Genomic DNA, 72,089 nt, shown 5'->3' on the forward strand with positions numbered 1-72,089 from the left:
CTACAACTCTCTCTTGATTTCTACTTCCTTTAGTCTAAATTTTTCCTTAGAGTTAGTATCTTGGCGAAGCCCTGCAATTCCTAAGAGTCTGAAAAGTAGTAGCTATCAAGTAGGGACTCTGCCAGTATAATTTCCAGACCTTGGTCTAGGGAATCTCTGTAAGCTGAATTACACTCTATATTAATTTAGTGTATTTTACATTTAAAATTCATAGTTGTTATTAATTTAAAAATAAGATTTTTCAGTGGTTCTAATGTCGTATTACTGATTGATCTACTTATGAGGATGATGTCTAGGTTGAATTTAGTGAGGTGTTTAAAGTGGGATTTCCAAACAGTATACTATGTATACCAAATCGACCCTACCTCTGATATGATCCTACCTGATTGTCTCTTATCAGCTATAGATCAGTAGACATTGGGATTGTTGAGGAATCTAGACTACTAATTAGTCATAAGAGATACTAAAATAAGACTTAGAGATAATTGAACCTAGGTCATAACAAAGGAAATGCCAAGTGCTAAAGCGATTCGTTGTCCAACATTCCAGTCATCCACTTTAACAAGCGAGTACATAGTTATTACTTTCATCTCTCTCTCTCTCTCTCTCTCTCTCTCTCACACACACACACACACATATATATATATATATATATATATATATATATATATATAAAGTATTTAAAATAATTACATGTTATATGCGCCTATTATCTATGTTCCTGATATCTATGCTAGATGAACGATTTATACATGTGTTACTTGATTTAAACTGTATATGTATTTTTATACCTATATATACATTGGGTAGACACGGGTAAATAAAAGACGATATGGATGATGAGATATGAAAACGAATGATGAAATAGATGATGAGAGGCCTTGAATTAAAGATGATATAGTCATCTAGTGCAGTATAGATGACGACCACAATTTATTCTTGACAGTTCAGTAGAACGCTAACAAGCTTGCAACATGTCGGTGTTTTTGAACGAAGTGTTCACCAGGTGTGTTCCATCCCCCCATGGTTGCCTTATTGACATATACTGCTAAGGAATCCCCTAAGCATTATTGTCTATCCCAAAGATGATCCTTAGGATCGGTCCCCAGAATTAGATGCTTTACGGACAAAAAATGAGGATAACGGGAATGGGTAATCAGGTTGAATGTTTTGATGAAAATATATAATTAAAAGAATTTAATTATTGTGGATTGAAAACGCTATGTGCTCACCAGGCCCCCAAGCTTGACCCACTGAGTTTTTTATATTACATGTAGTGGCATGAGAGCACGTGTGTGATGTTATGATGAGCGATGGCATCCCAATGTTTTTAATATAAATAAAATCCATTTCTTCAAAAATCCTTTGGTAATATCTTTATCTTATTTTTGCAAACAAATTCCTCAACATCTTTCTTCAAAAAGGATACTCTAATTTTAAATAAGCATAAATAAATCGGTCTTTTTTGGCTGTGAAATTAGGGATGTCACAAGTTAATTGACCATTGATTGCACGAATTTGTATTCCAAGTTGTTTATTACCATTAAAATGTTCGAGCTATAGATTGACCACGTCCTAATATAGGTAATAAAATTAGTTGCTTAATCGTGTTAGAGGACATTATTTGACAATAATAATTTCCAGTTTGTTCGAATTGAACATATGAAGACAAACCTAGATTCAGTCATTTATAGTCCAAACATTCAATAAAATCAATTAAGTTTCCTTAGTATACATGAACATTGTGAATAAGTGTCATAAATGGAGGCAAGCTAATTAGTATGACCATAACAGTTAGTGATTGGTAATTAACTCATTTCCCATGTTGTGACTAAAGTACAATGCATTATTTTGAAGATTTCCGCACTACATCTTTTTGAAGAAGCGGTCTTTGGTTCATTTTATCCAGCACATTCACATGAAGCAACAGGAGTTCAGTTTCCAGTATAATTAATCGAGATGTTAAAGTTTTCCCACCACAATCAGATTCGATCTCACCACTACTACCCTAGGGGATTCTGTTACCTTTTCTCCATTTTATTTGCTTTTTATGTGCTTTTAATTGTTTTTCGCATACATTGAGGGCACTGTATGAACTAAGTGTGCAGTAGGCGGTTGAAAAAGGATTTTCAAGCATAAAAGTTATAAATTAGGTAAAATGCTAGAAATTTAAAATTTAATTATATAGACTTGCAAAAATAGTCTAATAATTCTAGTCATTTTTTAAATTTTTTGATATCATCGCATTTAAGCTAGTTTGCTAGTGTTAGTGCGATGGTTCGATGCGAACTATAAGATTTAGTTGAACCAATATGTTAGAGTATATTTGTGGTTTCTCAGTTCTAGTGAAATAATAGACAAAAACACAAACTTGTGTAGTTTGAGGGACAAAGTATATTTTGCATTGTGTATTGAAATATATCCTAGAAAATTTATGTAGTCATTGCAGCTTAGACTAATGCCTTTAACCAATAAGGGTTGATGTTAAGTTCCCTTACTTAAGCATATATGTTTTTCTCTTAGGTATTTAATTGAGAGAAAAAATAAGTGAATTTTGAAAAAAAAAAAAGAATAATAAATATGAAAAAAGTTGTGAACTTTCACAAAACAGGGACAAAATAGGTAATTTCATATAATTTACCAGCTTTAACTTGTAAGAGTTAATTAGCATCTTAACCCATTAAGTCATTATAAAAACGACCCCAAGTTGGAAATTAAGCACTTAAGAGTAACAACACTTTCTTGAGTAAAAAAGACAATTCCAACTTCAAACCACGACGCAAAGTACATTGCTTTAAAGGGGAAAACGAAAGTACAATCCTACATTAGAGAAAACACAATGTGGGTTTGGGTTTTCTCCACCATTAAGCCACATATCAAGAAAATTATGGTTGTTTTGAGAGCCTTAAGGAGTGTTCAACACTTGTCTTTTAATGCAGAAAATTGCCCACAAGAACTCATGGAATGAAATGAAAGAAGACATGATCATCAACACCAAAGAAAAAGCAATTCATCATCAAAATATCAACCAATTCAACCTAACTGAAGTATGAACATATAGTGATGAAGAATCAAAGACTTACCAATGGAAATTATCGATTCACAACCTCATTTGGAACACACCACCAAACATGTCGACCTCCCTTATCAAAACCTCGAACTCAACTTATCCCCTCTCCCCTCACATTTGATTCTTTTTTCTTTCTTACGCCTGATCGACCTAAACACAAGAGTAACAACAACATCGACAAAAGGACCAATTGAAGGCATAATCTTACGTATAGGCTTGGAAAGAAAAAAATGAACGAAACCCTTAAGCTCCTAAAACACGTTGACTTGCATTCTAGGGGAGTTTCAATTCGATTTTGCAAAATAACTCCCTATAGTTTCTTGATTTAAATCCTAACAACCATAACCCTAATAACTTGACATTTAATGTTTATTTTAATGACATTCTAGTCCCTCCTTTATATTTATACCCTAATCTTGCACAAACCATTTAATTAAATTATATTCTACACTCTTAGAATCAAAATATCTTTACAATACTTAATAATCTTGCCACGGAACACTGTTAAATGAAGGATTTCATACGTGGTAGGAAGTGGTTCACATGCGGGTGGTTACAACAAGTAGCAGCTAATGGTTTGGAGGTGTTTCTTACGTGGCACGAGGTGGTTCACATGTGGCAGTCGGTGGCCAAAGGTGGTTTACGCTGTTGAAATCAGAGATGGCAGGAGCCGATTGATGTTGGTGGTGGTGGTGGTTTTCGTTGTCAAACAATGCATGTGGCAGTTCACAACATGTCAGTGATGGTGGAACAGAAATCGCCGATGGGAAGTGAGGGTGGAGGGTGGTAGCCCTGGTGGTTGATATGGGTAACAATTGAACACCAATCGCTTTCAAATGCTTGAGTATCATGAAAAATCGAATGGGAAGAAAAAATGAAGGAGTATACGACGGAGACTAGGTGAATGTAGTTTAGCTTTAGAGGCGCTAGTATTAGCGGCTATGAATAGATGACATTGGAGGGAAATATTTGCGGTTCTTTATATTCGGAGTATTAGCAGCGTCGACGTCGCTACTATTCCATCGCCGCTATTGATTATGTACGAAAACAAACCCCACCCATTGGATCTACACATTGAATTATCAGCCACGATTGATATCACATAGATCATTGACATGCACATTAGCGATGACGCAGTTAGTGATGGATCGAGCTTTGACAACTATGCTAGACATGTCTGTTTTAATGTCGCTACTAAAGCTACCGTCACTAGTGAAGGTGGCATTGCTAGTGGTCAGATTTCTTGTTTTGTGAACCGTTCAAGTGTAAAATTAGCCGAAATGGTCTAACCGAAAGCAATGATTAAGAACAAAACATGCATATGGACCATATCTATGGTAGGGACGATTCATGTAATGTACTCTATTTGTTTTGCTATACATATCGCTAACAAGTATCTTTTATTTCTTTTAATTAAAAAAAAAAGCGTTAGGTTCATGACATAAGGTCCCGTGTACATATCATTCTTTCATATTAATTAATATCACGTATTTAATTCAATCCGCATCTTCACTTAGGAAAACGATCACTAGCAGCTACAAAAGTCGCCGGTAATAAGTCAAGTTGTCGCCCATAATAGTAATAGCGGCGACGCATCACCGGTAATAAGTCGCCGCTACTACTTCGTCGCTATTGATCAACTTGTAGCCGCTAGTAATAAATGTCGCCGCTAATGAGATCTGTTGCTGCTAAATTAAGTCGCCGGTAATAACTCTGTCGCTGGTAATAACAATTTTCATTTTTTAAATTTCTTTTAATTAACGATTTTGGTTGCCGGTAATAATGTCCTCGGCAATTACATAACAACATTCAATTAAATATCAAAAATAATAGTGTCGACGCTAATTACAAAACAAACATCTGATTATAATTAATTAAATATCAAAAGTCATAATATTCGATTAAATATAAAAAATAATAATGTCGCCTGGTATTAGTGTCGCCGATAATTACAAAAAACAATCAAAGTTTTACAATCTACTAAGTAGCAAAGCGTGACAACGTATGCAAATAAAACTCATCCCTACATACCATCATCTTCGTTCTCATCGTTTCCTCGATTATTTTGGGATTGAAAAAAACGAATAAAGTTCATCCCTACATGTCGGGTTGTTGAGAATTGCACGAAGATTTTCCAACTACATAATTAATAACAACATTTATAAACTTATAAGTTAAATTATCAAACATAAACAAAAACTATCAAAATACATTGTTATTTTTAAACTAAGACAAAAAAACCAAAGTACGTTGTTATTTTTTGCACTTGGGACAAAAACCTAATCACTAAACTTTTTAGCAAATAATCACCACAAAACGAAAATTTGCAAATCAACATGCCTTTTACGATGCTAAAGTAGATTGCTATTTTTAAACTAAGACAAAAAACCAAAGTACGTTGTTATTTTTTGCACTTGGGATAAAAACATAATTACCAAACTTTTTAGCAAATAATCACCACAAAACCAAAGTAGATTGTTTTACCTGTGATGGTTGTGATGGTTGTGGTGATGGTTGTGAAGGCTATGGAATCGGCGGGAGAGCAGAAGGTTTACGGCCAATGTCTCTAATATGGTCACGTCGCTTTCCTAATACTTTCTCAAAAGCATCTCTTTCTTGAGTGGGTGTTAACTCGTTTTCACCTTGACTTTGTTCTAACAGCTCTTCAACTAACCGATTCTGTAACTCCCAAAAGTGAGTAACAATTAAATATAAATAAACATTTAATTATATGATAAAATTATAACTAAATACTTACATATTGTTGTTCCGCCTCAGCAGTAACAAATACATCATTCTTATCGGTATGAGCTTTGCGAAACGTTTCCACTCTCTTCAGATTCTGTTTAACTTTAAAAATTAGATTATATTTTAAATAAATAATTAAATCTATCGTACGTTACCTTCTTATAGCAAGTACTGCTATATGGGCTCGACCCCCCACGATTCACATTTGTTTGCATTTCACAGATTTTTTTTCTTCCTTTCTAAAGCAATTCTGTGTTCGTCTGCTTGGAAATACTCAACTGCTTTCTTCCAGTTATCAACTTCCATACCCTTTGGAGGGTTGGCTAATGCTCCCGGGATATCTTCATACCCTCCGACTGACATAAAATATTCTTTTACGTCAGCTTTACATTCTCGATAACCTTTTAACAAGGTTGTTTGAAAACTCCCTGTCAACATATTAGCTTGTACATCCCGTTACATCTGATCCAAATCAAACTTTATCTACAAAAAAAAAAAGTTAACCAAGTAAAAAACAATTATAGTTAACCATATAAAATATATTTAAATAAATAATTACTACTAAATGTTGTAATACGATGCATTGTATTGCAGGGGAAACTTTTTTCTAAGTCCATTTATCAAAAGGGACCATGTGCCACATTGTTTTCCCAACTTCTCGGGTAAACATGTCTTTCGGCTTTCCTACGGGATCAAATGTGATATCCCTATCATATTTCATGCTAATCGGTTTGCCCTGGTTCCATAAGATCGCTTTTTCAAGCTTTATATTTTTCGCTTTGCCTCGAACTTTCTTTCGTGCACGTCACTCAACTACAAATGTAATTAAAAATTATTAGAAATGGTGTTTAATTTATAATAGTTGAACAAAAATAGTAAATAAAAATTCATAATAAGACTTAACGTTCTGCTCGTGATGACCAGCACCTCTACCACTTGGGAGAGGTGGGTCCTCAACTCCATCACCCCTGTGTTCACGACCCATAACAGCAGTCATGGTATACATAAACAAAAGTCATATTATCATCATTTCCTGGAAAAAAAAAAACATTTCTTACTATTGTATCTTTTTCTATTTTTTTATTTATAACACTTTTTTTTAATTATAGCATGTACTTTAAACAATTATATTATATTGTTGTATTGTTCTTTTTTACCACGAGATTCAAAAATATATATATATTTTTATTTATAACATTGTATAAATATGTTGCAAGATTATAAGTTAAGTTGAAGATTATAAGTTAATGATAGAACTTATTGGTTAACTTGGGGTTAGTTTTGGGAACAAACTAAAAACTATCTAGTATTCGTATATAAGTTTTTAAACAATTTTATACATTTTTTGCGTTTTTTTTCCAACTATAACAATGATTTATTTTTATATGTTTAGCAATTAGTTTTTAATGAATAAAATATTAAATAAAGAAAAATGAATAATTTGGTATATCAATAAAAAAAAAACATTTCTTACTATTGTATCTTTTTATATTATTTTTATTTATAACATTTTTTTTCAATTATAGCAATATACTGTAAACAATTATATTATGTTGTTGTGCTGTTCTCTTTTACCGTCGAGATTAATTTTTTTTTTATTTATAACATTGTATAAATATGTTGCAAGATTATAAGTAACTATAGACCTTATTGGTTAACTTGGGGTTAAGTTGGGAACAAACTAAAAACTTTATAGTATTCGTATATAAGTTTTTAAACAATTTTATAACATTTTTTGTGTTTTTTTTTTCTAATTATAACAATAATTTATTTTTATTTTTTTTTTCAATTATAGCATCGTACTTATACCAAAACCACATACTTTTTCACCTAATACATAAGAGCATGAAATTCACATACTTTCACATACATATACCACATATACACCAAATACAAATAAATTCACATACACACATAATAACATCCTACTTAAAACAAATACACATACTTTCACATAAATAAAACTATAACATCCTACTTGTACTAAATACATAAATTTTACATTGATGTACCACATATACAACAAACATACATACATTCAAATACACACATAATAACATCCTACTTATAACAAATACATATAATTTCACATATATAGATACATATAACAATTTTCACATAATTTTCACACCAAATTTACATAGATACACACACCAAATACATATAATATCACATATATAGATACATATGACAATTTTCACATAATTGATACAACTACACATAGCTTGCAATTAAACTCAAATTTTACAAGGTATTGAAGTAAATAGAACCTGTAGTGGTGGAAATCAACAAATATGTCGCCGGAAAAATTGTTCTTCACGCAAAATACCCTCACCAACCCAAATACAAAACTACCAAAAATAATGAAACTGAAAAATAATTTACAATCAATCATCAAATGGAGCTAGAAATCGAAGTTAAAAGTGAAAGACAATGAGATATAACAACTTAGAGTTATCTTTTTTCACGAGATGGAGGTAGAAATCATGAGTTAACCCGTTTACTTCACTACTACAAAAAAAGCTTATAGGACCTGGTTATTTCAATTAAATAACCCGGTTTTGAACCGGTTCCTAAAGCCTGCGAGAACTATGTGAAAAAACGAATAGAACCCGGTTGTAAAACCGGCTCCTATCCAACACAAAAGAAACCGGTTGTTCATAAAACTGGGACATATAGGAGGAACATAACGCCCAATCTTTGGTCAAATATGAAGATTAGGACACGGTCTAAGCATAGAAAACCGGGTTATATATGGCTAAAAGAGCCCGGTTCCAATCCTCAAACCAGGTCATATAAAGATTAAATATGGACCGGTTCCATTAATATAACCGGGTCTTTTTTCAGACTTGCAAAAACCGCCTACCCACAGTACCACTAGAAAGCATGGTTATAAGGATTAAATTGTTGACAAATTTATTCAAATAACCATATAAAAAACACAAATTGATACTTGCATCCAAAGCACACATTCAAAACAATACAAAAATTATGAATTGATGAACAAATTATATTAATATAAACATGCTAAATAACCAATCATTATAGTCATCGATAAAAACATGCTTAAGTGTTTCTAAAAACTCCATGATTTGGTCATTTCGAAGTACATCAAACTTACATAAATAAATTCAAAAATAAAATTGTTTTCCCATGCAAAGGTATTGTCCAATAATCAAATGTTGCAGCTATCCTCCAACCTCACTTAAAAGCAAAACACAACAGCTACCCTTCATCCTCACTAAAAAAACAAAACACAACAAATAATTAGTTTTTTTGTATATCATTTTAAAAGAGTTGAATTTAGCAAACAATCATTAAACTAAAAGTAGGATGTTATAAAGTTTAACAACTAACCTTATATGCACTTTTAGACAACCACATCATTCATAAAAAATTTTAGAAATTCTCTGGCCCATGTAGCAACAGTTGTAACCAATGCCTTTTCCTCAAATGCAATTTTGTCATTCCAAAAGGGTACCAAACTATATGAAAATAAAATTAAAACTACTAAATAATGAAACAATTTGTTTCTTGCTTTAAAAGAAAAGATTTTTTTAGAATTACTTACTCTACTCGGAAATCCATGTTGTTTGTTCAACACGAAATCAAAGATTCAATTCATTACATAATGTCCACTCAGCTCACGTTCCAATACACCAACTTGGTTGCACTAAAATTGTGATAAAAGGTAAACATAAATCACAAACGGAACTACATCTAATTAGTGGATACGTAATAAGATAAATTACCTCAGTGAGCTTCCATACAATTGGAATTGATGTGTTCTTTTCATACCTCTCAAAAGCCCTAAAAATAAACAAGCAGCAGAGTTGTATTCAAACTTATAGAAAGAATGTTATTTTCATGTCATATTAAAAAATTTCTTACTTTTCCAAAAGTTTGAGAAGGTAGTAGTTGTCAACCGGATTTTTCATAGGCTTCATCAGAGAATCCAAAATGTATACAATATGATTTGAAGGGCAAATCACCAAGAGGACCCAATGCATACTAGTAATGTTTTGAAATTTTAGTATAAAAACACACACAAAAATAACTATTAATATAGATAGCAACATATGATACTTTTGCAGGTATGGTGCGATAAGAAACAATTTTCCATGATGAAGTTGCATCGCATCAACAAGATAATTGACGACATCAATCCGAGTTTCCCGACAGGCTTTCCCAAGAATCTTATACGGGTTTAGGAAAGCACACTTTCCCATACGTTTCTGAAGCATTAATTGTAAAAGGCTACAAACAATATTACAAAAAATTTCCAATCAAGTCATATCTTATAAGCAGCCTAAAAAGAAAATATCATGGAAACAAATAATAGTAAAATTTGAATGCACTTACATCTGCCAAGTTGTTATGATGGACAAATCAGTTGTTTGTTTTTTCAACAAACGATAATAATCTCCATATGTAACTGAAAAATCAAACGCCCCAGCTTCTAGATGTCCAGCATTGGCTACCACATCAACCACTAGGTTGGTCTTCAAAAGGTCACGAAGTGATTCTATTGGCCTTGGTTTGTTGATCTTTTGGTTAGGCATGTTTTTTTCCATAACAGTCTTTGCGGTTGATGGTCGCGCACTTGTGGTCTGAATTTGTTTTTGTGATGACGCCTTGCTTTGTTGTTCCTATTAATAACTCATTTTAATTAGCGAGAATGTCGTATATGCCATTCATAAAGATCAAAATATTTTATTTGTCGGCCTAAATATAATATTTTGATGTTTAATAGGGAATTCTCTCATTTTCAGAAAATGTATATATGGTAGATAAAAAATTAAAGGATGATGAAGATGTACCTTACTAAGAACAATTGTGATCCGCGGCCATTGAATTACAGTGCCAACTGCATCTTCTAGGGTACCAACTTCATTTGTTATAACAGGAACATGAATACCTTTATATCTTTCATCTATGTTGTCTATCATAACCTTCAAGTGATTTTCGCGTAAAGGAAGTGAGTGAATTAACCCATCATTATAAGGAAACACCATCCCTCTGGCACATTTTTGGTTCATATCACCATAAGGTAACACCAAATCACAACAAGTAATAGTCTGCAATCATATAACATGTAGTGTATTTCATGTGTCAACATGTTAGAAAATTTGATATAAAATATAATTTGACATCAAAGATCAAAGTAAAATGATATCAAGAAATTCAAAAAACATAAGCCGAACACATTAAAACAGTAAAATATTCTAAATACAAAAGTTTGGAACTATTTTAGTATATTTTCTATCACACATGGACCATTAATGTACATTTGTATAACATAGTGACCAATTTTGCATTTCTATACACTTTTGGCTCATATCACCATAAGATAACACCAAATCACAATGAGTAATAGTCTGCGATCATATAGCATGTAGTGTATTTCATGTGTCAATATGTTAGAAAATTCGATGTAAAACATAATTTGACAGCAAAGTTCAAAGTAATATGATATCAAAAAATTCAAAAAACATAAACCTAACACATTAAAACAATATATATATATATATATATATATATATATATATATATATATATGTTAAAGTTTGCATTTCTATACAATAGAGGTACATTTTTTGTAATTTTTTCTGCAAAGTGCCTTCTTTTGTAAATTCAGGGATTCATAATTGTTTCTTACAGGGACCGTTTATGTAAAAAAAAACTTATAGGGACCATTTCTGTATAAAAAACCTACAGGGACCATTTCTGTAAAAAAACCTACAGGGACCATTTCTGTAAAAAAAACTTACAGGGACTATTTCTGTAGAAAAATTACAAGGACCATTTCTATAATTTTTGTAACATAAAGACCATTCTATAATTTTTACACAAGTTTTATTTATCTAGTTTTATTGTTTGATCAGTACAGTAGATACATAACACATACATAGGAATATTTTATAGCTTTTTTGAAACACTTGGACATTATAAAAGACTATGATCGGTCATCAACTCTAACTCAAGTATGTATCTATTTTCATACTTTGTTTCGCCCGAAACAAGAAACAAGTGAATTTTATTACTATTTTCTCAACGTACCACATAATTATAATAAATTTATGTAATCAACTATAATTAATGATGAAAATAAATAAACTGACTCATTGAGTTGTGGATTTTATTAATTGTTAAAGGTTGATGATATAATAAAGAATTATCTTTATCGTATCTAAAGCATCCAATGTCGACGTCGAGCCAGAACTATTGTTTTGAACACCGAAGCATACATTATTCGGGACTTGGTTCCTAGACTCTTGTTTCGCAAGCATTGCTCTTAACTCTGCCAATTGGGTTTTTGTTTCATCTAACTGCGCCTGCATCTTACTAACAACTTCTTTGTCCACGAATTTCCTCTTTTTTTTGTCAAGTCCTTGCATCCCCTTTCTTAAGCCAATATCATGCCCCACCGCCCTGGTGCGACCAGGGTGCTCCGGTCCTATTGCCTTAGTCAACAAATCCTCTACGGGACCCAGCAACAAATCACCTTCGGATATTTCTTTTTGGACATCTATCTGTTAATGCAAAAAACATTACAGTCATACAATTACTTGGACAAAAAAATTTTAAAAAATCTTAAAAAACAAAATTAAGAGCAATCTTACAAGCTTTTTTACTATGGGTTCCATGTTAGGTGGTATTATTTTTGACCCTAACTCATTTTTAGATCTTCTCCCCAACACATAATCTAATGAACGCTCGCTTTTTATCTCATACAACTGTGACGGCAGCTGACCCGATGCCTTCTCTTGTTCCCACTTAGCTTTGTTGCCCCAATAACCATGTGGGCCTACTCGGGCTGGATTCGTATTACACATTGAACTCATCCTTGCTTTCTCACTTATATCCAGTCGACAAAAACAACAACCACAATTATAAAACTGGAACATAACGATTAATATTATCAAGAGACATTATATCCTACTAACCTGGAATTCCGTTGATGATATTTATTCCTTTAACTTTTGCAATGCAGTCTTTTCCATATATGAGTAGCTTTCAAGTGGATTTCTCTCATTCTCATTGACCAAGAAATTCTTTTAAGCCTCTTTTTGTATGATCTCCACTTGTGGTTGCAAGTCATAAGCACATATGATTTGCAGTTTTCATCATGGATTTTCCAACGTTTCTGTTTTTTGTTTTAAAAAAAAAAATAACAAACAAACTATTAGTAACATATATTAATTAAATGAAAGCACATGTAATGTGTATTAGATTAAAAACCTTGATGGTCAACCATAAGTTCTCCTTTTCATTTGCTGGCACTTTCTTCCAAGTCGGATATTCGATAGAAATTAACTTTCTCGTAACAACCCCGCAGTAATTGGCAAACTTATTTTGATTATCGCCACAATGCTGACCAAGACTGTTAAATTCAACTTCTTGTGGCTCTGTTATCTCCCTTAGACGTGTGGTTGTTCTTTTTTTCCTCGGTTGTGGTTGTGGTTGTGGTTGTGGCACCGGTTGTTGTGGTTGATCATTCATCATCTTTATTGTAGATGATTTGCAAATAGCTCAACCACCTACCTGAACAGATTACAAAAACAATTCACATGATATCACAACGCTTACTTTGCCGTTTGATTGATATCTATATGTAGTCAGGCTAGTAACTGTATGGCTGTGTAACTAACCCATGAGTTACATTATAACAGATTCGTTTGATTGATATCTATTAAGCTCTTTCTAGAGCCAATTAGATGACAAGTTTTTTTTAATTACTTTAAAAATAGCATCAAATCAAATCAATATATACAACATAATCATCCATTTAATGTTGTATTCTTATAACACTATTGTATTCTTATAACACTATTCTAGTAAGTAAGACAAGAGAATAAAAGAATAGCATAAATTGGTACAGATGTTATATATAGTTACAATGTTTTGCTGGAGATGAGATACAATTCATAATGCTTACTTTGTCGTTTGATTGATATCTATATGTAGTCAGGCTAGTAACTGTATTGTTGTGTAAATAACCCATGAGCTACATTATAACAAATTCGTTTGATTGATATCTATTATGCTTTTTCTAGAGCCAATTAGATGACAAGTTTTTTTAATTACTTTAAAAACAGCATCAAATCAAATCAATATATACAACATAATCAGCCATTTAATGTTGTATTCCTATAACACTATTAGTTTTGAGTCTAAAAATGAAATATCTTATCCCATTATTGTAGGGGCAGAACATGAGACATGAGCATTAGAACTACAGGGGCCAAACAGTGAAACATAGTAACCCTATGATGCCTTGCCTATGCAGTAATCTCATAAAATAAAAGTTTAACCCCACTTGGAAGAATCTATGTACTTAATAACGTAAAGCAAAACCAAAAAGAGAAAAAGAAACCTAACCCTCTGACCACACTGATAACATTATCAAGTACTACCCAATAAACCGTGAGACTAAAGGGAAGTTTGGATGTGCTGCTAAGTGGTAGATGAATCAGATTTTAATTTTAAATTTCTAGGGCCAAAACAATCAAATTCCTTAGAGCTAATTTTGTTTCATTTGAATGAAAAATTATGTAAATAATTAAAATTCAAACGACACTAAAACATATTATATAATGACACGTCTCATCGTCAATCATATCTTTGTCTGAGACCTCACTCAAATCCTCTTCATTTTTTCCCCAGGTGTGGGTTATGATATCCATATTCCTTCATTGTGATCTGACCGTAAGTAAGTTGTGTCATCAACATCATCATTTGAAGATGGAATGCCGATAGAAAATGGGGGTAGTTCATCAAACTGGTTGTACTCTTCCTCGTCCACAACATCATCAACACCAAGTATATGTCGTTTGCTATGCATAACGATGTGCTTTCCCGGTTCCTTTGGGTCCTCAACATAGAATACCTAGGTAGCTTGTTTAGCTAGGATGAATGGTTCAGATACATATCGGTTTGTGGAAAGGTCAACAACTGTAAAACCATCATTTTCAACTTTAACACCTCGTTGGTTGTCAACCCATTTGCATTTTAACGTAGGTATAATGATGGAATCATATTTCAATTCCCATATTTCCTGAATGACGCCATAGTATGATTCTTTGGCGATCCTCACCCTTGTATCATGACTATCTCCATATACTTCAGTTGAGGCTATTAGTGTTACACCACTATTTTGAAGTGTACTTTTTCCATCTTGTTGATTAGTGTAAAATGTATAACCATTAATGTTGTATCCTTGGTACGTTTCCGCAAGATCATCAGCACCATTCCCTAGATGTACTACAGCTTGATCCACACTATCGATGCCATAACTTGCTCTCACTTTGTCTTTTAACCATTGTGAGAATGTTTTGTTATGTTCCTTAACAAACCATCTATTGCTCCTACCACGATTTGACAATTCCAGTGTTCTTTTGTGCTCATTTATAAATGGAGCAATGATTGTCATATGTTGTAGGACTGCAAAATGTGCAAGTTGTAAGTCTTCTAGATTTGGAATGATCTTTTTCAATCCAATTGTCCCACTGCCTACAAGTCTACCCTCGTGTCGAGATTTTGGAATGCCAATGCTATCAACACCTTGTAAATAGTCAGTACAATATTCAATTACCTCCTCTGTTGCGTATCCTTCAACAATACTACCCTCTGGTTGATGTCTATTCCTTACATACCCTTTTAAGACGCCCATATATCTCTCAAATGGATACATGTATCGTAAGTATACTGGCCCACAATACTTTATCTCTCTAACAATATGAGATGTTAGATGAACGATGACATCAAAAAATGAAGGTGGTAAATACATCTCGAGTTGGCATAATGTCAAGATAATATCACTTTCCCATGAATCTAATACCTCGGGATCAATAACTTTAGAATGAATCATGTTGAAAAACAAGCATAGCTTTGTGATTGTGTGTCGAATGCGGTCTAGTAGTATTCCACGAATTGCAATGGGAATCATATGTGCCATTAAAACATGACAATCATGGGACTTCATACCAAATAGTTTTAGTTCTTTCATTGACACTAACTTCTTAATGTTAGTAGAATAGCCTGATGGAACCTTTACACCATGTAAGCACTTACAAAATTTTGTTTTCTCATCCTTTGACATGGTATAACAAGCTACTGGCAGATACGTACGCTTTCCAGGATTCCTAATAGGAGCAAACTCGGGGCGAATTCCCATTTCAACCATGTCTTCTCGAACATTAATTTCGTCTTTTGACTTTCCCTTGATGTTCAATAATAAGGCTATCAAGCTTTCACAAACACTTTTTTCAATATGCATAACGTCAAGACAATGGTGAACCTGCAAGTGCTTCCAGTATGGTAACTCCCAAAATATAGATCTTTTCTTCCAAATAACTTTGGGAGGAGTTGTACCTGTACCTGTACGTTTACGTTTACGTTTACGTTTTCCTTTACCATTACCTTTGAATTTTTCGAATGTAACGTTTAGATTTTCAACACGAGAAAATACAGTCTCTCCTCGTAATGGTTTCCTTGCCGTCCTCTCCTCAGTTTTACCATTGAACACCTTTTTTTTCTTGCGATATGGGTGATTTTTTGGAAGATATCTTCGATGATCCATATATACATTTTTCTTGCAATTTGACAACCATAACAACTGTGTGTCATCTTCACAAATTGGGCATGCATTTGCTCCTTTTGTGCTGTATCCAGACAAATTCCCATATGCTGGAAAATCATTTATGGTGCAATAAATCATGGCCCGAAGCTGGAAATTTTCCCCACTATATGCATCATACACTTCGACACCCGGACTCCACAATTTTTTCATGTCCTCAATTAATGGAGCTAAATAAACATCGATATCATTTCCCGGCTGTTTTGGACCTTGAATTAGTAATGACATCATGATGTATCTTCTTTTCATGCATAACCAAGGTGGGAGATTGTATATACAAAGAAGAACCGACCATGTACTATGACGACTACTTAGGCTTCCAAATGGATTAATTCCATCAGAACTAAGTCCGAACCGAATATTTCTAATCTCTCGACCAAATTCTTTAAAACTGGAATTAATATTTCTCCATTGAGGGGAATCAGCCACATGTCTTATTGTTTCGTCTATTTTACGATCGGCATGCTATCGTATTAATTTTGCATCTTTGGCGTTTGCAAACAACCGCTTTAATCTAGGCACAATAGGCAAATACCATAATACTTTAGCAGGTGGACCTTTCTTTTTCACATCAGTGGTTTGTTCTATATGATTATTCTGCTTATACCGTGATGTACCGCATGTGATACACTTATCTAGATCTGCATACTAGTTTCTATATAACATACAGTCTTTTGGACATGCATGTATTCTTTCGATTTCCATTCCCATTGGACACATTAGTTTTTTTTGCTTGATATGTTGAAATAGGTAACTCGTTATCTTGAGGAAGCATATCATTCAAAAGCTTTAGAAGATTTGTGAAACTTGTATCACTCCAACCATTGTTTGCTTTTAGGTTAAATAGTTTCAAAACAGCAGATAGTTTGGTATACTTCATACACCCGGTATACAATGGTTTTTCTGAGTCGTCAAATAATTGTTGAAAATGTTCATAATCCTTTTCAGCGACATTGTCCTCCCAATCATGTAACATTCCAGATAAGTCATCGTACTTGTCATTGTTTGAATCATTGTTATCATCATTAAACTCTGAAACAACCTCATTACGATTAACCAATGTCTCCCCGTGTCGAGACCAACACATATAATCTCTCATAAACCCACGAATTATTAAATGTTCCTGTACTTTGGCAGAATCAATGTACATACGACAGTTCTGACAATCTACACAAGGACACCATACGTAGCTTTCTCCTTTATTCACCCGATTTTCCTTTGCAACATTAAAAAAACCACCCAAACATGCCAAATATTCATCACATGAACGTTGAATTCTATACATCCAGTAACTATGATCCATCTATTATTACATAAACCATATATTAATAACATGCATGTGGGACTAAGAATAAATCTAAAGGCATTTGTAATTTACCTAATACAAATTTAATCTTACGAAAATATGACTGAGTGTTTGAAAGTAATAAAAATACCTTATCTTCACTCGTTAGACAAGATGAGTAATGTATTATTTGATGATTCAATAAGCTTCAACAAATATTCCTGCAATATTCAAACAAACAGTAAATCAAGTCATATAACGAATTATGTAATAAAATAAGTTATTATTATTATTATTATTATTAATCCATTGTTATTTTGATTGGGTTTTAATACTAAAACAATTCATATTATTTGTTATATGAGTAGCTAAAATTCGTTTATGTAATTGATAAATATTAAATAGAAATGCATATAAATAACTTTTTTGTAATATCATATATTATAGAAAAAACTAATTTAGTGGAAGGTAGGACTTTCTTTATTTTTCCCGCCAAATGTCTCTTTCACCTTCTACCCTATCAATGATTGCATTGTGTCTTTCATACTCTACCATAGTTACACATCAAATCCTCCGAAAACATAATCTCATATGGCAATCTTTTACCAATCAGTTGATTCCCTCTTTCAATCTGCCATATTTTGTATATTTTCCCCCAAAATCCCAACTAGATATCTACGGTTGATAACCTTTACTATCCTAGAATGTGAGTCGCCCCTGTTCTCCAACCTTCCACCATATAACCCCAAAAGGCTCAGGTGATGGGTTTGCTAGCTTGCCACTCTCTTGTTATTTTTTCAGATTAGCATTTGAATGCAATTATTAAATTTCAGTTATATCTGTTCTTTACTTCTTATTTGTTGTTGCAGGGTTATTCCAAGGTTTGGAGAAGAAACAAGGAAAAAAGAAGAAAATGATGTCACCACTTAAGGTTTAAGGCGTTTCCATTGTCTATACTAGTTACTTTTGTTATGCAATTATTATATAACTATTCTGCGTTGATCGTTATCAGCTTATCCTCAATGGCACTAAATTTGAAAAAAAAATCAAACAAATATTTTGGGCATGGTGTTTTTGTTAGTGGTTTAGATACATGAATACCATAAACAAAAAAGTATAAGACATATTTTAAGTATCAATATCTAAGAATTCTAATATTACAAGACTATTTATCACATAAACAATACCAATGAAGACCTTCAGAAAGGTCAAATGAAAATTGACTTAAATTTAGAGCTACTTTGATAGCACTCTTGGTCATATAAATTTAAAGCTAGTTTGATAACACTATTGTTGATGCTTCTTTTTAAAAAAAAAAAAAAAATTGAGTTACAAAATCTCATTTTCAGAAACTATAAATATGAATTGTATTCATTCCAAATCAAATGGTCAAACAAAAGAAGGCAAGTTGATGACTACAGATGAATGAAGTTGAGCTATAAATGCAATATACAATTTGCTTGTGACTTTTAAATTTACGTCATCTATTTTAAAATACCAACTACATTTTAATTTTACAATTAAATATTATAAAAAAGAATAGAAAAAGATAAATAAATTCTAAATTGGTTATTACTGAAGGACCACAACTCTTATCATCTTTGAACCCATTTATTTAGATTGCCAAAATAGAATACCGGTGTGATACACTGCAATTTGTAGTTTATAAAAGCTAAACCAGAGTAAACACTATAGTCATATTAGAGGTGCATACTTGGACTTAATAAGGAATAACACATGTGTTGTAGCTAATAGTTTCCATCCCAGTCGTATGTGATCTTTTGATTTTCTACATGTATAAGGAAAAAATAAACTTATGAAAATATTTTCTCGTTTAGCCTAGTGGAACACCAAAGAATTGTAAATCCATTAAAACAAATTTTGTTTACCATTGGAGATACATACCAAGCAGCTTCATTAGGATCCATTTGTAATTACATAAAAAAAATATTATGATTCAATTAAGTCTCAACAAATATTTGTGTGATATTCATCATCTGGAACACTGTCTTAGATTTTCAAGTCTACTTAAATATAATGAAATTTTATCTTCTCATCTGGAAGTTACCTTTGATTGTGTGTGCCAAAGATGAATGGGAAAGGATTAATGATATCTATAATTCCAGGGGATATTTGGAAGGTTGCAGCAAGACTAGAGATAGCTTTGGTTGTTGAGGAAGTTGAACCTTTGCAATCATCTATGTCGTTCACAGCTTCTGACTCTGCTCAACTTTTATGTAAGTTTTCCAACATTAAACATTAACCCACTCAAATGTAAAAATCTGAGGCTAACCACAGACCTCAATTGTTAAAAAAACCAAAATTCTAAATTAAATTAACACACTACAAGTCTACAATAAGATTAAAGATACATACTCAGACTTAATGAAGAAGAATATGTGTGTTGTATCATACAATTTTCATCTCCTTCATACAAGATTTATCGATTCTCTGCACGTGTGACTTTCTGTGTATGCTAATTCATGAATAAACACAACTTTTTTCATATGGTCTCTGTTTTTTTTTTTTTGTGCGTGACTGGAAGAAAAAACACCAATTAAATAGATAATCAGTGGTAATTATCTTTCAATCCATGTTTTTATCAATATCTCTTTAGCTTTAAAATGTAAAGTTTTATTCATAATCAGTTAAGTATTTGAGTAATGTATATCTTATCTGTTTACCTATTTATTTCACACTGCATGATTTTCAACGTCATAAGGAAGAAAATATAGTTGTATTCATTTATTTATCTACTCAAATGCGCAGGCATCATCTATCTGGTGTTCTTTGGAGCTGCTGGCATACTTTTATTGATCTTCTCTGGTTCTATTTGTGGTCCTTGTTAATTTCTTTCTAGATGTTTGTGGGGTTTTTTTGGTTTATTGACCATTTTGCCCCTGCTTGGCATTTTTCAGTGTGGTGCTTGTTGAGTGAAGCTTTCTGCCTCTATTCATCCATTTGCTAAAGTTATGGTCTGCTATGCTCTCTAGGTTGCTGGTGGGATACATCTTTGCTATTTGACCTTTTTACCCTTGTGGGGTGTTTTCTTATTGCTTTTAGTTCTTTGTTTGTTTAGCTTAGCTTTTGTTTCTTTGGCTCTTCTTATTGCTTAATATTGCCAACTTCCTTCTTGTGTGTTGCTTAATAAAGTCATAGTTGTTCAAAACAAAAAACAAGTCATTAAGCCACATTTGCATTTTCTAGATGAAGTACAAACACTTGGTTGTTGAAAATGGGTCATATGGCTTCCTAGTATAGTATGACTTGTTTTCAAAGTTTGTATAAGACACATGGTGTGTACAAGTCTAATATATATGAAAAAGGAGTAATAAATGTTTTTTCATAAATGTGCAAAAACTGTTTTTGATTAAAAAGAGTTTGGATGTGTAGTTGTTCTCCAGGGCAAGAGAATAAGGCCCGGTTCTATTTTAAAAAACGGGTCATATAATTGTAAGGTTATAAGACACGATTCGGTGGATCAAAACCGGCTTGTATAATTTTAGTATATGTCCCGATTCTTAATTTAAACCGGGTCATATTACAATCTCTCTTATAGAACCCGCTTTTTCCATAATATATCCCAGTTTTTCCCAAAACCGGGTCCTAATTTGCGAGTCTTATGATGCTTTTTGTAGTAGTGAACAATTTTCATTTTTTAAATTTCTTTTAATTAACGATTTTGATTGCCGGTAATAATGTCCTCGGTAATTACATAACAGCATTCAATTAAATATAAAAAATAATAGTGTCGACGCTAATTACAAAACAAACATCTGATTATAATTAATTAAATATCAAAAGTCATAATATCCGATTAAATATAAAAAATAATAATGTCGTCTGGTATTAGTGTTGCCGGTAATTACAAAAAACAATCAAAGTTTTACAATCTACTAAGTAGCAAAGCGTGACAACGTATGCAAATAAAATTCATCACTACATACCATCATCTTCGTTCTCATCGTTTCCTCGATTATTTTGGGATTGAAAAAACGAATAAAGCTCATCCCTACATGTCGGGTTGTTGAGAATTGCACGAAGATTTTCCAACTACATAATTAATAACAACATATATAAACTTATAAGTTAAATTATCAAACATAAACAAAAACTATCAAAATACATTGTTATTTTTAAACTAAGACAAAAAAACCAAAGTATGTTGTTATTTTTTGCACTTGGGACAAAAACCTAATCACTAAACTTTTTAGCAAATAATCACCACAAAACGAAAATTAGCAAATCAACATGCCTTTTACGATGCTAAGGTAGATTGCTATTTTTAAACTAAGACAAAAAACCAAAGTACATTGTTATTTTTTGCACTTGGGATAAAAACCTAATTACCAAACTTTTTAGCAAATAATCACCACCAAACCAAAGTAGATTGTTTTACCTGTGATGGTTGTCGTGATGGTTGTGAAGGCTATGGAATCGGCGGGAGAGCAGAAGGTTTACGGCCAATGTCTCTAATATGGCCACGTCGCTTTCCTAATACTTTCTCAAACGCATCTCTTTCTTGAGCGGGTGTTAACTCATTTTCACCTTGACTTTGTTCTAACAGCTCTTCAACTAACCGATTCTGTAACTCCCAAAAGTGAGTAACAATTAAATATAAATAAACATTTAATTATATGATAAAATTATAATTAAATACTTACATATTGTTGTTCCGCCTCAGCAGTAACAAATACATCATTCTTATCGGTATGAGCTTTGCGAAACGTTTCCATTCTCTTCAGGTTCTGTTTAACTTTAAAAATTAGATTATATTTTAAATAAATAATTATATCTATCGTACGTTACCTTCTTATAGCAAGTACTGCTATATGAGCTCGACCCCCCACGATTCACATTTGTTTGCATTTCATAGATTTTTTTTGTTCCTTTCTGAAGCAATTATGTGTTCGTCTGCTTGGAAATACTCAACTGCTTTCTTCCAGTTATCAACTTCCATACCCTTTGGAGGGTTGGCTAATGCTCCCGGGATATCTTCATACCCTCCGACTGACATAAAATATTCTTTTGCGTCAGCTTTACATTCTCGATAACCTTTTAACAAGGTTGTTTGAAAACTCTCTGTCAACATATTAGCTTGTACATCCCGTTACATCTGATCCAAATCAAACTTTATCTATAAAAAAAGTTAACTAAGTAAAAAACAATTATAGTTAACCATATAAAACATATTTAAATAAATAATTACCACTAAATGTTGTAATACGGTGCACTGTATTGCAGGGGAAACTTTCTTCTAAGTCCATTTATCAAAAGGGACCATGTGCCACATTGTTTTTCCAACTTCTCAGGTAAAGATGTCTTTCGGCTTTCCTACGGGATCAAATGTGATATCCCTATCATATTTCATGCTAATCGGTTTGCCCTGGTTCCGTAAGATCGCTTTTTCAAGCTTTATAGTTTTCGCTTTGCCTCGAACTTTCCTTCGTGCACATCGCTCAACTACAAATGTAATTAAGAATTATTAGAAATGGTGTCTAATTAATAATAGCTGAACAAAAATAGTAAATAAAAATTCATAATAAGACTTAACGTTCTGCTCGTGATGACCAACACCTCTACCACCTGGGAGAGGTGGGTCCTCAACTCCATCACCCCCGTGTTCACGACTCATAACAGCAGTCATGGTATACATAAACAAAAGCCATATTATCATCATTTCCTGAAAAAAACATTTCTTACTATTGTATCTTTTTATAACTTTTTTTATTTATAACACTTTTTTTGAATTATAGCATGTACTTTAAACAATTATATTATATTGTTGTATTGTTCTTTTTTACCACGAGATTCAAAAATATATATTTTTTTTATTTATAACATTGTATAAATATGTTGCAAGATTATAAGTTAAGTTGAAGATTATAAGTTAATTATAGAACATATTGGTTAACTTGGGGTTAGTTTTGGGAACAAACTAAAAACTATCTAGTATTCGTATATAAGTTTTTAAACAATTTTATACATTTTTTGTGTTTTTTTTTCCAACTATAACAATGATTTATTTTTATATGTTTAGCAATTAGTTTTTAATGAATAAAATATTAAATAAAGAAAAATGAATAATTTGGTATATCAATAAAAAAACATTTCTTACTATTGTATCTTTTTATATTATTTTTATTTATAACACTTTTTTTCAATTATAGCATTATACTTTAAACAATTATATTATGTTGTTGTGCTGTTCTTTTTTACCGTCGAGATTAATTTTTTATTTATTTATAACATTGTATAAATATGTTGCAAGATTATAAGTTAAGTTGAAGATTATAAGTAACGATAGAACTTATTGGTTAACTTGGGGTTAAGTTGGGAACAAACTAAAAACTTTCTAGTATTCGTATATAAGTTTTTAAACAATTTTATAACATTTTCTTTGTGTTTTTTTTCTAATAACAATAATTTATTATTTTTTTTTCAATTATAGCATCATACTTATACCAAAACCACATACTTTTTCACATAATACATAAGAGCATGAAATTCACATACTTTCACATACATATACCACATATACACCAAATACAAATAAATTCACATACACACATAATAACATCCTACTTAAAACAAATACACATACTTTCACATAAATAAAACCATAACATCCTACTTATACAAAATACATAAATTTTACATTGATGTACCACATATACAACAAAGATACATACATTCAAATACACACATAATAACATCCTACTTATAACAAATACATATAATTTCACATATATAGATACATATGACAATTTTCACACCAAATTTACATAGATACACACACCAAATACATATAATATCACATATACAGATACATATGGCAATTTTCATATAATTGATACAACTACACATAGCTTGCAATTAAACTCAAATTTTACAAGGGATTGAAGTAAATAGAACCTGTAGTGGTGGAAATCAACGAATATGTCGCCGGAAAAATTGTTCTTCACCCAAAATACCCTCACCAACCCAAATACAAAACTACCAAAAACAATGAAACTGAAAAATAATTTACAATCAATCATCAAATGGAGCTAGAAATCGAAGTTAAAAGTGAAAGACAATGAGATATAACAACTTAGAGTTCTTTTTTTTCACGAGATGGAGGTAGAAATCATGAGTTAACTCGTTTAATTGAAGCCCCTAAACACCTTTGATCCCCAATTTCACAATGTGGTGAGATTTTATGTTGAAATCGACGAGAACTACGCAAAGACTGGGGGAAGAAGAAGCAGCAAAGCGTTTGATGGAAGAGAGGAAGCAAAAGAACAGAAGTCGTCCGCTTTTGTGTGTAATAGCCTTTAGCAGCGACTATTTGGCTTTTATCGGCGACAGAGGTTAACAGCGGCGACTATCTGGATGGAATGGTACCGCGTCTTTTTGTAGACCATTATTAGCGGCGACATTTTCGACTTTTAGCGGCGACAAAATGTCGCGGGTATTAGGTATGTGCGGATAAGACGTCCCAACCGTTGGATGAGATACTCGATCGAATGGCTGAGGTGTATCAGAAGGGGATAACGTAGATTCGGATGGCATACCTTTAGCGGCGACACAGTTACCGGAGACAGAGGTTTTACCGGCGACAAACGGTAGAGTCGCTGCTAAAATCTTATGTCGCTGGTAATTGTGTCGCCGCTAAAGACATGGTTTCTAGTAGTCAGGTCATTTAGAACATAAATAAACTACTACTTGCTCGTTAATTGGAGTTTAAAATCTTATATATTAATCAATTGGTACGTTTAGAGAGTAAGGGAAATATACTGTGTTTTAAATGTTATTTCTTCTCATTCGACATGCATAAGGCTGTAAGGAATGGCCGCGGTTTGGAGCCTCGATTTATGCCACCTCAGTCTCGAACACCGCCCCCTCACTGCGCTCTCTTGCGGTTTTGGCCGCACCGCGTCCCTCTATAGCCATGCAATGTAATTGGTTGGGAGGAAACAGGTCAAAATACTACCGTTTTTTTTTCTTTCCTATAAAATACTACATACACTTCATTTTTTTTCAAACAAAAAACACTCTTCTCTCTATTTTATTTTAAAAAATTCACCAATCTCAAAAATGTGTTTTTTTTCATATGTATTTTTGTTCGGGAATGCAATGTAATGTTTTTTGAATTTTCAATGTAATGGGTTTTTTAATTTTCAGGTAATGAAAAAACATGTTGTTTTATTAAAAAAAGTTTATTAAATTAAAATTGTTAAAAAAAAAACTAAAAAAATAAAGAAATAAAAGTGTGGCACCACTCCCTTGGTGTGGCAAGAAACCACACTTGTCTGGTAAAAACTGACGTAGCGTACATGTGGCGGTGAAGGGAGTGCGGTTTCGGTGGCACCACACCCTCCAGCCTAATATCATATGAAAATATAGAAATGAATTTGTTTATGAAAACAGACTTTCATATATATTGTATTTCATGCACTAAGCAATGTGGCACTACAAGAATGGAAAGTATTAAGTTTGGGAGCCCTGCTAATACTTTTAGTAGCAACATGTCGTCTATAAAAGGTCGTCGTTAATGCTTTGTCGTTAGTACTTAAAGTGCCGCTGTTAATACTATCTGTCGCCGCTTATAATGACATGTCGCCACTAAAGGCTTATCGCTACTAATAGCCGGGTGTCGTCATTAAAGGCGTCGTTGATAATTATATTTTCCATTTTCTTGTATTTAACATTAAAATTAGAAAAAACTATATAAAAAAATATAAAAATTATTATGATATTAATCTAAACCAACATCCGTCCAAAATATTAATCCAACATCCTTCAAAATACTCATCCAAATTTAAATAATGCAAAATATCCAAAATACTAGTCTATAATAGTAAAAAATCAACATAACTTTAATTTTTTTTTATAAAAGTAGCTACTCGTCATCATCGCTATTCTCGTTTCATCCGGTTTTATTTCGTGTTGCAAGGAATGAAACCATTTTTCAAGTGCAACACTACATGCCATGTCTTTTAACATTGTTTATGTCAAACTACAAAGAAAATAAAATAATCTTATAAGTTAAACCAACAACTTAGGACAATATAAGCAAAGTAGAAAAAACATACACCCTACATACATAATTTTCTATACATACAAATACACATATACTTAAATAGTACACATGCAAAAACATATATACATATATTATATACATACAAATATACATACATGATACACATACAAATACATACAATCACATATACATACATCATACACATCCAAAATACACATATACATACAAATGCACATATAAATACACTTCTATATACACAAAATGAACATATTATATATAAAAAGCAGGAAAATAAAACCTATGGTGTGGTGGCTGTGAAGGCAAATTCCGGCGAGAACAATGGTGGTGGCGGTAAAATGTTGGTGGGTATTAATAGCAACAGTTTTAGCATGGTAGGGATCTCAAAAATCTGGTAAAATATTCGAAATTCCTTCAACCAAAAGGTATATTCAATGGGGGAGAGGAGAAAACGAAATCAAAAAGAAAAAGAAAACCCTAAAGCCTCACCAGTCAATGTCGCCATAAATGGTGCTTTGTCGCCGCTGATGTGACGTCGCCAGTGATACCTTTGGGGTCACCGAATACGTGCTTTGGTTGCCGGTAGAGTGGACGTTGATGTGGCTTTGGATAGAGAAAATCAAGGTTTCGTTGGAGAAAATTGACTAAGGAAGAAAATGCGACAAAACGGAAAAGAACGAGGGAAGAGGTGTCTTATCCGCACAAGGTATTAGCGATGACAGATATTAGCGGCGGCAATACCCTTTAGCGACGACGAATGGAGTAATATCGATGACACCTTTGGAGGGAATCTTTGGTGGTATTTTTTTCGAGTAATACTGGTGACACTGTCGTCGGTAAAGGTGTCGCCACTAAAGTTTGTGTACGATGTGAATTTCTAGTCGTTGGATTAGGCACTAAATCAATGGCTATGATTTCACCTCGGTGTTTGACACGGATCGACGTTAAATAACCTTTAGCGGCGACACACACCTTTAGCAGGGACAAATAACACGAAAGTTGTTTGCCGCCGCTAATGCCTATTTCACACCCGAATTTAGATGCCAATTGTTAAAACATCACAGAAACATGTACTTGTACAAGAACAACTAACAACAAACTTATTCTTTTTTCTTTTCCAGGATGCATATGATGAAAAAACAGTTGTTTTCGCAACTATATATAACTGACGTCTCATACAAATTAAAGAGTTTCACTTATAAAACTCTTGTACATTAGAAAAATCTTGATGCATCGATGTACTAAGAAGGATAGGAAGAAACCAACTCATAGGGTATACATGAGGAATTCTTCCAAGCCCTAGCATGCATCTTGAGAATCTCGCTAGCTTTCTCGCTCGTCTTGCTCCCACACTCTACTTGTAACACGAAACATAGTTTTCCCACCACCCCCAACTGCAACATCTCTTGTACTACACTCGTATTTCCCGAGAACTTTGCCACTGCATGAAGTATCCTCACAGCCCTTGAACTTGCCACCTGTGAAACACGAAAGATTTTCTTTGAAACCACCGCTAAACCTGCACCATGTTTCAAGAGCTCCGCTCGGCCATCAGCACACTGGCAAAGATGGTCTAACAGTGTCAACGCCATCTCCGGGACCCTTTTTTGATCAGTACAATCGAGGAGGGTCTCGATTAATACTGAAACTACTCCTGCCTCCACCGCTTTTATCCTATTCCGCCCCCATGGGCAAGCGCCGATAAGTAATTTCAGTGCAGCTTTCGTTGCCTTTTGTGAGATTTGATTGGCCAAGATTTGTGTAATCACCTTGAAGAGATGAGGCTTTATGGATATCATTTGAATGGGTTCAGCCACCTCGAACATGGACTTCAGCAATAAGACGACATAAGCGCGTGACTCATAATTGGTGGCGCGTTCCATCACTCTAGTCAATGCGTCAACAAACTCTCCGGTCCTTCCAAACAAGGATTTAAGGCCGGTTTTTGACAAATGAAGGTGGTAAAGGATGCTCACCGCTTCGTCAATATCTGTCGGCAAATTATCAAATCCGTCGATCTGAGAAACTTCAATCGCCGGTGATGGTGACGACAGATTACAATTAGGGTTACATATGATGTACGACAGGTATTCAGCTGCTCCAACTGCTTCCGTTGACCGTTTATTCATATCACTTTCCAAAACAATCGTCTTTAGCCTCTTCAAACACTTCATCTGCAGATTGGGAGACTTAGAATCTTGTAGAAGCTTCAAGATTTGTGATTTGGAGATTGGGATCCGTGGAGTGGGGAATCTTTCGACACCATATGGCCCATTAATTGTGCACCAAGATTGGATCAATCGACGAAGGGTGTGGTTTGGGGTGAGCTCTAAATCGGTGAGAACTTGTTTGGTGATGGGACACGTGCTATTCTTTCGAGTATACAACCATTTCTCTATGGCTTCACGATCGTATGTTATTCCTGTGGAGAGAGTGACAGGGTCTTTCATGATATCTAGAGAAATCGGACATACAAAGAACGAAGGAACTTCTATCTCCTTTTGAGAATCACCCATAGCAGATACTTCAACAAAATAGTTAAAAGCGATATCAAGAATGATACTTAGGGTTCATTTGTAAATCTTGAATAAATGGATGAACGAAACTAAAGGTCTTTTGTTGAAGTGGTTGTGAATAATGTTAAATAGCATTCTACGATTTTGAATTTGGGATGGATGGGGTGGAGTTAAGAAAAAAAAAAAGTCAAATCCATTAACGTAAAAATTATTTTGGTCAAAGAGAAAGAGAAGTTTTGACCTTTTCAAAGGCTCAGCACAGACATCTATCAAAATCAAGATCTACAAGGCATGTGTTTTGTAGTAAACAGTGTGGGAAATGTGTCTTGGAAGTGTCTAGCTGGATAAGTTTACTCCTCAATGTCGGCTGTATAATTAATGAACGTATATTTTTATTAATATTTTATTTAAAAGGTTAAATGTTTTTGGAGCGGATTTTATCATTTGTAAAAGCTTAAATAACAAATTTCGTCCATCTCTTATAGTAAGTAAGACTAAGGCCCATTTGATAGTCCATCTCTTATAGTAAGTAAGACTAAGGCCCATTTGATAGTTGATAGTTGCTCACTGAGAAAGTGGTGATTGAGAATTATGTGTCTTAGTAAGAAATTCTTATCGGATAAGAAATCATATTGTTTGATTGTATATCTGGCTGAACGTGCTGACTGATGCCAAATGACTAATTTACCCTGATGCGCTATTCGTTTTTATGCAATATAATAATAATAATAATAATAATAATAATAATAATAATAATATTAATATTAATAATAAAGATAATAAAAATAATAATGATGATGATGATAATAATAATAATAATAATAATAATAATAATAATAATAACCAGCGTTACACATTATATAAAATATTTGAGCAAATATAACAAAAAGGCCTTCTAGCATAGTGGAAAAGATGTGACTTTGTGAACATAAGAACATGTGTTCGATTCCCACTACCCTTTTTTAATTTGCTGTGCACCGAATTTTTAAGGGTAGAAGTGGAAAGTTTTTATTAATTTCCCAGTCAGCCATCCCCCCATCTCTTTCTCACTCGGGCCTTGCTGACCGAGTCAGACACCCATATTTTGTTAATCAAACACTCTTAGCTGACCGAGTAAGCCAAAAATGTCTGACTTGACTCGGTCAGATGCAAATCAAACAGGGCCTAAGTATAGAAACCATCTATCTCTTGAACAATTTAAAGAGGAATATATCTTCCTTACTAAAATTTACTCTAATAAATAATCTTTTTTTTAACATGTCGCACTCTCATTGATTTCGTTACATGTCATTTTGTGATTATTTTCAATTAAAATTTTCCTATATGACATTTTGTGGTTGTTTTTATTTTTATTAAATTTCATATAATAGTTAATAAAATATATTAATTGCAATAAATATAATAATAAATGTATATATCAATTTTATTAATTGATTTTCCTTCTAATTTCAAATATTGTAAATTAAAACTCTATTAGCTTCCTTTGTTTATTTATATAAATTATTTGTTAAAATTTAAAATAGAAAAAACACTTTAATTTTAATTACACTAATAAATAAAAATCTTTTTGTCACACATCATAGTCGCATTGATTTCGCCACATGCCATTTTGTGGTTATTTTCAATTAATTTTTTTCCACATGACATTTTGTTGTTGTTTTCATTTATATTAAATTTCATATAATAATTAATTAAATATATTAATTGCAATAGGATTGTGTCCTGGTGTGATGAACATTGTGTTTTGATGTCTGATCTTTTCATGGTATATTTTCAATATGGCAACTATTGAAGGTTCATGATCAAGAGCTGGTGACACTGGGAGAGAAGGTCTGAGTGAGGAGGAGATCCGTAGGATCATTGCTAATGGATTGTCCAGGCGATTCCAGAGTTGTTTGGGTCGGTCAAGACTGCGTTCATCGAGGTGTTTGATCGGTGCTATGTCGTCGTCACGCAGATAGCTATAATCACAGCCATAACAGTCGTTCCTATTTCATGATCTCGGGGAGGTGGGGCGATACAGTATCGAGAGTTCAGGTATCTGAAGACTTTAGAGGTCAGAGGCGACAAGGACCAGATCATCGCTTTGAGATGGATTTCTGGTGTAGAGAGATGTTTCTTCACGTGTTCATGTCTCGGGGACCAGAAGTTGAAGTTTGCATTGAATCTTCTTCGTTGGGGTGTGAAGGATTGGTGGGAGTTTGTGACCCAGGGCTTTTCTAATATAGAGCAAACTATAGTGACTTGGGAGCAGTTTCTAGATATGTTCCGAGTAGAGTGTGTTCCTCTTGTTGAGCGGGAGCGACTGGCATTGGAGTACCCATCGCTCAATCAGAAGATTGAGTCAATAATGGAGATCGACAAGATCTTTACTAAGAGAGCGCTTTTCTGCCCTGAGTGTGCCGCTTCAGAGCAGGTGCATATGTTGTGATACTTGAGTATGCTCAAGAAGAAGATTCGAGAGTTTGTATCTACTCAGTAGTACTAGAACTTGACCAAGATGCAGTCAAGCGTCAAGATGAGGGAGTTCGAGTTGGAGATTCAACAGAAGTGGGAGGGAATAACTTCAAGACAGTCTCTATCGATGGCCAAGCGTGTCATGTTCGCCGACCCTAGTTCATGATCAGCTGAGGGGAGGAGTTCCCAGAATGGCAGGTGCGGGAAGTTTCATGATCGAATGTGCCGATCGTTTTTGTGCCGCATGTGTTGCGAAGAGGGTCATTTTGGTAGGGATTGTAGGCGGGGTATGCAGGTTTGTTTCCATTGTTGCAAGGAGGGACACATCAAAGCTCGTTATCCATTTCTCCTTTTCGATGAGGTGCTAGACCCTACATCCCTAGCTTGGCAGTTACCCGACAGTTATCATTGGACATCGAGAGTTTTGGGGTCGAGGTTTGAGTTATCAGTTCTTCTATTTTGGAGATTGCTACATTGATGGCATTTATTTGTAATTTATGTTTTGTATCAAGATCATTTGTAATTTGGGATGACCATACAAATGAAATGATCTTATTTAGCTCTTTTTAAATTGATTTCTTATTATGAATGGATTAATAATCATTGTCCTCAGATTGCATGCATGTTGGAATTTGTGAATATTGTGTGGGTTTAAGTTTTCCTGTGTATCTGGATATCAGTTATTGGGATCAAGTAGTAGAGTACAAGTTGGTTTGGGTATCAAAAAACTATGAAGTTGTCAGATTCTAGCATATTTCAAGTGGGGGGGGGGGGGAGTGGAACCTCATAGAAGGAAGACCCTATGCCAAGGTTCAGTTCTTAGTCGGATTTCTCCAAGTTCAAAACTTCCACACAACTACTGAATTTTCTAATTTCACACCAAGATCACCGTCAGTTGTTGCATTTCCCTTAGAGTCATATTATTTTTACTTGCGATAGAAATCTTTAGGGCATGCCTATTCTGTAACTCTAGGGTGTTAGGAACCCAGGTTGAGGGATATCATGAGGGCTTCATTGTTTGTTCTTCTTTGATTGGGTCTTAGAAGTTTGAGTCAAGGCCTAAAGTCCTGGTAGGTTCAGTTAAGTCTTGTTAGGATCGATGTGTATCTTGTCAAGCTGTGAGTTCTTCAATCGAGGGTAAGCCTGAGTGCTCTTGTTGATTAGTGGACCAGGGGTGAGCCTGCGTGTTGACAATAGATAGCTAAATAGGGCTGACGGAGCTGAGTAGGAATTGTTGGGTTTTGAGCATTCTAACGCTCCTAAGTGTACATGCAACCCTAAATACCTTGGATCTATGTTTTCTCTATTATACATGCAAATATGAATATTCCAAGGTATTACCCTATCTAGCATACAATCTTTTAATACTTGGGTAATATAACAAGTTAGAATACATACCTCATGATGTGACTTGACTCCATGAAGCTCGAGAGCCTAGTGCCCTAAGTGTGACACCTCAAATGGTTCACACAACATCATCAACACTTGGAATAACCATGAGAAGAAGACACTTTATGCTCAAATCGGCTAGCCCTCATATATGTATCACTAGTGCCAATTTCTTGTGCTAAATGGGCCTTTATATAGTGTGGCTATTAGGGTTACACCATGTAACTCATGACTTTACCCATTCCTTATGCTCCATGGGTTTTAACCTCCATGGAGTATCCATGGGTCACAACATGGGTTAAACCCAACATAAGGAATCTTGGATCATAAGCCCACATGTATAAGAATTAATGATTTACACAATCAATCCCCATATATTTAATTAGTCTCTTTTGATCACTAAATTATGTCCAAATTAATTCTTGATCAATACTAATTAAATAGCATGATTTCATATTAATATATTAGAACTTATACTATATTAATATGTCACAAATGTCTTTTTCTCACAAACGGTCTATCCAAATGTTCCGATGCCATGCAACCCAAATGGACCATGCCGAGTCAGGTCAAGTCTTACCAATTATAGTTATGGACTTAGACACTAATCCAACAGGAACATGGTCTAGTTTAGTATGTGACCAATTGGTTTTCGTTATGATGGTACACTTATGTGTGGGATTAGCATGATGACGTTTGGACGAGAAGGTTTGGGGTGATCAAATCTATATATTTACGGTCGGTTTAGTTGCGCCGAGGGTTCCGTTAGATTTTGGGGTCTCAGTTTCTTTGACTCATGTCACAACTAGCATTTTAGGGATAGGTTTTCCCTATTCATGAACAAGATACTCTTTGTGCAACAATGTAACGTTATGTTTGTATGTGAACCAAATTCAATGATATATCAGTTTATACATCCAAAAACTTGAATTCAGTCGAAACTTCTTCGTAAAAGCCCTAAACCAAATCCAAAAAGCTTCATTAACCCAACTTTGGGTTTGGACATTGACTTCTCGGTTCAAACCTCTTAATGGATCAGACTCATCTTATTGGGCCTTAATGGGCCAATAACCCTTCGATTTGACTCTTTTGGGCCAATACTCCACATTTGGGCCTTAGTTGGTGTCACACCCCCGAACCAGACGGCGGAAACGTCTGAGGGCTATTGTGACTCAATTAAATACCATCACAATGAATATACATGAAACATAACATCATTCATCACCATGCATTGAAATATTACAACCGGTATTGTTTACATTTAGTACATTGTTTCAAAACATTACATTTCCAAAACGTAAATTGTTCGATACTAATTAAACAAACAACAAGACATCACTGGGTACATTTTTCCTTCGATTTACCTGTTACCTAAGAATATGAGTATTTTTGAAAAACGTCAACATATGAAATGTTGGTGAGTTCATAAGTAAGGTTTGAAAATAAATGATTTGTATAATGTCGAAAACCACCAGAAAATCCGATATTTTCTGAAAAGATTATTGTAAGTAAGAAAAGTGTGAAGATCCGTAAGTATGCTTGTTGATTATTATGAATGTGAGTAATTGTTAAACTTTGTATATATCACATAATTAAGAGCGTTGAATTTCCCAGGAAAACCCGATGTTTTCCCAATACATTAAATTACGAGGTTGAGTTAGTATTATTCCGATACGAAGTTGTTTTCGATAATTCCAGGTGACATTGGATTAATTACGGGTTGTGAGTCGTTATAATCATGCATTAATGAAAATGACTAGTTTACAACTATACAAACGATCCCTTAGGCGTCGTCCGTACTACTCACTTAATCCAACCACCCTGACTTCTCATAGCCCCACAACCGAGGAGAAAAGAGGGTACGAAGCCCCCGTTATTTCCATGAGTCGTTCAAGGCTATCGTGAATGCGAAAGGCCCTTGGCCCGACTCGCATTTGACTTCTTGAATTTGCTAGCAGTACCAAAGGACCCTTGGGGCCCAACAACACAATAAAGCTATTGAAAGTCCTTTTACACGAAACTAGGTCATATAAGGCCCAATAACATGTAAGCGCGTTCCCTTGGCCTAAAGATCATGTCATTGGGCTAGCTAGGCCCAACAAGCACGATTTGAAACTTTTGTGCCCAAAGATGGTGTATTGACTTCTCGTAAAGTTTCCGTGTGTGTATTGAAGTATCATTGTTAATTGATTTGTGATTTGTTATTGATTCGAGACCGAATCAATTCGTTTGGTAACGATTTTTGGGTGTTGAGGGTGTATTTGCTAATACGTTTCGCTGGTAGCCGTGGTACTCGAATTTTTACCTTAAGAGACTTATTGTAAAAAAATAGAGTTTTTCTTTTAGAAGCCCCTCCTTGGATAAAATTTATACTTTTAGCCCTTTATATGAAAGAAATTCCACTTTTAGTCCTTGAACCATTTTTCTTGACACTTTAGTACTAAGAATTTTTTAAAAGACATTTTTAGCCTAGGTCTATTTAATAAACAGCTTAAGTCCCTCAAAAATGAAATTTCCTCGGTTGAAACCCCCATTTTCGCAACTTTTACAATTTTGGCCCAAAATGGAAAATTTTTGCATCTTTGGTCCTTTTTTAATTTGAAAAGAATTTTTAACCCTTGAAATGGACTTGGTACACTAGTAGTCCCCTGTTTTACAGAAATGTGCAGTTTCAGCCCCTCCAAATCAAAAATCTCGCAATTTGGGGCTTTATTGGGCCGAAAAGTCCATTTTTGGCCCATTATGTTTAAAATTCACATTTTAACCCTTCAAGAATGTAAATTTTCAGAAAATACATATTAGAAACTGTTTTGACTCATTTCAACCGTCAGAATTTATATTTTGTCATTTTGGGCCCTTTAGTTTTGTATTTTTAGCATTTTAAGCCTAAAAATGGGTTTTAAGCCCAAAAATGTTCATATTAGCCAACTTGGTTATTTTTCTGGACTTGGTTTGTGTGAAATGATATAAGATATGTTCATTTCATCCCTCATGTTGTATGTCTCAGTTTTTAGGTATTTTTAGCTAACATAATCATCACATAACACATAAAATCATACATACACGCATAAAATCACACAAGACATACATGAACTCATAGATCTACACTTTTGCTTGTATTCTCCCCCACAAAAACTTATAAAAACAGAAAAATAGGGGGTATGAAGCTCACCTTGCGTTGTGGTTTCGATTTGAAGAAGAAAAGAGAAGAGTTTGTTGCTATTTTCGGCCCTAGCAACCTTTTCTTGGAAGATCTTGAATTTAGGGGGTTCTAAGATACAAGATCATGATTTCATATGAGTTAAGAAGAGATTTTTGATAGAACAAGGAGTCTAGAGTGTGGATCCAAGCATCAACTTACCTAAGATGATGATTTTTGTGAAGAATCCTCCTTGCAAAGTCCTTAAATCTCGAAATTTTTGAAGGGAAAGTGAAAGGATTTGTGGTGTGTTCTTGAGAGTGTTAAGTGAATGATTATGTGTGGGTGTGTGATACTCTCGGCCGAGAGTAATAGAAGAATAAGAGAGAGAGAAGTGAGAGGACATGCATGGAAACATGTGAGATATGCTTGGATGTCCCATAGGTATTAAGGAGGTGGCTAATCCTCCTTAATTCTCAATTTCTTCTTTTCTTTCCCTTTTTTTTTACTTGGGCCGAGAGATAGAGGGGAGAGATGGAGACTTGGGCCTTTGGTGCTTAAATCCAAATCATGGGCCCGTATTGTTTGTCTTTCGGCCCATTGGACTCCTAGGGTGCCACATGGCCCAATTTGGTTAATTAGATTTGTTATGGCGCAATAAGGGTATTTTATTTTATTCTAGGCCCATTATGGCCAAAAATGTTAAAATAAATGAATGTGGGTCCAATTAGAGCCCATTTAAGAGTTCTAAGCCCAAGGTAGTCAAATTGGAAGCTTATTGGTCCATTGGGCCCAATAAGGAAGTCCTAGTCCAAAATGGACCTAAACAAGAACTTCTAGGGTTTCCAATTGCTTAATGACTATATTGAAATGCTTGTATGAAGTGTTTGATTGAAATTATGTTGTTATAGAGTATGCATCATACATGCTCTCATGTCTTTGATTCACAATTTGACTTAGTTGCTGTAGTTTACAAGGCATAAGAATTTCTAGTTGTGACAGTTGGGGCCAAAATTCATTAAGCAATAGTATTTTGGGTCATAAGACCCTTATTGGGCTGTGAACACCTTACTTAGGCCATAGATGGGCCGAAAACTCTTCATCAAAACAGTTTTGGCCCGTAAACTTGTAATGGGCCTTATTGGGCCATGATGAATTATTTTAAGACATAATGGGCTCTATTTGGGCTGAGAACCCTTTCACTTACCCCTTTTGCGCCGCAAACTCGCATGTGGGCCCTCATGGGCCGAAAAATCTTAATTGGGCCATGGTGTTCTCGGTTCCACATCAAACCCAAGCCCAATCCTTTCCCCTCTCCTATTCTCGGCCCTATACAAAAAAAAGCAAATAAAAATAAAGGGAAATGGGGGTTAAAGTTGACACCACATTAATATACAATATGTAATTAGGCCATTGCATTTTGATGTATCAATGCAAGTCAAGTAACCATCAAGTATTAACCTCTAATTCCTCTCTCTCCTCTTCTCTAAAGTCGGCCGAGCATCACCACCTCTATCATATTGCCATTCAAACTCATCTACATTTCTCATTCCTATTAACTCTCCAAAAATCCTCTCATTCCTTCCTCCTAAAAACCGTGAGATTGTGGGTGCTTACAAGAAGATTATCTTCAAGCAACATACAACTGGTAAGTCATTGACAAACTCCATAGTTTTAATCCATGTTACTATCTTTTGGGGGAGAATACAAGGTGAGCTTCATACCCCTTGTTTTCGTGATTTACTATCTTTTGGTGGAGAATACAAGCTAGTTTTGTGAAAAATCTTGTTATGTATGCTTGTATGTGTATGTTTTGTGTGGTCTATGTGTTAATATGTGGTGATATTATCCTAGAAGCCCCAAAATTTTGAGATCTACTCAAACCTTGAAGTGGTTGGAATAACTTACATTATGGATTTTTATTATATTTGGTAAAAGATGCTAAGTAAGCTTGAATAATCACCACAAAACTAAAGAAATTATAAAAATGGGGTCATATTTGCCATTTTTCATAAAAGTAGGCCTTATTTATCATTCTCAATATTATTGAGACCAAAAGTGTCATTTTTCATAGAAAAATATGGACTTTTATTATAAATGTCGGCATTAATTGGCCAAAGTGTTATTTTTGTTAAAAATGGGCTTTATTGATAATCTTGGTAAAAATGGGTCTTTTATGTGATTTTCGATATTTTGGGCCAAAAATGTCATTTTTTATAAAAATGGGTCTTTATTGTCAATTTCGGAATTTTTGGGCTGAAATGGTCATTTTTGGGCCACTTATAACAGTCTGTACCAAAAATGGGACCTTATATGGCCCATTTATCCTAATTGGGCCTTGTATGATACATTTTATGATAATCGGGCCTAAATGTCAATTTTGTGTAAAATGGGCCTCTCGTGAACATATTGTTAACAATCGACTATTCTGATAACAACGATGAAACAACGAACTATTCCGACACACTCGATAAAAATGATTAGTTTTTTACTGTTTACGAGTTATAGTAAAAAATTATATACTCATGTCATTATTTTAACGTAAAATAATGAAGCACACTATTCGCATAAGAATTTCGTTAAGACTCTTGTGAGACGCACCTTCACCGTAACTACCTAAGTGTACACTGTAAGTCCTGTAGTTATAACCAGAGTCTCCTGGAGGGAGAACGAGAATTTGTGTATAGATCTATACGGGGTTGATACCCCACACTTGAGCTGCTCGCTACAGCTAGACAGGCCAGTCTAGGGTGGCAAAAGTCTTCTATGAAACCAACGCCTGAAGAACGTCAAGACAGACACTCCGTTATATTAGTATGGTTATAACGACTCACATAGAGAATAACAAAACTATTATAAATTTTACGTTGAATATACATGCCACTCAGTTTTGCAAAGTATAAGCACGGTGTAGATTATTAGTACTATCCACCTCACTCCGGTCTTTGGGTTTAAGACCACATTTTTCTCATGACACAAAAAATACAGGATTTTCTAGAAATCACTCTCGATACATTTTTCAAACAAGATATAACAAGGATACACATACTATAATACGAGATTTGAAAAAAAAAACTCACAAACTATTTTTACAAGAAAATATCGGATTTTCTGGAGTTTGCAACTAATACCAAGTTTTCTTAGAAATATGATTATGAACTCACCAACATTTTATATGCTGACGCTTTCAAAATAACTTGTATTCCCAGTAACACATTAAGCAGGTTGGCAGCTTTGGACTTTTGGATGTTGTGTATTTTGTTTTCATCATAAACTTGATATTTTTGGGATGTAATTTTATCAACAAACACAATGATGTAAAATATGTATGTTTTTATATTTTATGCATGGTGATGATGATGTCTATGTTTCATTTATACACACTTGTTATGATACTACAAGATGAAGTCATTCGCCTCGGGCATTTCTGCCATTCCGGTTCGGGGGTGTGACAACTCGAGCCTAGGGTGAAACTATTATTGATGATGGTTTCAGATGGTGCCATTTCAGTTACCTCAGCTACATTAAAGGAGTCAGGTTTGAAGGGCCCTCAAGGGGTGATATCATGAAGTAAAAGCGAGAACTGATTTCGAGAACGAAATCTAATTTAAGTGTGGGAAAATTGTAACATCCTGTTTCCTGTCATTTCTTATTTCAGGGCCGTAGGCGGGAAGCTGATTGTATAAAGGCTTTAGGCCTTAAGGAGGTAACGTTTAGACCTTTTGGAAGGAGGTAATGATGGTTGAGAGATCTTATTAACCTTGAGTTGTGTATTGGGACGAAGGGTAGAAAGGGAAAAGTCATAGGCCAGGTTTCTTGCATGAAATATGAATTTTAGTTCGAGAAGTTTTTAGTCCAAAGTAACTAGATTCGGTGGTAGGGCTCTTCAACACCTTTTTGTACATATAAAGAACGCCAAAAATAGAGTTGAATCGAAGAAGTTGTAGTAGTTTGAATTTATTTTGAATTTGGGAAGAAGGGTAATACGATGGGAGTACTATCAACTTAAGTCGCGCCTCTAGAAGAGTACGTTGGGCGTACTCGATTAGAACACAAACCCTAAATTTGGGTCTTTTATCCCTATTTAAGCTCCTAAACTTCCTTAAACTCTTTCCATTGTCAGTTTTCATCTCTTCAACGTCCACCCTTGAAACGCTAACCTTAGTTTGAGTCTTGTGAGCCAAAGAGTGTGCTTTTGGGTACCTTTGAAGGAAGAAGAAGGTGGTGATAGTTCTTGGAAGCTCGAATCAACTATATATCTGGAAGTTCACCCCTCTCATTCATCTCCAGAAGGTATAAAGTTTGAAGCTTTATGAATTTTTCCTTAGATCTTACTAAGTTATTAAGTTTTATGCATTTTGTCCCATAACATTGGTATTCATGAGTATGGATTACTCTAGACCATAAGATCTGTCCTTTTGACATTTTTAGGTGCTAAGAGCCATAAAAATGTGATCTTGGTCTTGTTCTTCCATTCATTATTGAGTTATGAAGCTTAGAATCTTATGATAAAGTTAGGGTTTTGGATTTGGACCCTTTCTAGCCATGCAAAGTCATAAAGTTGGAAACTTTATGTCACTTGGATTTTGATCTAACCTCTAGATGAAAGGTCTTAAGGGGAAAAATGCTTAATGGGAATATTGGAACAACTTGAGTGTGTTGGGCATACTTGGGAGTACATTGGGCATACTAGACTTAAATCACATACGTTCGACATAGTTGGGAGTACGTTAGGCGTACTCAGCCAGCCTTGGAGCTTGAATTTCTTTGACTTCCGTTGACCGTTGGCTTTTGACTAAATTCAACTTTGGGCCAAACTTGAGGGTTTTGAGATATTGATTAAGATTCTATCTGGTTTTGGTGATAATGGTTTCGCAGGAGTAATCGATGTAGAAGGGAGTGTATCGTAGTGTTTCGAGCCTCTTCGATTTAGGTGAGTTTTACCTCATTGTACTCGTGAGTCGAAGGAACCAATGCCGACCCACTAGTTTTGGTTATCATTTAGTAGAGGGATGCCCTAGGGGCTGTATGAGGTCACGTTGGATAGACTCAGGAATCTTGATCTAGGCTTTCTTGCATGTTCCTTGTTTGGTTGTGGCTCTAGAGTAAGATCACATGTCAGGGTGTTTATATCACTATTGAGTATATACAATTATGCATTCCTTGGATTGTTGGTTATATATCCTTATGTAATGTATCATGTTGTGTTGTAGTGATCGGTTAGATCTACATAATATCCTTGTATGATAGGATTTCATATTAATGGTATGCTGGTTAAAGTGCTAGTAAATTGGTTATCATCTAGTAGAGTGCCCTACAGGTTGTATGTAGTCATGTAGGATAGATTGAAAACTTTTGATCTTGGTTTTTTTTGCTTGTTCCTTTTTTGGTGGTAGCTCTAGAGTGGGATCATTTGTTCGGGTGACTATCTCACCTCTGGCTACTTATGGTTACGCATTCCATGGAGGTTAGCTGGTGGTGGATCAGTGTGTTGTGAGAGATCCAGTAGGCGGTAGCGAACTATATGATTGATATTGCATGTATTTTGTGCCTTCTTGATCCTTGTTTGTTTATATGTCAACATATGCTGGTGGTTGAGGTTGGGGTGGTCGTGCTGTGTATTGTAGGATAAGATACATGGTGTGGGCCGACTACAAGCTATAGGCATGAAGGCTTGGAACGAGCGATTGGGTTGAGGCGGCAAGCTAGCAAACCTAGTGTATTCCAATCTGATAACTGATTGGACCCGTTGCATGGTGGCATTTCAGTTCGATGACTGATTAGGCCAGGGTAATCCAATCCGATGAGTGTGGTCCCGAAATGCATGCTAGTATGTTTCTTGTATGAGGTATTTTGGGCGAAACTCACTAAGTTTTATGCTTACCCGGTTGTTTTTGTTTCAGATTCTATTGGTCACCGTGGGAAGGAGAAGGCGGAAGTGTATAAGCTCATCAACAACATTGAGAATTCCGCGTTTATTATAACACTCTGATTTTCAATAACTGTAACTGGAAATAAATGGTTTTTCTTAGAATTGATTTATAATTGAGAAGTTTTACCTTAATAAAAATGAAATTTTTTGTTATGAAAATGGGACGTTACAATGGTCATTATATATAAAATTTGTAGCTTAAATTACAAGTCTACAAATCAACACGAATTATTCAAAAAGATAAATGGACAAATTTAATCAAAATATAAAATATTTTTACGTAATCAAATATTATTGGAGTTAGTAATCCAGGGACTAATTTCTACAAGACAAAAAACATAAGATAAACGAAAAGCTATGTATAAATTTCTTTAGTTGTAAATGAAAAATATTTGGCCTAAAACATATGCAGCGTTATCGTAATAATAGGACGGTTTAATTGAAAAAAATAAAAATTAAACGGTTGTGAATGTGAGAATGAACTTGAATCCCTCTTTTCAAATATGTCGTTTAATCATTTTATGGTACCGAACTGACGGAACAGATCATATATATATATATATATATATATATATATATATATATATATATATATATATATATATATATATATATATATATAGAGAGAGAGAGAGAGAGAGAGAGAGAGAGAGAGAGAGAGAGAGAGAGAGAGAGAGAGAGAGAGGAAGTGATTATAGTATGGCGGTGGTTGGTGGCCGATATGGTAGTGGTGAATTCATATATGAATACACTTAAATTTATATTAATATATTCCTCATTTTCAGATTTTTATTTTTATTTTGTAAATTGAACTTCGTAGTAAACTATTAAATTGAACGGATAAAAGGAAAACTGATCAAACTACCAAATAATATTATAGAAGAAGAATACAGCTGGAATTTGAAAATCATCATTTTAGAAAACCAATTTGAGTTGTCTTGACTAGACTAGTATCTTCACTAAACCAATATGGTATTTCAATATTTTGCATTCTTAAACAACTTGACAGATAAAGTTTGAATTAATTCAGATACCAATTTAGGGATTGAGTATATGATTACAACTTTTAGAGCTCGATAGCACTTCTTTGGTGCCAGAATTTAAACGTACAACGGTTCTTCTAGCCAAAAAAATAACCAAACGTAGATCGTATACAAGAGTTTCCTTTTTAAAACTCTTCTACATCCGAAAAGTCTTGATGCATCGATGTACTAACTAAGATGGATACGAACAAACCAAATTATAGGGTATACACGAGGAATGCTTCCAAGCCCTAGCATGCATCTTCAAAATCTCCCTAGCTTTCTCGCTGGTCTTGCTCCCACACTCCACTTGTAACACGAAACATAGTTTCCCCACCACCCCCAACTGCAACATCTCTTGTATTACACTCGTATTACCGGAGAACTTTGCCACCGCATGCAGTATCCTCACAGCCCTCGCACTTGCCACCTGTGAAACACGAAAGATTTTCTTGGAAACCACCGCTAAACCTGCACCATGTCTTAATAGTTCAGCGCGTCCTTCAGCACTCTGGCAAAGATGGTCTAACAGGATTAAGACCATCTCCGACACTCTCGTTGGATTAGTACAATCTAGCAGGATGTCGATTAATACTGTAACTCCTCCGGCCTCCACAGCTTTTATTCTATTCCGCCCCCATGGACATACTTCTATAAGTAATTTCAGCGCAGCTTTTGTGGCTTTTGGTGAAACTTGATTGGCCAAGATTTGTGTAAGCTCCTTAAAGAAATGAGTCTCTAACGACATCACTTGAATGGGTTCTGCCACATCGAACATTGACTTTAGTAATAAGACGGCGTAAGTGCGTGTGTCGTAATTGGCGGCGCATTGCATCACGCGAGTTAATGCGTCAACAAGTTCTCCTGTCTTTCCGAACAATGATTTAAGGCCGGTTTGGGATAGACGAAGGTGGTAAAGGATGTTCAACGCTTCATCAACTGCTGTTACTGAATTATCAAATCCATTAACACCAGAGATTTCATCCACCGATGATGGTGACGTATGATTACAACTAGGGTTACATATGATGTAAGATAGGTATTCAGCTGCTCCAACTGCTTCGGTTGATCGTTTATTGACATCACTTTCCAAAACAATCGTCTTTAGCTTCTTTAAACACTCCATCTGCAAATTGGGAGATTTAGAATCTTGTAGGAGCTTCAAGATTTGTGATTTGGAGATGGGGATCCGTGGAGTGGGGAATCTTTCGATACCATATGGCCCATTAATTGTGCACCATGATTGGATCAGTCGACGAAGGGTGTGGTTTGGGGTGAGCTCTAAATCTGTAAGAACTTGTTTGGTGATGGGACACATGCAGTTCTTTCGAGTGTACAACCATTTCTCTATGGCTTCACGATCATATGTTATTCCCGTGGACAGGGTTACAGGGTCCTTCATGATTTCTAGAGAAATTGGACATACAAAAAATGAAGGAACTTCTATCTCCGTTTGAGAATCACCCATTGCAGATAAGTGGAGAAAATTGCTCAAAGCAATTAACAAAGCAAGGATTGACTGTTGGGTTTCTATTCTAAATCTTGATAAACAATATTGAAAGATTTTGAATTTATAAATAGGGTGGATGAGAATAATGAACAAACAAAAGTCAAAACAGCAAAAAGTAACGTTATTATGGTCAAGGATATAGGAGTATTGACTTTTCAAACGACATTTTTAGAGGCTCAGCACAGACATATCTCCAAGTCTACGAGGCATGTGCTTTGAACTAAACTGTGTGGCGAATGTGTCTTGGAAGTGTGTGGATGGATAAATATTCCCATCCTGTCGATGGAATATAATTGTTCTATTTATTTATTTATTTATTTAAGAAGATATACACGTTTAAATAACCTATTTTTTATATTAATATATTAAATTACAAATGTAGTTCATGCAGGGCCGGTCCATTGATTTTTAATGCCCGGGGCGAGATTCTAAACTAATGTCTTTATTTATTTAAAAAATAGTAAAAATGAAATAGATTTTACAATCAAACCAAAACAAGGTTATACAAACAAAAGTATATATAAAGTTCATCTAAAACGATGTCTCCTTCTATTTTTTGAAGCAAAAACATCTATTATTTTATAATAATCAATACTTCGTAGGAATTGACTTTCAATACTCAAAATTGCTAATCCATTTAATATTTCTTGAGTCATGATACTTCAAAGATATGACTTCAATAACTTCAATTTTGAAAAACTTCTTTCTGCGGAAGCAACTGTGACCGGTACCGTCAACAAAATCTTATATGCCACCAACACATTGGGAAACATGCCCATCTCCTTTGCAAACTCCATAATTTGAATATCAGTCCAAGGAAGTTCACCTTTATATGCTTCATCCAACTACATTTCCTGCAAAACGTGTAACTCAATAAATAAATCTTTTCCATCAATATCAAGTTCCTCACCATTTGTCAAACTAGTTTCAAGTTTCTTACAACATTTTTTTAATTCATCATCAAGTAAAGATTTTAACTTTGAACCATCAAACAAAAATCCAAAAATGAATTCAAAATGTTGCATTTGCTCAAATCTACTTCTCAATTGAGTTAGAGTCATATCTAATATAACAATAAAATAATCGGTTCTAAATTTTTCTTGATATGATTGTTGTTCTCTTTCGGTATTTGGAACTTCATCAAATTGTTTTTTCTACTATAAACACGTTTGATAGGGAATTTTGGTTCAACTTCAATATTTTCTGCTATGTTTTTAGCCTCATTAATACCAATGTCAAACCCATTTTCCTTATATTTTTCAAAATAATTAACTAATCATTCAAAATTTTTTATTGCAACATCAAGAATCATATCTTTGGCTTGTAATTTTTTACTTACCAAATTAATTCTTAATTAAAATTTCATGCCATATCACTAACCTTAAAATAAATTCAAAATTAGAAAATTCACCATCTACTAATGATTCTGCATCTCTACAAACCTTACCATCATCACTCACTTGAGCTAATTTTGTTAATGCTTCTTTTATTTGAAAAAGTTAAGTTTTTATTGCTTTAACACTTTCAATGTGACTTTCCCAACGAGTAGTAGACAATGATTTTAGGGTTATCTCATCTACATGGTCAAGTAAAACACTCCATCTACGTGTGGAGCTACAAAAAACATTATATATTGTTTGACAAGTACCAAAAAATGTTTTAGCTTTATGACAAGAGTTTGCCATATCACACAAAACTAAATTTAAACTATAACATCCACAAGACATATAAAAAGCTCTTGAGTTTATATCAAACAATCTTTTTTGTACACCTTGATATTTGCCTTTCATATTTGCTCCATTATCATATCCTTGTTCTCGAATACAATTAATATCTAAGTCAATAGATTTTAAAGCATTTTGTTAAACATTAAAAAGTCCTAAACCGGATGTATCTTCTACCATTAAAAACTCTAAAAAAAACTCTTTTACTTTTATTGGAACATTTGCAACATCAACACATCTAATAATCAAAGTCATTTGCTCTTTACGACTTGCATCCGGAGTGCAATCAAGAATTACCGAAAAATATTTTGCTTTTTTTATTTTTCTAATAATTGCACTTTTAACTTCGGATGCCAACAATTCAATTAATTCATTTTGAATTTTATGATTAAGGTAATGAAAGTGACTTTTTTTTTTTTTTTTTTTTTTTTTTTTTATCTTGAATAAGTTGAAAATGGTGTTTCATTATTGGATCAAACTCAACAATCATTTGAAGTACACCTAAAAAGTTACCATTAGATTTCTTATATATTTTTTCATTAGTTCCATGAAAAGCCAAATTATATTCAGCTAAATATTTTACAACAACAATAATTCTTACCAAAACTTCTTTCCAATGTTGAGTATCTTTTTTTATTCTTTCTTGTAACTCTTTATCAATTGTTTCATTTTTCCTTAACCTAAGTCGTGTTTGTGTCCAAGTTTTTAAATTAATCATGTGTTCATGTTCATTTAATTTTTCACTAAGATGTTTCCAATCATTAATTGCTTCGGTTGCCAAATTATTTCTAAATCTAGTTGTTTTAAATAACTTACAACAAAAACAAAACACCTTATCAAATTCTTTTGAATAAACCAACCACTTTCTATCATAAGAGTCACCATTCTTTAATTTACGAATATAAAATTCACAAGAAAAATGTATTCCTAGTGCATCTTTTGGAAAAATTTTGTTATTTTCAATTTCCCTAATAGGCCATTTTTCTACAAGCAAATCTTTCATTTTTAAATCTAACTTATCCCATAAGAATTCCTGATTTGGAATACTTCGCGAGAGGTTTGGGAGTACGTCAAAGGTAGAAAACGGAGTTTTATGGCTAAATAGGCAAATTCAATGCAACTAGGTTGGCTAGATTCTAAGTTGATCTGATGAAACCCCAATAAGATAGTGTGTAGGAATTAGCTTAAGGTGTGCTAGGAGTATGATTTTAGGGACAAAATCTTTATAAGTGGGGGAGTTATAACACCACGTTTTCATTATATAGAAGAATTCAATACAAAACCGGTTGTTTAAAAATTCAAAATAGAAATATATTACTTTTTAGCCAATTTAATCGTCATAAACATGTATGAAACGTCATAAGATTTACATAGATATATCGAACAATTGAATCCGACTTCGTATGAAGAAATTATGATTCTTCGAAGTTTTGCTTTCAACCTAGTGTTGTAGAAATCGGCCTAATCAGCTGATTAATCGACGATTAATCGCTAATCGGACCTCAACCGATGAGATTTATTGCTAATCGGTCACAATAATCGAGTTTGGTCAATACATGTTAAAGTCGGAATTAATCGGACCTAATGGGGACTAATCAGACCTAATCGAACTTAAGCGGACGTAATCAGGTTTGGTCAACACAGGTCAAAGTCGGACCTAATCGCCGATTAATCACTTTTTTTTGTAGGATTAAAATTAGATTTACAAATTTTTGAATAACTTTCTTAATAATTAATGGTCCCCAATTAATCTCCGCCTAGCCGATTAATCCCTAATCGCCGCTTCACCGATTAGCGATTTCTGCAACCATGGTTCAACCCTATACGACAAAGAGTGTCGTAAAAAGTGATTTGAAGTTAGGTTACTTATTAGCCTAAATAATATAAACGAAATTCATAATAATCATAAAAACGAGAGTGTGTATACGAAGAATGTCCAAATATCACTTCGTTTGAGGAAATTATGATTTTTCAAAGTTTCAACATAGTAGTGTTGACACAGAAATTTAAATTCAAATAAGTTGATTGTTAGCCAAAACAATCTAAATTAGAGTTGAAGATCTCATGAATATGAACCTGTCAACTTAAATATAGTGGATAAATGAGTTCATATGAAGGAGTTGTGATTTTTATATGGATCTTAACAGTCTAAGACTATTAAAAATAAATTGAGAATTAGCCGACATAGTCTAAATGAAAGTTGTAGTACTCGTCAATAGCTATGCGTGTATATAAATAACATCAAAAATAGGTATCAGATGAGAAAGATAAAATTTTATGAAGTTTTTCGAGAAGCGCCACGCGCAGGTGGGTTGCGCGACACACACCGTCTAGATGGATTTCGATACGTGACAAATAGGAAATTAGATGATGACTTCATTGGGTGCGGCACACATGGAAACAGGGCGCAACACGCCTCCTTATTCCGCCTATAAATAGCATGGTTGCAGAAATCGGGATTAATCGGCGATTAATCGTGGATTAATCGTTTGGCGTTCTCCAATCGTTGAGGATTAGCGCATTAATCGGAAATTTAGGATTAATCGGGTTTGGTGGGATTAATCGGCCTTGGCGGGATTAATCGGTCAACAAAAGTCAAAAAAAGTCAAAAAATGGTCAAAAAAAATTTTAAAAATTCAAAAAACCAACTTTCTTTTTTTACTCCTAAATTTTCAAATTTTCAAAATTTCAAGTATTATACCAAAATGTTCATATTTTCGTATTTCCAAATTTTCAAATTACAATTTTTCTTATTTTCTAATTTTGAAGTACTTGTTTTTCTTAAGATATAGTAATATTTAATTAATTTTAATATTTTATTAATAATCTATGGTCCCCGATTAATCCTCGATTAATCTCCGTCAAAAACGATTAATCCCTTAACACCAGTTGACCGCCGAGCTACCGTCAAACGATTTTTACAACCTTGATAAATAGTAGCGTTTTGCTGCTCATTCTCTCACCCATTCAACCCTAAATCCTTTGGAATCTTTCCCGAACCACTACTCCTATACTACCTAGTTGTCGACTACTTTAGTGAAGCTCTGGAGCGCTAGGGAGCCTAGTGTAATTAGAATTTCAATATTGGAGTTCAATCCGCGTAGATTTCGGTTTTTGTTAGAAACACTATAAGTTAACTAGGCTTTTACGATAACTTACAATTATCTTTATAGTCGTTTATAGGAACCTATAAGTAACATATTAGTCATTAATTCTAGTTGTATGTATTGACACGTCTACTTACAGGAGAAGTGTCTAAAATGGTCACATTGACTTAATTGTTGGATTTCAAAAAAGCTATATTCTAAAATTGTCTTGCCTCCTAACTATCCTACCTGGCTGATCCATATTTGATAGCCATGAAATTATATTCGGAATTAGTGAAATATTTACATTTTCAATATTGTCATAAAAGTTAATAAGTAATAATATTATAAGTTAATACATGTTAGACGTGTTACACGTATTGCCAGAGAGATAGTTGCTAGTCGTCTAACAAACTGTCCAGGTGAGTTATCTCACTATACTATGTATTACATTACATATCCATGTATGATTAAGATATAAGAGCTAGTAGGGTAGATATGATAGGATTGTGTCTATGTGTCTGTATTAGTACAGTTGCAAATGTAGTCTCTATGTGGATAAATGTTGTTATTCATTACAGTTAGAGTAGGGATTAATGGGGGAGCGATGATAGGTCAAGAGCCTAGAGACCCAAGTGCTAACGACGAAATGGAAAATAACTTGTAAGACTAGATACACATATTATTGGTGGATCGGCAAAAGGTCGTGAGCCAATTGGTGGATCGACCGTAATAGAAATTTGTTAATCTAAATAGCTTAAAGTCTAAGATGTGAAATTCGAATCTTAATGGATAATTAATTTGTGCCAAGTAATTATCCAACATGGAAACCAAATCCCACATTTATATATAAAGGTTGAAACTGGCCCATCTAACCCCTCTTCCCCCTCTTGGTTTCCATCCTCTCTTTAACTCTATGATGTTAAAAAAATTAGTTATATATTTTGGGAAATAATCTTAATATATTACTCTGGATTGTTATATTTAAAGAGAAATGATAATTAATATGCTTTAAATTGAGTAAATGCAGATAAATTCATAGCTAGTGAGAAAAAGGAAAGCCTTGGGATAAGAATCGAGTTGATATGGATAACGATAAGAAATTACTAGAAAAAAATAAAGCGAGACGCAACATCTTCATATTCGCACTATGATTCAGCTGCAAAGATCAAATACAATCAAGAAACATTGAAAATTGCGATGCAAAAATTTCCGATTACCACTTTAACTTTGACGTATTCCAAAGTCCTATAAGTAGATGATGTATTCCAAACTATGATAAATAGATGCCCCCCCCCCCCCCGTGTTCGATACATGGTATTCCCACAACTTTAATGCTATATTGCTATGTATACTGTCTACTGTATGTTTCAGTCTAGTTAAGAATAAACTAGTCTTTATTAATTTAGAAATATGATAAATGTTAGTATATAAATCATACATCACAAAATATGAATCTAGTTTGGGTTCTCTACATCCATACTATATCAGATCTAGAAGGTTTCAAAAGACCACAATGATATGTGTTCTTAATCTTCATTTATGAGTTTTAGTTTCAAAGTGATTATGCAGTTGTGATCCTTGTTGGAATTTTTTTTATGCTTTTGTTGCCTTTATGGCTTTTAGTTTTGATTTTTTATTGTACATGTTCCAACAATAAATTGGTTAGTTTATTTTATTAATAAAATGTCCGTACTTCTCCAATTTTGATCTCTATTTTAGGTAATTTGTAATGGATCGGGAATTTAAAGATATGTGGTTGCAACTTAGACTAGAATTTGAGCATATTTGGAGCTTAAAGAGTTGAAAACACACAAGGCAGCTAGATAGTGGAAGGAAACAACTTGGAATGAATTTTTGAAGACTGGAATATTAAAAAAGCAAAGGCACTGGTTTTGCTACCGCAGACACAGGGTGTACCCCTTGATCTCACATATATAATGTAGACTTTTTTCAATTTTATGAAGTTGGCGTCCTCAAAGAACACGTACAATCCATGCCCCACTCTCGAGCAACTTTTGTTTATTATTTTGAATCATGGACTTTTGGAGGCCAAACACTATCCATGCTTCCATAAGCACAAGCCATGCCTCATATATTTTGTCCTGAAAATGGCATTGTACCTTATTAAAATTCTCTCTGTTGTTTTATCTGAAGACCACAGGACATGCCCCTAATTTTATGGCTTATTTGTTCGTGAATTATCCTATAAATATTTGCTTGGTCCCCATATGTAGCCATAGTTGTTACGAAAGATTTTTCTAGCTATTTTCTACCTTGATGAGATTTTTTTGATGATTTGAAGATTGCAACTTTATTTGCATATTTAGTTTGTTTATAAATTAATAGTTTAGACTTTGTTTTTACTATTTTAGATTCGTTTATAATCATGTACGGCTAAAACGAGTAGATTTTAGTTTTGCACAGAGTCGACTAATTTTGTTTGTAATCGTTAGACTTGATTTTTGAGTTGTGATTCTATCTAATTTATATGTTTCGTTCTTAATACAATGTTAGATTTTAATTCAATCCTTGTTAGCTATGTGAATTAGGTTTTAATCATTCAAGTTAATCAATTGTTAAAATTCGTTATTTCTTTAATTGCCTAGGAATAAGTAACAAATATCAAATTGGATTTGTTATATGATTTATGCATGATATAACAAGTTTTTACGCTTTGAAGCTTGTGTGAAGTACTCAAATTTACTGGCACTTTACACATATCTTAATGCATTATTCCTAATTTAATTAAGAGTTTAGTTGATGAAGTTAGCAAAAGTTAGGTTTAGCTTAAAAGCTTGTGTTGCCTAGACAATTTGGTAAAAGAGGATTACTAAAGTTTGTTAATAATTTTTAGTATCAGTTTAGGCAGAACATAATTTAAACAATCAACCTTAAGATTATTCAAATGCTTATGAGAGCCACCATATAATTGAATTCATCCTTTATTACTGAATTTTTGTAAGTTTTAATACATGAAACTTTATTTTTTTCATATTTATTATTTTTAGTTTTTCAACCCGTACCCTTTATAATCTGTGTGAACTAGTGCATGTATTATGCAAAAACGCATTGACTTTTAGCACGTGTTGTAACACCCCCGAACTAGGATGGTGGAAACGTCCGGGGGAGGATGATTTCATTGTATTGTATCATAACAATTGAAAATAATTGAAACATAGCAACCAAACGTCATACATTAAAAGATACCAACATACATTGTTTACAGATTGTATTAGTTCACAAATTTACACAAAAGTGACATAAAATATGATGTTCCAAAATGTAGCAAACATCCAAAATCCATAGCCCAAATACCTGCTCACTGAGTCTCTGAGAATATAAGTCGTTTTGAAAAGCGTCAACTAAAAAGTTGGTGAGTTCATAAGCATGTTTGTATAAAAAAAGGTTTGTAACATCTTTGATTGTAATAATTTGTAAAACTCCAGAAAACACGATATTTTCTGTGAAAAATGGTTTGTAAAGTCTCTTTCTAAAACTGTGAATATATGCATGCATGTCTTGTGTTTTCTTTTGTTTGTAAGTAAAAAGAGTGTGTGTTCCCAGAAAATCCTATATTTCTTGTTTTAGGAAAATTTGTAGTCTTAAAATCCTAAGAGTGGAGTAGTGATAGTAAAGTACAAAAGTGAAGCATAGTTTTATATTCTATAAAACCAGTAAAGTGTATAATTTCGTAAATCCAAAACAACATTGTTAATTCCTATAAGAGTCGTTACAACCATGCATAATATGACTAATATGTCTGTCATGACGTTCTTCAGGCATCGGTTTCGGTAAGATACTTTTCACCCTAGACTGGCCCCGTCTAGCTATAGCGAACAACCCAGGAATGGGGGTGTCAACCTCGTATAGATCTATACACAATTACATCACTTTCCCTCGAGGAGACTCTGGTTATAACTACAGGACTTACGGTGGACGCTAGGTAGGTATGGCGAAGGAAAGTCTCACAAGGGCCTTAACAGATTTATGCGAAATTTGACTCCCATTATTGAATAATGAAAATAACATTACTAGCATAAATTCGTGACTGAAGTTTTATGAGACGCATTTTTCAGCTTTATGACATACAACTTATAATGTGTACTTTTAAAAGCTTTATGACGGACAGATTATGACACGCAGTTTTTTCAGTCGTAATAATTCTGTTTTGTATACCATTTTAGTTAAATTATTTATAACGCTTTTTATAAATAATCATTAATGGAATTGTCTATTTGTGATATATGTTGTGTAAATAGCATAAAACTCAGTTTTTAAACCATTAAAATGATGACAACATATTACGAATATTTTACTAGAAAAATCATTTTTAACAAAATTAACTAATTTTGTAGTTTGTTCAACACACCAAAATTTCGTTTAAGAGTTTTGTAACACAAATATTTTTTTTTAACTCCAATAAGTCACAATTTTTTTACAAAACACAAATACGTTTTCAATACATACTTTATGATTTTTAGCACACATTAAGAACCACATTTGTAGTTGAGAACTTGTTTAATCTACAACTCATGACTAAGGTACATGAAATTATACAAAGAATGAACTTAATATAATAACATGAACCTTGTAAATCTCGAGTTTATGCTAGGTTAGCATGAAGTAATCGACATTTTAACCACAATATTTAAGATGCATGATATTATCCATGAGTTAAACACATTACCCTCCAGTACATGCAATTATCTGACGGTTAAATGAGATTTTGACTTGTATTCCCCCCCCCCCACCCCCAAAGAGTATGAAAAACACGAAAAGGAGTGGGGTACGAAGCTCACCTTGAAGATGTCGAGTGGTAGAAGAAGACAAAGAAGGAAATTTCGAGCCTAGCTTGTCTTGGAGAGGTCACTCGAAATGGTGTTCTAAAAGCTTAACACACAACAAAATGAGTGTGTAAATGGAATGTTCTTAGCATAAACATGTAGTTAAACACTATAAGTTTAACATGGAATGACCAAGAAGCCTAGAATCGATTTTTGATGATGATGAACTCGAGCTTTTTGAGAGAAGAAGGAGGGGAGTTTTCTTGAGACTAAATGAAGGAAAATGTGGTTGTGAGGTGTATGGAAGGGGGGGTCGGCCAATGCGTAAAAAAAGAGGGGAGAAAAAGAGTTGACCACTCTAAAACTTTATGGAATATGCATGGGTGTATGGTGGTCAAAAGCATAGATGCATGGTAGGAAAAAAATGAGGCGGCAATGTAAATTGTTCCTTTCTTTTTCCATTTTCTTATTCTATTTCTTTGTCTTAACCGAAACCTAGGGTTCTCGGTCCAAAATGGTGGCCCAAAAAGGAATGGTTTTGATTTTTGGCTTGGCCCAAAAGAGTTTTCGGTCCATTAAAGCCAAAAGAAAAAGGCATTCGGCCCAATGAGGTTCACGGAAAAGAGTTTTCGGCCGAACAAGGCCCATTAAAGGGTTTTCGGCCCAAAGGAAGGCCTAATAAAAGTTTCTGGCCCAACAAGGCCCATTAAAGCGTTTTCGGCCCAAAGGAAGGCCCAAAGGATGAGTTTTGGTCTAATAGTGGTTTTGGACCGAGAATTCTTGGGCTTAGGCCCAAAATTGATTGGACTTAACAATTAGGTCGAGTTTTGGATTTGCATGAGGCTATTTCAACTAGGTTCACAAGGTATACATGTATGAAGTTAAATGGCATTGTAGTTTGAATTTCACTAATTGGATGCAACAAGGTTACATGGAGGAATTTATTTCGTACAAGAATCACAATTTTCAACCCTAATTTGCTAGTTGTGACATCATCCCTCCGTTAGAGGGAATTTCGTCCCGAAATTTGTTTTGGATTAGCCTTCAAGAACTCTAGAAAAGATGGGGGGAGGGGAGATACTTTTGCATCATATGTTCTTCGCGTTCCCAGGTGAATTCTGGTCTTCGCTTGGCGCTCCATCGGACCTTCACAATGGGAATGCAACTTTGCTTTGTTCGCTTCACTTCTCTATCCATGATTTCAACTGGTTCCTAAACGAGATGGGGATTTTTATTCACTTCAATTTCGTCAAGCAGGACAACGAGGGTCTCGTCATATAAACATTTCTTTAGGTTTGACACATGAAAGACAGGGTGTATATTGCTGAGCTCTGGTGGTAACTGAGCTCGTAAGCCACCAGACCAATCCTGGCAAGGATTTTGAATGGTCCGACGTATTTTGGATTCAATTTTCCCCACCTTCCAAAGTGCATCATCCATTTCCATGGAAAAAACTTTAGCAGTACGTGATCACCGACTTGGAACTCTAGGGGTTTCCTTCGTCTGTCAGCATTGCTCTTCTATCGGTCTCGAGTTGCCTGGAGTCGCTCCTTGATCTGAACGATCTTCTTAGTTGTTTCCCTGATAATCTCGGGCCCAATGAGAGTGTTGTTTGGTACCGGCCCTTTTGCCAATTGTGTGTCTCCTACCTCCACCCAACAAAGAGGTGATCGACATTTTCATCCATAAAGGGCCTCAAAGGGGGCGACCTTGATGCTTATGTGATAACTATTGTTGTACAAGAATTCGATTAGGGAAAAATGGGTATCTCATGCTTTGCCAAAATCTATCACACAGGCTCGGAGCATATCTTCCAGTGTTTGGAAGGTCCTCTCACTTTGACCATCTGTCTGGAGGTGGTAGGCGGTGCTCATATCGAGTTGGGTTCCCAACGATCACTATAGCAACTATCAAAACCGAGAGGTAAACCTGCTATCTCTGTCCGAGATACTAGATATTGGCACGCCATGTAAGCTTACGACCTCTTTTATGTAGATCTGGGTCAGTTTTTCCATTTTATACGTTTCCTAAATTGGCAGGAAATGGGTAGATTTGGTTAACCGATCAACAATCACCCAGATGGCATCCAGTCCGTCTGTCGTGTTGGGAAATTTGGTTATTAAATCCATTGTGATTCTCTCTCATTTCCACTCAGGTATCTCTGGTTGTTGGAGGAGTCCCGATGGCTTTTGATATTCTACCTTCACCTTGGTGCAAGCCAGGCACTTGCCCATGTAGGTAGCAATTTCAGCTTTCATATTTGGCCACCAATAATTTTGTTTAAGATCCAAGTACATCTTGTTGGACCCCGGATGGACAAAGTATCCCGTCTTGTGGGCTTTGTTCAGGACCATGTCTCTATATCCACCGAACTTTGGTGTCCAAATTCGGTTTAGGAGGTAGTAGGCTCCATTATCCTTGATTGTGAGGTTCGTGTCCATCCTACACAAAGATTCATTTGCGACGTTTCTTGGTTTCAAGGTTTCCAGCTGAGCCTCCTTGATTTGTTAAGCCAAGTGGGAATGGATGGTCATCGTTAGTGTTCTTACCCGGTGACCCGAGTATTCTTTTCTGTTTAGAGCATCGGCCACCACAGTGGCCTTGCTTGGATGGTACCTGATCTCACATTCATAGTCATTCGTTAGCTCAAACCATCGCCGCTGCCACATGTTTAGTTCCTTCTGGTTCAGGATATGCTGGAGGCTTTTTTGGTCTATGAAAATGGTGCACTTCGTCCCGTAGAGGTAGTACCTCCAAATCGTTAGAGCGAAGACCACAACTCCCAAATCAAGATAATGAGTGGTATAGTTTACTTCGTGGGTCTTCAGTTATCTGGATGCATAAGCTATAACTTTCCCGCGCTACATAAGCATACAACCTAACCCTTGATTTGAAGTGTCGCAATATACCACAAAATTTTCCGTTCCCTCTGGAAGAGACAACACCGGAGCACCGAAGAGGGCTTGTTTTAGAGTTTGGAAGGCAGTCTCTTGTTTCGTTTCCTAGGTTAAGGGTACACCCTTCTGTGTTAGAGCAGTGAATGGCTTGGCGATCTTGGAGAAATTCTGAATGAACATCCTGTAATAACCAGCAAGGCCCAAATATTGCCTGATCTCCGTCGGGGTTCTTGGAGTTGCCCAGCCCTCAATCGCTTTGATCTTGGAACGGTCCACATGTTTCCCCTCTTCACTGACTACGTGTCCCAGAAAGTCCACTTTTCAGATCAAGAAGTCGTACTTGGAAAATCTCTCGTACAACTTCTTCGCTCTGAGTATTTCCAGAACCTTCCGTAGATGTTGGTTGTGCTCTTCTTTGCTCCGAGAATAAACCAGTACATCGTCGATAAAGACTATCACGAAGTTGTAAAGGAAAGGTTGGCAGAATCGATTCATCAGGTCCATAAATGTTGCAGGCTCATTCGTTAGACCGAAAGGCATTACCACGAGTTCATAATGCTCGTAACGAGTTTTGAAGGCGGTTTTGGGGACATCTTCTTCTCGAAATCGCAGTTGATGGTGTCCAAACCTCAAATCTATTTTTGAAAAGTAACTGGCTCCTTGTAGCTGGTCAAATAGATCATCGATCTAAGTAAGAGGGTATCGGTTTTTGACGGTGAGCTTGTTGAGTTCATGGTAATCGATACACATGCGAAAGGAACCATCATTCTTTTTGACAAACAAAACCGGAGCTCCCTAAGGAGAGAAGATCGGTCTTATGAACCCTCTATCTAGTAATTCGATCAATTGGCTGGAGAGCTCTTGAATTTCTTCAGGGGATAATGTTGGGCCTAAATTTATGGTTTATACTTTCCTTTTCTAGGCATTTGTAGTTTTCGGTCATAGTGCTGAACACAGTTTTGGGTTTTATTGTACTTTGGACCGAAATCACATGTGATTTCGGTCAGGACTTTGGGTTTTGGGCTTGGGTTTTGTCCATAGTTATAAATAGTATCTTTAGGGGTGCAAAAAGAGTCCAAGAGGGGAGAAAACGTTCGAGGATCTGCCATTGTCATATTAGTGTGCTCTAGAGAGAGAAAGTAGAGAACATGTGTGTATAAATCTTGTGTACCGGATCATCATTGAATATCATTGTGTGTATTGAAGATTCAACTTTTTGTTGTTCTTCTTCTTCTCTATTTCATCTTGCATCATCCACTTGATTAGGATTCCGCACCATCAAGTGGATCTGATTGATACATCAAAGCGATTTAGGGACTTACAAGTGTTATTAGAGCTTGGATTGTATCAATCAATTTGGGAAGATATTAAACGTTTTTTGATTTTTTTTCTTGAAGGTTGTGGCGTTTTTGATTCGCTTTGGAAGAAATATTAGGTGTTTATTCATCTTGTTCTTTATAATTTTGAGTTTTAGATCGAATTTTGCGTCAAAAAGGTGAAAAAAACGTGATTTTGGCCGTAACCAGCGAGACCCCGACGGCTAATTTCGGTCAGGAGCTAGTGTTTCCAGAGTGTTGTCGACCGAAAACGTGTTTGCGGTTACCAGGTTCTCGGTGGAGCATGGTGTGAGGGTTCTCGATGGAGCGTGTCCAAGATTTCGGTGCGAGAGTTTGCTGTAACACCGTAAAAATCTAAACAATTTTTCACATTTTTAAAACACATTCCTATTCATAATTTTTATAAAATCTCTATGTATCACATATCAAAACATGTCAAACATATCCCAAGATCAAATACATATAAAACTCCGCGTGTGTGTACGAATCATGCAGGTGCCTTCCCACGATCGTCACTAGTACCTGAAACACATCACACAAAACACTGTAAGCATAAATGCTTAGTAAGTTCCCCAAAATACCACACGCAACACATATTAGCCACTTGAGGCTACAACTCTGTTTGACCCTCTGGTCAATGTGTCTCAGTGGGACCCTCTGGTCCCATAATTCTGTGGGCCCTCTGGCCCTAACTCTGTGGACCTTCCGGTCCTAACTCTGTGAACTCTGAACATGCATAACATAAATCACATAGAAATTAAATCATGCAAAAGCATACAAAATACTCTGTCACATAACTCTAATTACCACTCTAGGTAAAGTATAGTGAGAAGACTCACCTCAAATGTCTCGGATAATACCTCGCTCGCGTATACACTGATCTAGCCTCTGCCTAAACACATAAACAATCATCTCAATCAATAACAGCTCTCCAGGCTAGACTGGACTTTCACATGTCCTCTAAGAAGTCTAAAAGACCATTTTACCCTTCAAACAGTCCACTAGTCCAATTGTTCACCAAACCCTAAAAGTCAACGGTCAAACTTTGACCAGACTCGTCGAGTGCACAAATATAACTCGGCGAGTCTATGCGTGTCCTTCATAATCTTGGCACTTACTTGACTCACTGAGTCAACCCTCCACTCTTCAAATCATCACTGATCGTGAATCGCGGGACAAACCGTCCCAACTCGTCGAGTCCGACTCTTGACTCGGCGAGTTCAATAATGAACTCAAGTCCTCTAAATCCCCTCTGACTCACCGAGTCATTTCCCCAACTCAGTGAGTCATCAACTATGTGATCCTCGGGGAAACCCACTCCTACTCGTCGAGTCTGTTCCTGGACTCGGCGAGTTCATGCCATGCTCGAACTCAAAAGACCTCCTGAGGTCAGATCTGTTCCTCTAATCCCTAGATCTGACCTTCCCAAGCATGATAATCACATAAAGTTCAGAACTTGATGCCCATGCAATGACCAAAAGACTCTATTTAAAGAAATAACCTAAAATATGACACCCTAAGTGTAACGACCCGAAAATCCTACCGTAAATGACGCTAGTTTTTTCGTTACTCGAAGAACTATTTATGCAAAATATTTTAGCTTTATGAGGTTAAAATGGAATAAATTAACTAAAACTAGTATTATTTAATACCTAAAAGAATGATCAAATATATTTAAAATGTATATAACTTAATTAACTGGTCTTTTGGGTAAATACAATTTATTTGATGGTGTAAATGATGTTGAGGGACCGAAGTGTCAATAAAAGAAAGTTAGATTGTCAAGTTATTAGGGTTGGGGCTGCTTGCGATTTAATCAAGGAAATATGGGGGGTTGTTGTGAAAAATCATTTATAACTACCAATGAGCATGCCATTCGACGAGAATTGAAGGAGTCGCACGTTTTTCTTGTGGCCATCGACGGAAGTTGTTAACACCCTCCCTCGTGTTCTTCTTGGGTGGCAGTGATCGATAAAAAAAAAAAAAAAAAAAAAACCCCGAATCCAATTGCTTGGGGTATGAAGTGCGACTATCGGCAATAGAGAAGGACAAGGGAGAGACGAGCGCGAGAGGGTTTACAAGGTTGCGATCGACTCCTAGTTTCCCTCATGTGTGTGTTGTCGATCAGCAAGGAAGAAAAAAAAAATCGAGCGTGATTAGGAGCGGGGCAGCAGGAACGATCGAGAGGGTGTAAGGCTGGCGCGACTTGAGCCGGTTGGCTGTTTTCGTTTTTTGATTCGGTGTTGAGTTCAAAATTGCGTCTCTAATCTGGTGCTGGAATCGACCTCTTATATTGGTAACTCCTTGATTCTTGATTCTTTATATAATTATCTTCAAATTGCTTTCCAATTTGTATCAATAATCATGACTTCTTTTACTTCCTCCTTATGATTGCTTGAATGGACAAAGTCCAGATTTTGTAAGGTATTTTATTGATTATTTTCCTGTCAAAGTCCTATAAATTCCCTTTTACATGTTGGTGTGGGTGATTGGGAGTTGGTTGGATTGGTTAAGTCAAATGCTCTCTTTTGGTGTCATTACTCACATCGTTTATCTTCAATTCTTGTGATTTCTTGTGTAATGATTTTATGTTTAAGAATATGTTCCCAACTCTTCATAAGATCCTCAAAATAGTTTTCCAGTATATTCAAATATGTGAGTTAGTGGGAGAAATTCAAACCCAAGTTGGTTCTCTTTTTAATATCATATGTTGTCTTTCCATTAAAGACAATGTACTTTGGACCATGGTTGGAGGGTGAAACCATCTTTTTACTCTCATGTTATATTGCTACTGTTTTAAACCTGTTTTTCAGCCATGTGGTCGATTTGGGTGGTGACTTAATGGGTTAAGTGGTCAAAATGTCCTTGAAATTCAAAGCTCGAAAATTCTGAAAAATTTATCATTCTGCCCCTGTTTTGGAAAAAATGTAGAAAAATCATCAGAAGTCGTATCAGTGATCCGTAAACTCTCAAAGTTTTCATTTTGAGTCTAGTTTGTCCATGAATTTTTCCAATACCTGTTGTTGCCTCCAACTTAGGTGAAAATCGCCTTTTTCACTGACTGGTCGGAAATTAGCTGTACAGATAGACTGTTTTGTAAAAATCATATAAAATTGTAGAAAAATCGTTTGGACTTTTAAAAGTACTTTATGAAAAGATAAAAGTACAAACTACTGGAATATACAAAAATATTGTATAATTTGCAGTCCTTGGTGGTGTTAAAATGGCTTTGAACAGGTGGCTGTTACGGGTCAAAATCTTGAACTTTGTTCTAAACGTTCGTCTATATGTTTAGGCATTCTACTCTCAATGTTTTTGTGTCATATGTTTGATATTCTCATAAAAGTACATAATTGATGTCTTAATACTACCATTCAATCATCTTGTGTGTAAAACTGAGCATTTTTAATCATTTACCTAAAGTCTTGAATCATATAGTGATTTTTGGTGAGTGTTAGAATTCTGCACAGCAACTTTTCCCCATCTTGCGAGAGATATAGCTGCTAATATGGGAAGAATTGGAAGATGCTCCTCTCTCATGAAGCTCTAGGAAATCGAGTCTAGTTTTCGAAAAGTCCGGATTTAGTCCAATCGGAGTTACAGATTCTGTTTTATGACCAAAACACTGAACAGTGGTCAAGCTGTGAAACTTAAAAAAATATATGTAACCCATTAAGAAATTAAAGGTGTTAATGAAACTTGGACCCCATTTTGATGATTGCTTGGCATGTGTGATTATTAGGTGAAAACTTGACAACTTCAAGAAGGTTCAAGGCTTGAATTAAAAAGAACTCGCTTCAAACATAAGGTGAGTCGACAATTTCTGTTGACTTTAGTGCATAACCGGAAACCACATCTCGTATGTAGATTGTTGATGCAAATTAGGATTCATGCTATATTTTTATAAATGCTTGTGATAATTATTGAAAATATGTTGTTTGCATCTTGTGTGTGGTTATTCCTTGGTATCAGTTGCTATGGTGATATTCATGTTATGTGAACGTTGTAAGTTGCATGCGGATATGATGTTACATGAATTGGAAGTTATATGCTAATGTATGGTGACATCTTAATGAACTTCATTACATGATAATTACTCGTTTAAGTTGTAAGAGTAACATGATTATTATGGTTTATGCATGCTTTTGCGGGGTATAACGGTGACATGGGTAGAACCTTGCAAGACTAATGGGTTGAAAGATCTTAAGCCATAACGGTGATTAGTTACAGGAACTGGAGTGGTGTTGGCTTTATGGTGTGGCCAGATCAAACATCGTGGGAATCGGGAGGTGTATCGTTGGAATTGGCACCATTTGTATCGATCCTGAACGACACCGTAAAGTACTTGTACTTTGCAAGTCGGAGTAGCGAAAGTGGAAGTCTTGGGGTTGGTGTATTCGGGTGGAAGTCATGAGCCACATAGAGCACTAAACTGGCTGAGCACACTAGTAGTGAACAGGGTTAAGTTGTTGGGTAGTCTCTCCCTAAGGAACCCCCAAGATAGTTAATCGGTTGAATCAAATATTACATATAATAAACGGTGAATTAAATTATATGTGATAATCAGTTGAGTTAAGTTGAAAACTATATGATTGAATTAAATTATGATATCATGTTATTTGTTTTTTTACTATGTTATTATCATGATTTGCATGAATGACCCTTACGGGAATGGTGTGTTTTTCTTTTTGGTTGTGTACAACTTGTTGCCTAACAAGGCGGTTACTGAAACTTGTTTCTTTGTTGAATGCCATTTGATTGGTACAGGTAGCTTAGGAGCATGGCTTGGTAAGGTTGGGTTCCTTTTGGGTAGTTAGTTTTAATAAAGATGCCACCTGAACACGTTTGGTTTTTATTTTCCTTTGAACTCCTTTTTGCATTAATTAAATGGTTGAATGATTGTTTATGAAAATGGTAACGCGTGGTTTTGAAAATGTTTTGAATTATAAAGAAACTAAGTCTTCCGCTAACGTATTCTGTTAAATAAATGTTTTAAAAAGAAAAAAAATTATGGTGAAAATCATGACGTTACACTAAGCTCATGTCTCCCAATATCAATCATAAAGATCCAAGGGGTTAAGGTATCTGGACCTCTTTGGATCCAGATCCAACGCCTTAATACGAGAAGGGACCAAATGCTCAACAAATCAAGCATCTAAAGGGTCTAGAAAACCCTAACTCCAAAGGTTGACACCAAAACTGAAGAAGGTTCGATTCTATACCTCAAATATGAAGTCCTTGGCTCTGAAATCTTCAGAATAGCACCCTCTTCAGCTCCCTCTTGCCTTGGTCACCTTCTTCTTGCAAGAACAACAACACAAGGATCAAAAATGGCCTCTCCTTCCTCACAAACGCTCTAGCTCTCCTAGGGTTTCTCTCAGGGGTATGGTAGTCGTAACTGAAGGCTATAAGAGCCTTTAAATAGGTCGCAAACCCAGGAAATTAGGGTTTCACTAAATAGTGTGGACTCGCTGAGTCCACGAGTAGACTCGTCGAGTCTGGTCACCAATCCGGATAAGAACCCGCGATCCTACTCGGCGAGTCTAAGCATCAACTCGCCGAGTTCCTCCCCAAAACTCAAAATGAATGAATAATATAATATACCTGGGAATCCGGATGTTACAATTTTCCCCCACCAGAATCAGAATTCACCCTCGAAGTCTCGCTCCACAAACAACTCTAGATGCTGCTCACGCATCTCTCGCTCCAGCTCCCAAGTCAGCTCGGACCCTCTACGATGTTGCCACTAGACCTGTACCAGGGGCACTTCCTTGTTCATCAAAACCTTGATCTTCCGATCCATGATCGCAACCGGTCTCTCAACATAGTTTAGGCTCGCATCCACCTGAATATCCTCTAATGGTACCACCGCCGACTTATCGGCTACACACTTCCTCAACTGCGATACGTGAAAGGTGTCATGAATCTGACCAAACTTCGCAGGTAGCTCTACCCTCCTACTCTTGCAACCACTCTGAATGGACCAATATATCAAGGCCCAAGCTTGTCCCTCTTCCTGAATCGAATCACTCCTTTCTAAGGAGATACCTTCAGGAGTACAAAGTCACTAACCTGAAACTCGAGCTCCGACCGTCGCCTATCCGCGTAACTCTTCTGGCGACTCTGAGCTGTCAGCAACCTCTGCCTGACCTGTTGTATCTGCTCAGTTGTCTGATGTACTATCTCTGTACTACACATCACCCGCTGCCTTACTTCTTCCCAGCAGATGGGAGTCCGACACCTCCTCCCATATAACAGCTCAAAGGGTGGCATACCAATGCTCGAATGATGGCTGTTGTTATAGGAAAACTCAGCCAAGGGTAAATATGTGTCCCAAATCCCTCCGAAATCCAATACACATGCCTGAAGCATGTCCTCGAGCATCTGAATCGTCCGCTCGCTCTGCCCGTTAGTCTGTGGGTGGTAGGCGGTACTAAAATGCAACCTCGTGCCCAACTCCTCATGGAATTTCTTCCAGAATATGGAATTGAAATATACATCTCAATCTGATACCATCGAGATCGGTACTCCATGACGCGATACCACCTCTCTCACATACAACTCTGCCAGCCTCTCCGCAGAAGAGCTTTCACTGATTGCAAGGAAATGAGCACTCTTCGTCAACCGTTTAACAATCACCCAAGTTGCATCGACACCCCTTGTGACAACCCGAAATTTTATTCTGTACAAACAATATCACTTCAATAGAAGTCAGAACAGTCGTAGTGAATTTTCAGACTTTTCCGTTTAAGTTTGAGTATTTCAGGGTTTACACTTAAGGATATATCAGGAGAGTGAATGCACTAGGGTTTTGTGCAACTCTGTTATTCCAAAACTCTATTATATTAGAGATCATTTCGGGAATAAAATATTTTCTACCAAAAATCCCAGGACTATATATGGATATCTGAACCATATTCATTCATTATTGACATTTCCAACTAGAGAAAAGCCATTTTCTCTCTCATGGATCTTCGGGTTTTCATCCCAAATCATGAGTACCTCTCTCTAGTTGTTTTATATAGCTAATAATGTGCTTAATAACATCAATTTGATAGCAAAACAACTAGATTCGGGAGTTTACCACCCAAGAACTCCTTGGGGAGTAAACTCCTAAAACGATGCCTAGTCCCTTCCCCGTGTTATGTAACTACCTTAGGCTTGTATATAGGTGTGTATATTACTAGAAATCACCCCAAGAACACCAAGGTTTAGGTGTTCACGACCCAAGAAGTTCTTGGACCGTGAACTCCAAACACAAGGGCCAAAGAGTGCTTTTAACACTCCTAAAGCCTTGGACAATTACCTAGATTTACTCTTAGTTAATTTAAGCACTTCAAAACATCAAAAACCCCTCCCAAAGAGAGATTATGGCCCTAATATGGTTCTTGGTCCGTGAAAATCAAGGAAGGGTACCAAAGTGTGCCTAAGGCCTTCATTAGCCTTAGATAAATGTCTATAACCTATCCTACATGAGCTTGAGACTTGAAGGCATAAAAACACCCCTTCCATATGAGTTTACGGCAGTAAAATCAAAAGCAATTGTCCTTGGGGCCGTAAACTCCTCAAAGGAGTGTATTAGTGCCCTAAACCCTTCCAAGAATTAATCCACCAAGTTGGAATGCTTCTAGGGATCATTTAGAACCTCAAAACGCCAAAGAACATTAAGCCTAGGAGTTCAAGGCTGTAAACACAAGAGGTTATGACCGTAAACTCCTTGTGTGGAGTTTATTGAGAGTAAACTCAAATATGGGATCCTTTGGAACCCTAAATTCACTAGTCGGGTCCTACAACAACTTAGATGTAATCCTTTTGGCTTATAACACTTAGATAAAGTGTTTATCATGTTCTAGGATGTCTTAACATTTACAATTAGTAGTTTAAAACTAATTTGGTGCATATATGTGTGATTATATGTTCATTAGGATCATAGTGTGTGTACAAGTCCTCACTTGACACCTAACAGTCTGATACCGTTCAGTACATCCAAACCACAATCTACAGGTGAGTTCATACTCCTTAATCAATGTTTTAAATGATTTTAAATGCTTTAATAGGGTGGGAATACAAGTAGAAATCAACATGTTATCAAATCTTTCATATGTATTTATAACTGTGTTTTCATCCAGCAGATTTTACATACTACAAAATGTGATGCATGAAATGGTTTTCTATCTTAAAAATACTTTGTTATCAAATGTATTACTTTTGAATTGTTTATTAAAATGACATCAAGTCATTGTTACTTATTGTTCAAAACTCTTAGATGTTTTACAAGACCATTGTTAACCTACTTGAACAACAAATTACCTTCCAGTTAATTATCATAGGGATAGTTAGAAGATACAAAACATTATTCCTATTACAAGGAATTACATCAGAATCAGTTCATTCATGAATCTATACTATACATTACATATTACATGAATACACTTACATGAGTACACTTACATGAATACCTTACATGAATACATTACATGTGTAACTTTACGTAGATACATTTACCTATATACACTTACATGAATACTTGTATCTCGATTCACGAGGATGATTTATTAGTACCTTCTGTGTAAATTGTCCTGCCTATCCCAGTCAACAGCATATCTAGACGAGACTCCATTCCGAATCCCAGCTGATGAGCACCAATGGTTGATGAATATCTACGGATGCCTACGTTTATTACTTATATTAGAATACAGTTACGCGACTAACTATTCCTCGAGCCTACTATTTGCTACAGAGGTTGATGAACATCTTTGGATGCCTATGGTTAATACTTATATTAGGGAATCGATTACGGGACTAACCCTTCCTCCGCCCTGCTGCTGCTACAGAGGACAATTGAACAATCTTCGGATGTACATTAGGTTATACATTTCGCTAACCGCGATGTCGTGTTAGTCCTAGTACCAAAGGATAACACATACATTAGTACATTTTCCTATTTACTTTATTTTGTGATACATTCACATAAACGAGGGGTTAGACTAAGTACTTTTAGTACTAGTCAATAGAAATGAAAAACTATCATTTTACTTACAAAACATTCGGGTCTTGGTAGAAGACTACATCTAATACTAGTAGGAAATAAGGGATTTTCTAGGATTTTTCATTTCTTACATCAACTGTTTCATTTAAAGATGGGATAATAACTTGTAAGGGTAACGAACTTTTGACTTTGTTCATATTTAGTCACTAAACTTTTTTTCGTTATCTATTTGCCACTGAACTATTGAAAGTGTACATATTTTACCCTTATGACCGGTTGTTGTCGGTCATAAGGGTAAAATGTGTACAGTTTCAATAGTTCAGTGGCAAATAGATAACGAAAAAAAGTTTAGTGACTAAATATGAACAAAATCGAAAGTTTGTTTCCCTCTAAAAAAGTTCAATGACTAAATGTGAACAAACTTCCTCTTGTATTATGTTTTAGCAAATTATTTATTTTTGTAAAATTCTAGCAACATTTGTTGATGAAGAAATCTACGAAAAAATGAAACCGAAAAAAAACAATGGTTTTGTATTTTCCAAAATAAAAAATCAAAATTTTCAATCCGATTTTGGTTTTACAAAACAACTAATCATTCTCACTCATGTGAATTATGACCATTGGTTTGACATGTGGAATTAAAGAACACACAAAGAACACGGTGATTTGGGTGTTTAATAGATGCATTTGATTATGAAAGGTGTTTACAAAAAAGGATCTAGATCTAAATATACATAATTAACACACTAACACTCTCGATGTTACATCTCTCAAGCATACCTCTACATGTGGTATGAACCCACCTTATATATAGGTCTTTACATCTCTCTCTCTCTCTCTATATATATATATATATATATATATATATATATATATATATATATATATATATATATATCATGTCACAAGGCTACTTTACCACATGCAAGTGAGTGTACAAAAGTCAAACAATTTACAAAGTCATACATGGATAACTTTGTACCCAACATTCTCCCCCTCAAAGTTAGGAATGGATGACCCGCTTCAAATCTTCCAAACTCGAGCAACCTCACGAATCGAGCCTCAAACGTGACACATGTAGAGATGAACATCAAATCTTCAATTCTTCCATGACTTTTCAATCTGGGTTATAGAATGTGAAACCATACAAACCGAGCATCAAAAGGTAATTAGGGATTTCTCATTCTCCAAAAAATTACCCAAAATTTGAGCATTTATGCACACTCCAAAAATCTCCAATAAGTCCAAACCTATCATGAACCGAAATCACTTTCGAATCTCCAGTCGAATCATTTCATAAACTTCAAATACTCTGAGGTCACTTCGGTCTTCAAGTTAGCATAATATGAAAAATTCAAGTTTCGAATTTTCATATCTAAATATCTCCTCTTTTTTATAATCGAAAAATGATTATAAACTTTACATGTCATTATCCCTTTAAAGATTTACAGGGCATTCATAATAGTTTTCCCAAAACAAGACAATGACACTTAATTACTTATGAATTCACCAGCTTTAGGTTGATACTCGCTTTCAAAATAACTTGTATTCTCAGGTCACCAGTAGACAGGTACGATGGCCAGGTTTTGAGAAGACAGAGCACATACAAGACTCGTCTTTTATTTTGATTGTATTTTTGGTGTCTTATTACATTAAAAGAACACACATGTATTAAAACTTTACTTTTAATGCAATGGATGATGTTGTTGCTTGTTAGTACTTTACATTGTTTGTGATACTGTACATGACGTCCTCCACCCCAGAACGTTTCTGCCGTTCTAGGGTTTAGGGTGTGACAGATTGGTATCAGAGCATTTTGTATAGTGAATATAGTATATCAACCCATAAAAGATATACTAACTATAAATACATTGGGATTAAAACACTTTGTCTAGGAGTTATACTTTTAAATAGTAAAATATTTAAGTAAGTATATGTTCCTGCATTCATACTAAAATTAGTGTCACAATGACAAGAACAAAAGTATTACGATTGTTGAATATCACAAGTAAGCCTGGGGACATATGGTTAGTCTTGGGAATGGCATAGCCTGATCAACTATGCTGGTCCTAGGAGTGATTAGCATATGCCCAAGAATGGTTGTGATGTGGCAACAAGTCTAAAAGCTTACCAACACAACCATAAAGTAATACCATAGGGGTATTTAGTCTTACAGTAATTATCTTAGTCAGCTCGTCTATTTAGCTATTTCTTATATCCCTTTTCTCGCGTAGATTTTAATGGCTGGATTTCATCACGGCGATCCGTACTTCCCGAACCAAGGCAACGCTGGATGGCTAGAGGAAGAACCAGAAAATGATCACCCAATCCCTTTGGATGATCACCATGCTGAGGGTTTTTCCGATAGTTCTGACTCGGAGCCTGAAGTCAACAACCTACCCCCAGCTGCTCAAGACCCAAACCTGAACCCCCGTCCCGCATTTCAAGGACCCACACCTCTGGGGCCACTAACTTGACTAGATGGAGTTAGGAATAGGGTCAACCCGTTCCCTACAACGGAGATAGAAGCTTCTACAACCCCACTGAGGGAGGTTTTGCTGACAGGGTCCTACCCATCATGGTTCGTAGAATTTCCAGAAACACGATACTGGGTCAAGCAACTATCGACCGAGTCGTGGAAATTGAAGCCAACTCTGGCGTTAACACTGTCCGCATTCGCCAACTAGAGTTTGCTCATGAAAGGACTCTGGTCCGCAATGCAGCTCTACAGAGGGAACTTGCCGAAACTCAAGCTGAAGTTAGGGAGCTTCAGGCTCAGCAAGTGAGAGCTGACAGGCGTATAAGGGACATGGAACGTCTACTGTCGGGATCAAGAACTCATGCTAGCAGTTCTCATCGCCAATAGAATCTTGACGACTCAACTTTTGGATATAACCTAGTTTATGTAAAAACTTTAGTCTAATTTCCTATCTTTGTAAATCTTAGACCTCTTAGGTCTTGATCTAGTCATAGTTTTGTCAGAACTTTCTTATCTTGGTTGATGTAAGACCTACTTCTAGGCCATTTCCCGAACTTGTTACATCTGTAATCCCAGTAATATTGACAGATATCTAATCATATGGAAATTATTATCCAAATGCTATCATCTTCATTTAGCTGCTATTCATTTTGTTGTTGGACTATGGAGAGTTAGTCCATGAGACACATTCATTATTCATTATTCAGTTATACTTATCCATGTCGTCATCTTTTAAACGTATAGTTAAAGATACCGCCACGCAGAAATCCCAGACGTAACCCAAACAACGAAACACCGATACCACCGCCTCCACCACCACCTCAACCTCCTCAACCACCTTCTCCTTTCGATGCCACTATGTTCCAGGCAGCCTTCACAGCAGCGGTGGCAGCTGCTGTGTCAGCCATCAACGCTCCTGTCCCTAGTGGATCGAGAACAGGTGCACCTCCCTCGAACCACGGTGAAGGCCATGGGCATCTCCGGGAATACACCTACAAGGACTTCACGAACGCCAAGCCCCGCAAGTTCAATGGTACTGGTGGGGTTATGGTGTTAAGGAAGTGGATTGAAAAGATGGAATCTTTCTTTGAAATCTGTGCTTGCCAGGAGGGCAACAAGGTCAAGTTTGCAGCTTGTACCTTCTCTGACAGAGCACTAACATGGTGGAACGACCATGTTAAGTTTCTGACTTTGGTAGTGGCGTATTCCATCAGCTGGTAACACTTGAAGGACATGCTGATGAGGGAGTACTGTCCTCGAGGTGAAATACAAAAACTCGAGCAGGAACAAATGGTTGGATCTGACATATCAACCTACACCAATAGGTTCTGTGATCTGGAAATCCTATGCCCTGATATGGTTGCTCCTGAGAGCAAGAAGATAGAGAGATATATCTGGGGACTGCCGCCCCAGATCCAGTTGAGTGTGTTAGCTTCCAATCTTGTCACTTTTGATAGTGCCAAGGAGTTGGCACAGTCTCTCATAGATCACAGGAAACCTCAGAACCCAACAATCCCTGCACCCGTACCACAAAAGGTCAACGACAACAAGAAGGGGTGGAACAAGAGGAAAAGGGGGGCTTCGCAGGAATCCTCCAAGAGGAAACAACTAGTGGCAATCAATGCTTCCACGGTAACTCCTGTTGTCCCTGCGAACCCCTTACCAGCAAAAACTTATGCTGGAACTCTCCCGAAGTGCACCAAGTGCAGTTTCCACCACCACGGACCTTGCAGGGAGATGCAGTGCACTAACTGCAACAGGAAGGGGGAATACAGTCCATTACTGCAAGACTCCAACAGCTCAGGCCGCCTAGGTTCCTAACGCCGGTATGGGCCAAGCTTGCTATGGTTGTGGCGAAGTGGGCCACCACTAGAGGAACTGCCCTAAAGCAGGGATGGCTGGAGGAGTAGGAAGAGTTATGGCCCTAGGCCACGAGGAAGCGGTAGCTGATCCTACGATAGTTACTGGTACGTTTCTCCTCAATAACTCATATGCTTGCATACTTTTCGACAGTGGAGCAGAGAAAAGTTTCATAAGTCA

General features: G+C 35.4%; 3 protein-coding genes across 3 annotated transcripts; all 3 read right to left on the reverse strand.

Moving 5' to 3' along the window:
• Positions 1-14,708: 14,708 nt before the first annotated feature.
• On the reverse strand, positions 14,709-16,688 carry LOC111898632 (uncharacterized). The gene has a single exon (XM_023894534.1). It carries the CDS (start codon positions 16,686-16,688, stop codon positions 14,709-14,711), a length of 1,980 nt encoding a protein of 659 aa, XP_023750302.1.
• An 11,186-nt stretch (positions 16,689-27,874) lies between these two features.
• On the reverse strand, positions 27,875-29,463 carry LOC111898569 (E3 ubiquitin-protein ligase PUB23). The gene has a single exon (XM_023894465.3). The coding sequence runs from the start codon at positions 29,299-29,301 to the stop codon at positions 28,027-28,029; it is 1,275 nt and encodes a 424-aa protein (XP_023750233.1). The 5' UTR covers positions 29,302-29,463; the 3' UTR covers positions 27,875-28,026.
• Positions 29,464-43,173: 13,710 nt separating this feature from the next.
• On the reverse strand, positions 43,174-44,944 carry LOC111898568 (E3 ubiquitin-protein ligase PUB22). The gene has a single exon (XM_023894464.3). The coding sequence runs from the start codon at positions 44,706-44,708 to the stop codon at positions 43,434-43,436; it is 1,275 nt and encodes a 424-aa protein (XP_023750232.1). The 5' UTR covers positions 44,709-44,944; the 3' UTR covers positions 43,174-43,433.
• Between the last annotated feature and the right edge of the window lie 27,145 nt (positions 44,945-72,089).

Source organism: Lactuca sativa, chromosome 2, assembly GCF_002870075.4.
Source record: "Lactuca sativa cultivar Salinas chromosome 2, Lsat_Salinas_v11, whole genome shotgun sequence".
Lineage (NCBI taxonomy): Eukaryota > Viridiplantae > Streptophyta > Magnoliopsida > Asterales > Asteraceae > Lactuca > Lactuca sativa.

Bases quoted from the DNA above. Each gene is read 5' to 3' on its own strand.
- LOC111898632 (XM_023894534.1), bottom strand. From the start codon at position 16,688: ATGATGTCATTACTAATTCAAGGTCCAAAACAGCCGGGAAATGATATC.
- LOC111898569 (XM_023894465.3), bottom strand. From the start codon at position 29,301: ATGGGTGATTCTCAAAAGGAGATAGAAGTTCCTTCGTTCTTTGTATGT.
- LOC111898568 (XM_023894464.3), bottom strand. From the start codon at position 44,708: ATGGGTGATTCTCAAACGGAGATAGAAGTTCCTTCATTTTTTGTATGT.